General features: G+C 36.9%; 3 protein-coding genes and 1 long non-coding RNA gene across 6 annotated transcripts; 2 read left to right on the top strand and 2 right to left on the bottom strand.

Annotated features, from left to right (window-relative positions):
* The first annotated feature begins 14,058 nt into the window (after positions 1-14,058).
* Positions 14,059-22,278, top strand: LOC104242065 (putative white-brown complex homolog protein 30). Its single transcript, XM_009797043.2, has 14 exons — positions 14,059-14,536; positions 14,637-14,713; positions 15,473-15,745; positions 16,245-16,308; positions 16,408-16,554; positions 16,746-16,780; positions 16,985-17,058; positions 17,253-18,163; positions 18,487-18,783; positions 19,005-19,442; positions 19,595-19,743; positions 20,023-20,312; positions 20,626-20,759; positions 21,889-22,278. Exons 1-14 carry the CDS (start codon positions 14,310-14,312, stop codon positions 22,043-22,045), a joined length of 3,273 nt encoding a protein of 1,090 aa, XP_009795345.1. The 5' UTR covers positions 14,059-14,309; the 3' UTR covers positions 22,046-22,278.
* Positions 22,279-32,255: 9,977 nt separating this feature from the next.
* LOC104242064 (uncharacterized) lies at positions 32,256-40,460 on the top strand. Of its 3 annotated transcripts, XM_009797042.2 has the most exons (10): positions 32,257-32,415; positions 34,844-34,898; positions 35,205-35,298; positions 35,965-36,063; positions 36,223-36,266; positions 37,264-37,351; positions 37,444-38,192; positions 38,922-39,149; positions 39,274-39,330; positions 39,967-40,460. In XM_009797042.2, exons 4-10 carry the CDS (start codon positions 36,033-36,035, stop codon positions 40,132-40,134), a joined length of 1,365 nt encoding a protein of 454 aa, XP_009795344.1. In that variant the 5' UTR covers positions 32,257-32,415; positions 34,844-34,898; positions 35,205-35,298; positions 35,965-36,032; the 3' UTR covers positions 40,135-40,460. The 3 variants fall into 3 exon arrangements, with proteins under 3 accessions (XP_070006839.1, XP_009795344.1, XP_009795343.1); XM_070150738.1 differs by lacking the exon at positions 35,205-35,298 and having other exon boundaries at positions 32,256-32,415; positions 36,223-36,285; XM_009797041.2 differs by lacking the exon at positions 35,205-35,298.
* Positions 40,461-52,286: 11,826 nt separating this feature from the next.
* Positions 52,287-56,294, bottom strand: LOC104242063 (uncharacterized). The gene is made up of 4 exons (XR_011401255.1): positions 55,553-56,294; positions 53,871-53,942; positions 52,505-52,733; positions 52,287-52,408 (listed from the first exon to the last, which is right to left on the bottom strand). It is a non-coding gene; the product is annotated as an uncharacterized lncRNA (long non-coding RNA).
* Positions 56,295-61,711: 5,417 nt separating this feature from the next.
* LOC104242061 (uncharacterized) lies at positions 61,712-63,695 on the bottom strand. The gene has a single exon (XM_009797039.2). It carries the CDS (start codon positions 63,525-63,527, stop codon positions 62,139-62,141), a length of 1,389 nt encoding a protein of 462 aa, XP_009795341.1. The 5' UTR covers positions 63,528-63,695; the 3' UTR covers positions 61,712-62,138.
* Between the last annotated feature and the right edge of the window lie 8,394 nt (positions 63,696-72,089).

Raw genomic sequence — 72,089 nt, 5'->3', positions numbered from 1 at the left:
AGACTAGAGAGATTGGTGATTGAGTGAGGCCGATGGCCTGATTGTAAGGATATTTATGGGATTGGGTTACACGTCGCAACAGACTTTATTGATTTATGTCATGATTGGCTTATTATAGCGCTTGGGTTGGATATGCCCCTTCGGAGTCTGCACACCCACAATGACCGCAGGTACCTACTTAATGCTGAGCGCGAGTGCCGAGAGATTGGGAGGCTTGAGTGACTTTGAGGATGGAGTGACTGTGAGGAATGCATTACTGTGAGAATGGAGTGAATGAGAGGACTGATTGATTGATACTCTGAGAGTATGCATATGATTTCATCACTGTTTTTGTATTTTAGTTGGCATACATAACTGACATGTAGATATCGAGATGTATCATTTCTCATTTCAGTTGTATTTGACATATTTTAACCTGTTTGAGCTTTAACTGTTAAACTTGAAAGCATGTCTACATTTCTATATTTTATTTCTGTAATTGGACTGTACCTGTGAGGCTCGTCACTACTTTCAGCCTAAAGTCTAGGCTTGTTACTTATTGAGTTGGTTGTACTCACGCTACACCCTGCACTTCGTGTGCAGATCCAGGTGCTTCTGGGTACGATGGTTGCTGACTTTGGAGCCATTATTCAGTTTGGAGATCCTCGAGGTAGCTGCTTTGGCATCAGCAGACCTTGACTCTCCTTCCCCTATCTTTCAGTTTTATATATTCAGTTTTCCTTTCTTAGACAATGGATCAGATTGTGTCATTATATAGATGTTCATGTACTAAGTGACACCTTGGTTTTGGGAAATTATGTATTGAGTTGTGATGTTTTCATCCAGTTTTATGAGATTTTTTACTTATTTAAACCTGTTTTAGTATATTTTGAATTCAAAATTGTTGGTATATATGAGTGATCGGCTTGCCTAGTATCATGATAGGTGTCATCACAATAGATTGAGTTTTGGGTCATAATAGTCTTGAAATCATATTTGTGCACTTCTCCCTATTAAGTACCATCACATCAAATTGGATGAAGAGAGATATACTTTACAAGTGTTAAAAAATCAAATCTAAAGGAAAATAAGGAATTATCCTACACCCTGCACTTTGTGTGCGGATCTAAGTGCTTCTAGGTATGGTGGCTGCTGACTTTAGAGCCATCATTTCAGTTCGGAGATCCTCGAGGTAGCTGCTTTGGCGTCCGCAGACCTTGACTCTCCTTCCCCTATCTTTTAGTTTTATGTATTCAATTCTCTATTCTTAGACAGTGTATCAGACTGTGTCATTATATAGATGCTTATGTATTTAGTGACACCCTAATTTTGGGAAATTCTATGTTGAGTTGTGACATTTTCATCCAGTATTATGAGATTTTTTACTTATCTAATCCTATTTTAGTATATTTTGAATTCAAAAGTGTTGGTATGTATGAGTAGTCAGCTTGCCTAGCATCATGATAGGCGCCATCACAACATGTTGAGTTTTGGGTCGTGACAAGTTGGTATTAGGGCCTAGATTACATAGGTCTCCCGAGTCATGAGCAGATTTAGTATAGTCTTGCGGATCAGTACTGTTGACATCCAATTTTGTCCATCTTTTCTTCCAAATTGTTTGCTTGAGCTCCTAATATTAATAATAAAAAATATTTATTTTACTATTTTTTCTAATTAGTATGGTTATTTTATTATTATTTTCGTTGTTGTTATCATAATTAGATAACACTATTGTCATTGCTGCTATTATTATTATTACTACTACTTCTATGATTTTATATCTCAAATTATTCCATTCAATGTTAATCAACCAATAATATTTTCCTTTACAAATATTTTTTACTGCATTGCATTAATCCTACTCCTATTTGTAATATTATTCAAGTGATTTACATATTGGTTGCATGCCCATTTTAAATTAATGGTTATCTACTAAATAGATATTTACAACATAAATTCATAATTATTGAAACACTAGCAAATTATTTAATACAAATATTTGTCTACAGACATATCGAAATTTAATTACTTATTTCATATTAATATCTTTGTTATTTTATAATATGGATAAGATTTAAGAAGCTCAAATACAAGACAAAGAAGAAAGAGATTCGGCCTTTTCCATAGCCCAAATCGGAGGCCCATACCCACCAGCCCACCTACTCTACTTCTTTCCATGTCAGCTCTACATAAGCCCCATGTCAGCGCCACATAGGCACCAACGGTCTAAAACACACGCCAAGCACACGCCAAGCACACCCTTCACACTCTGACCCCACATCTTCTAGAGAATTTTATGTATTTTTCTTTATTTTTATCTTGTTTTATCCTAAGCCTAATCTGAGCCATCCATTATTTTAATCCAATGGTCAATATTTATCCCATCAATTAAATCCAATTTGCTAGCCATGTTCTCTCTCCTAACCCAACACAGACGTTTCTTCTCCTCCCTTTCCTCTTCTTCACAAAATTCCATCCTTCCTCAGCCATGGCAGAACTTGCCATTACCATTTTTGAACAAGAAGCTCTGCACCTCATTTAATTTTCTTCAACATCAATGTTTAAATTTCAAATAATAATTTTTCACTCAATTTCGAAATCCCGCCCAAATCAAGAACCCTAGAAATCAGCCTATAAATACCCACCTTTGAAGAGATTTTCGACCAAGCTTCAGCCCCCTCCTTTAACCTGAGGCTCTTGGCCGCCCACTTTCACCCCCAAAGTTGGAAGCTCTGAGCCGCCCCATTTGACCCCCTAAACACCGTATGATTCACCGGCCACCTCTCAGAAGATCACTATATTTGTGCTTTCGCTACTCAAAATTTTCTTTAATAATTTAGTGTTATCCTTTTGCAACCTTTTCAACTTCTGTTTGGTTTTCTCTTAGCCATAAAAGAGCCATTAATTTGCTCGCTTCAATGTTTTCTTAGTCGTTTGTAGTAGCGGGTTCGAGGTCGGAGTTCGATAGTGCACCTAAGACCCCCGCCTCAGTTCGCTGCCCTGCAAAAGGTTTGTAGATTCTTCTCTTGCTCTCGTTTTCCTCTTTTTTTATTAGAGCATGGTCATACTTGATGTGTGCTTGTTTTAAGTGTCGTTAGTTTCTGTATTGAGACCACAAACGTAGGTGTTCAACCTTATGCCTGTTTAATATAATGGAATGATTCTATACTTAAACAGTTATTAAAACTAATGTTTTTAAGGAGATTATATTCTTGCGCTTATTCTTTGCAACATACTTGACTGATATTTGATAAAATGCTTACATGAATTTACTTTGTTTTTCTTTGTATACTTCTCTGTTAGATGTCATAATTTAAGAAAGAGTTTCTTTTATGAATTAGGTACGTAAGAAAAGATTCATTACTAATTGTGATTTAAAACCCTTCACTTAGACATTATGCTTAAGATTTAATAGAAAAAAATGAGATTCTTTTCTTTATCACTACTGTAAGTGTTGGTGAATGAATATAGGCAATTTGTTCATTACTTTAAGAAGATAACACTTGGACAATAATTTACTGTTTATGCATTGGAGAAATCATAACGCTATTAGAGAGGGAATACATTTATCATTCTTATTTTTCAAGAGATACATGGACCATGAGTTTAGATTCTCTTTTATTGGAGGTTTAGATATCATGCCTATAGGGATTAAGTGGCTTTTCCTAAAAATTAATTTAGTAGAATACATTTAGGACTTCTCTGGTTATATTTTATGTTAGCCATGTTAGATTTCGCTAAGATGAACCTTTTAACTGCTTTTCTGTAACCCCGACCGAGTTCAAAATGAAGTAGTAACTTTCCTCGATTTGTCTAGCTTTGTCATGGTAGATTTAGATGATTGTTGTAACAATATGATACACAATGATTTAGGATTCCCCTTGTAAGTGTTAATAATTTGGCTGAATGTTGCATATAAATATTAAAATATTTCTAGCAACAAGTATTGACAGTTCGGTCTCAGATTTTTTTGACATTTTGAAGTCAACTTGTATCTCTTGATTTGTAAAATTAGAATGAATTGAAAGGGTGCATCTTGAGTATTAAGCTCTACTTAGAAAATTTTTCCACAACTTAGAATTATAAAATCTGTTAGCATAGTTTAGATCTTTGAAACATTATTTATTTTCATCACAAGCTAATCGTTTGATTGACATTCTGGTTCTTGTCTAAATTATTGTGTATTAGTTTGAGAATTCTCTATTCTAATTCTTGTTTATTTTTTTCTCTTGTTTTGCATATGCACTCAGAGCAAACTATGAGTTTTATGCGAGACTCCCCCATACCAGAGCATGAAGTTATCACATGGTATATTCCTTAGAGTGCGCCCAATAGCAAGAAAACAAGCGAAATGCTTGGGGGCGCCTATGGCATCTTTCTTATCTTCTCTTTATTTTACGATTGTTTTATTTAATTTCTTGATGTCTCCTGGTTTATTTGGTATTTGTGTTTATCTCACGCTTAACATGGGGTTGAAGATTGAGTCTATTTAATTATATCTCTTCTTTAGCTAGCAAACAGGGTACCTATTTTATCATATAGTGTTTACCTAGATTTCTAAACGTCAAAAACAGTAATTTGACACTTTCACAAGTCATTAAAATGAAGTTTTTCAAAATATCCCGTTAACATCCTTTCTAACATCATCAAATTGAGATGTTCAGTCCGAGTGTTTTCTAAAAGTTCAAATGAAAATTGCTTTTCTTTAACAAGTAGGAAGACTTGTCTCCAAGCGTTCTTCCTTTGAGATTTATTTTAAATTATTTCTTTCATCATGTTAAAACTGATCTATTAAATATTTTCCTCAAATCGTCAGATTTCTTAAGGGACTTAAACATTTTCCTTAAGATATAAGTAGTTAAGTTCCACAGAAGTTAGCCAATGCTGAAATTGAATACTCTCTTGTTTTCTATCAAGTTATATAGTTAGCTATACATTAATACTTTAGCATAATATTTTTTATTAATTAACCTAAGTTTGGCCGATTAACCGTAGTTAACGGATCATATAGGGTGCCTTAATAACCTTCCCCATAGGATTAATTAGAACCCTTACACATAATTTTAAGGTTAAGCAGACCATAAAACAGAGTTAACTTTAAGCACTATTTAGCTAAAATTGGTGTCTTAATTCACCGTTAAAATAATTAGGTGGGGACTCTCTTTAATTAATTAAATCTTTAGAATTAACAATATGTTATACTCTAGTTTGACTCGTGTTAAAATGGGGTATAACAAGTACGCATACGTCTGTACTTATCTTCGAGAAGCTATCGAACCCTTAGGAAAACTTCACATTCTTGTATTCTTGTCGTGCGAATTTGTTGATTCCGCAAAATAAACTTCTTTTATTCTATTCTCTCACAGATGGTGAGGACACGTGCTACCAGATCAGGCGTACGGCCACTAGTACCACCAACTTGGGCCATGAGAGGCCGAGGCCACGGTAGAGGCCGTGGTGCAACTCGTACAACAGCTAGAACAACACCTGTAGACCCACCAGTTGCTCTGTCTCAGAAGCAGGTTCCAGATGTGGTTGAGCCGGTGGGACCAGCTTAGGCACCATCTGTTACCATTGTGATTCCAGGCCTTCAGAAGGCTTTGGCTCAGATATTGATTGTTTGCACCAGCCTTGCTCAAGCGGTTTTTGTTCATATCGCACTAGCCACTTCTCAGGCTGGAAGAGGTACTCAGACTCCCGCCGCCCGCACTCTAGAGCAGGTGGTGCAGGAACTTTAGACACCGGAGGTACTACCAGCCCATCTGGTTGTAGGTTCTCAGGCCTAGGTGGGTCCCATTATGTGTGATGAGGAGCAGAAGAGACTAGAGAGATTTGGGAAGCTCCAGCCTCCATCATTCAGTGGGGCTGAGTCAGAGGATACTAAGGATTCCTTGGATAGGTGTCAGCGAATTCTTTGCACGACGGGTATTCTGTAGATTAGTGGAGTCTCCTTTACTACTTTTCAGCTATGAGGGGCTGCCTTCATATGGTGGGATACCTATGAGAGGATCAGGCATGTCGATACAACATCACTTTTATGGCACGAGTTCTTCGTCCTCTTCTTGGAGAAGTTCAGATACCATGGATACTACTAGCCCATTTGGTTGCAGTTGTTCAAGCCCAGGTAGGTCCCATTATGTGTGATGAGGATCAAAAGAGACTAGAGAGATTTGGGAAGCTCTAGCCTCCATCATTCAGTGGGGTTGAGGCAGAGGATGCTCAGGATTTCTTGGATAGGTGTTAGCATATTCTTCGCACGGTGGGTATTCTGGAGATTAGTGGAGTCTCCTTTACTACTTTTCAGCTATGAGGGGATGCCTTTAGATGGTGGGAGGCCAATGAGAGGATCAAGACTGTCGGTAAAACACCACTTTCATGGCATGAGTTCTTCGTCCTCTTCTTGTAAAAGTTTGTGCCACTGACCCGCAGGAAGGAGCTGCACAGGTAGTTCGAGCAACTACGTTAGAAGGGCATGTTTGTGACCCAGTATGAGATGAGGTTTTCATAGTTGGCTCGTCATGCTGTTTGGTTGGTTCCCACTGAGAGGGAGAGGATTAGGAGGTTCATTGATGGTCTTAACTATCAGCTACATTTTGTTATGACTCTAGAGAATGTTGTAGGTGCTAGGTTCGATGAGGTGGTTCATATTGCTCGGTGGCTAGAGTTGGTTCGGGTGGTTTCAATGGTGTTCTTTCTGGGGGCCAGTACTACCACAGCAGGGGTCGTCCTTATAGGCTCGCTCAGATAGCTCATCCAGTTCATCATGGTGTATCATCTAGCCATGGTTCATACAGTGCTCATCCAGGTCAGTCATCTCTTAGAGCTCTCCCAGCCCAGAGTTCATCCCGTGCACCATTAGTTTAGGGTTCATTTGTGCCAGGTCCATCTAGCAGTTATTCTGGTACTCGGGGCCCGATACAACCCCACCACCACCACCATATAGTTGCTTCTAGTGCGGGGAGTTTGGGCATATGTAGAGATAGTGTACCCATTACTAAAGATGTTTAGTTCAGCAGAGGAGTCAGGCTACGCCTTCCACACCAGTTACTTCACTACCCACCTAGTCAGCTCGGGGTGGGGCTCAAGCAGCTAGAGGTCACCCTAGAGGGGGAGGCAAATCAGGTGGTAGTCAAGCTCGATTTTATGATATTTCTGATAGGCCAGAGGCTGTTGCTTCGGATGTAGTGATCACAAGAATTGTTTCAGTGTGCCATAGAGATGCTTCCACATTATTTGACCCTTGTTCTACTTATTCCTATGTATCATCCTATTTTACTCATTATTTGGATATGCCCCGTGAGTCCTTAGTTTCACCTATTCATGTATATACACCGGTGGGCGATACTATTGTTGTGGACCGTGTATACCGATCGTGTTTAGTGATGATTGGGGAATTGAAAACTAGAGTTGATCTCTTATTTCTTAGTATGGTTTGTTTTGACGTGATCTTGGGTATGGATTGGTTGTCTCCATATCATGCATTCTGGATTGTCACGCTAAGACCGTTCGAGGTTTCCAAGGATCGAGTGGAGAGGTTCTCTAGATTATGTTCCCAGCAGAGTGATTTCATATTTGAAGGCCTAACAGATGGTTGGGAAGGGGTGTCTGTCATATTTGGCTTTTGTGAGAGTTATTGGTGTAGATACTCCTACTATTGATTCTGTATCGGTAGTGTGAGACTTTTCGGATGTGTTTTTTACAGACTTGATGAGCATGCCACCCGACATGAATATTGACTTTGGTATTGACTTGGTAACAGATGGTTGGGAAAGGGTGTCTGTCATATTTGGCCTTTGTGAGAGTTATTGGTGTAGATACTCCTACTATTGATTCTGTATCGGTAGTATGAGACTTTTCGTGTGTGTTTCTTACAGACTTGATGGGCATGCCACCCGAAAGAAATATTGACTTTGGTATTAACTTAGTACCAGACACTCAGCCCATTTCTATTCCTCTTTATCGTATGGCACCAGCTGAGTTGAAGGAATTGAAAGAGCAACTTCAGAAGCTTCTTGATAAGGGGTTTATTAGGCCTAGTGTGTCGCTGTGGGGTGCACCGGTTCTGTTTGTGAAGAAGAAGAATAGTACTATGTATATGTGTATCGATTATAGGCAGTTGAACAAAGTTACAATCAAGAACAAGTAACCTTTGCTGCGTATTATTGATCTATTTGACCAGCTTCAGGGAGCAAGGGTGTTCTCTAAGATTGATTTGAGGTCTAGTATCACTGTTGAAGATTTGGGACTCGAATATCCTGAAGACAACATTTAGGACCCGTTATGGTCACTATGAGTTCCTTGTGATGTCTTTTGGGTCGACCAACGCCCCAACAACATTCATGCATTTGATAAACAGTGTATTTTAGCCATATCTTGATTCATTTGACATAGTATTCATTGATGATATCCTGGTGTACTCACATAGCCAGGAGGAGCATGCCTAGCACTTGAGGATTGTACTACAAAGGTTAAGGGAGGAGAAGCTTTATGCCAAGTTCTCCAAGTGTGAGTTTTGGTTCAGTTTGGTGGCATTCTTGGGGCACGTGGTGTCCAGTGAGGGGATTAAGGTGGATCCAAAGAAGATAGAGGTGGTTAAGAGTTGTCCCAGACCGTCTTCAGCTACTGAGATTCGAAGCTTTCTCGACTTGGCCAAATATTATCGCCGTTTGTGTAGGATTTCTTGTCCTTTTATAGTGCCTTTGACCAAATTAACCCAGAAAGGTGATCCGTTCAGGTGGTCGGATGAGCGTGAGGAGAGCTTTTAGAAGCTCAAGATTGCCTTGACCACAACTCTAGTTCTAATTTTGCTTTCAGCGTCAGGCTCTTATACAGTGTAGTATGATGCTTCTTGGATTGGTATTGGGTGTGTATTGATGTAGGAGGGTAGAGTGATTGCTTATGCTTTGCGTAATTTGAAGCCCCGTGAGAAGAACTACCCTGTCCATGATTTGGAGTTGGTAGTCATCATTCATGTATTGAAGATTTGGAGGCATTATCTCTATGGTGTGTCTTGTGAGGTATTTACAGATCATCAGAGTCTCTAACACTTGTTCAAAAAAGGATCTAAATGTGAGGCAACAAAGATGGTTGGAGCTGCTAAAGGACTATGATATCACCATTCTGTATCATCCCGGGAAAGCCAATGTGGTAGCTGATGCTTTGAGTAGGAAGGCGGTGAGTATGGGTAGCCTTTCTTTTATTCCTATTGGTGAGAAGCGAGTATGGGTAGCCTTGCTTTTATTCCTGTTGGTGAGAGGCCACTTGCATCAGATGTTTAGGCCTTGGCCAATCAGTCTGTGAGATTAGATGTTTTGAAGCCTAGTTGGGTTCTAGCTTGTGTGGTTTCTCGGTTTTCCTTATATGATTGCATTATAGGGTGCCAGTATAATGATCCCCATTTGTTTGTCCTTAAGGACACGGTTCGACACAACGATGCTAAGGAGGTTACTATTAGGGATGATGGGGTGTTAAGGATACAGGGTCGTATTTGTGTGCCTAATGTAGATGGATTGCGTGAGTTGATTCTTGATGAGGCCCATAGTTCGCGGTATTTCATTCATTTGGGTGCAGCAAAGATGTACCAGGACTTGAGGCAACACTATTGGTGAAGGAGGATGAAAAAGGATATAGTGGAGGTTTATAGCTTGGTGCCTAAACTGTCAGTAGGTGAAGTACGAGCATCAGAGACCGGGCGGATTACTTTAGAGGCTTGAGATTCCAGAGTGAAAATGGGAGCATATCACCATGGATTTTGTAGTTGGGCTCCCACGGACTTCGAGTAAGTTTGATGCTATTTGGGTGATTGTGGATCAGTTTACCAAGTTCGTGCATTTTATTCCAATTGAGACTACTTATTCTTCGAGCGGTTGGCTGAGATCTACATCTGCGAGATTGTTCGCCTTCACAGTGTGTCATTGTCTATCATTTCAGATTGGGGCATACAGTTAACATTGCAGTTTTGGAGAGCAGTGCAGCAAAAGTTGGGCACACAGGTTGAGTTGAGTACATCATTTAACCCTCGGATGGACGGACAATCTGAGTGCACTATTTAGATATTGGAGGATATGCTACGCACTTGTGCCATAGATTTTGGGGGTTTATGGGATCAGTTTCTGTCACTCGTAGAGTTTGCCTACAACAACAGCTACCAATCGAGCATTCAGATGGTTACATATGAGGCTTTGTATGGGAGACAGTGTCGGTCTCCGGTGGGATGGTTTGAGCTAGGTGAGGCTAGGCTATTGGGTACTGACTTAGTTCAGGATGCTTTGGACAAGGTTAAGTTAATTTAGGATCGGCTTCGCACGCCGCAGTCTAGACAGAAGAGTTACGCCGATCAGAAGGTTCGTGATGTTGCTTACATGATGGAGAAGAAGGTACTGCTCAAAGTTTCACCCATGAAGTGTGTTATGAGGTTCAGGAAGAAGGGCAATTTGAGCCCTTGGTATATTGGGCCTTTTGAGGTGCTTCAGAGGATTGGAGAGATGGCATACAAGCTTGCATTGCCGCCTAGTCTATCGAGTGTTCATCCAGTATTCATGTTTCCATATTTCAGAAGCATGTTAGTGATCCATCTCATATTTTTGGACTTCAGCACGGTTCAGTTAGATGGTGATTTGACTCATGATGGGGAACATGTGGCCATTTTGGATCAGCAGGTTCAAAAGTTGAGGTCAAAGAACATAGCTTCAGTGAAGGTGCAATGAAGAGGTCAGAAAGTTGAGGAGGCTACTTGGGAGACCGAGTGGGAGATGCGGAGAATATATCCACGCCAATTTGAGACTCCAAGTATGTTTTAGACCTGTTCGAGGACGAAACGTCTATTTAAGAGGGAGATGATGTAACGATCCAGCCGGTCCTTTTGAGTTGTAAACTCATTCCCCGATTTACTGCTTACTATGCTCAATTATTGTTATGTGACTTGCCGGGGTAGTTGGTTTGTGTCCGGGGATGTTTCAGAATGAGTTGAGACACTTAGTCTCAAGGTTGGAAGCTTAAGTTGAAAAGGTTGATTGAATATTAAATTATGTGTAAACGACTCTGGAATGGAGTTTTGATGGTTCCTATAGCTTCGTTGGGTGATTTTGGAGTTAGGACTATGCCCGGATAGTGATTTGGAGGTCCGTAGTTGATTTTTGCTTGAAATGGCGAAAGTTTGAAAATTAGAAGTTTTGGAAATTCAGAAGTTTGACTAAGAGTTGCTTTGTGGTTACCAGGCTCAGATTTTGGTTCCGAAAGTTGGAATTAGTCCGTTATGTCATTTATGACTTGTGTACAAAATTTGAGATCAATCGTACATTATTTGATAAGTTTGGGCATCGAATGTAGAAGTTAGAAATGCATAAGTTCATTAGGCTTGAATCGATGCACGATTCGTGTTTTTGATGCTGTTTGATGTGATTTGAGGCTTCGACTAAGTTCGTATGGTATTTTAGGACTTGTTGGTATGTTTGGTTGAGGTCCCGGGGGCCTCAGGTGGATTTCGGATGGCTAACGGATTGGAATTTGGACTTAGGTGATAGCTGATGTGGCAGGTCTGGTTTCCTTCTATGCGATCGCGTGGATGGGTCCGCGATCGCGTAGGCTAATTTGGGCAGCTGAGGTATTATTATATGTGATCTCAAGTTTTGGGCTGCGATCACATAAGTTGGAGGAAGCAGTGCATCGCGAATGCGTGGGCTAAGCTGCATTCGCGAAGAGGAAATAAGGCGGGAGCTGGCCACACATGTTGTTTTATGCGAATGCGTGGGTCTGTCCGCGATCACGTAGGCATGGGAAGCCTATGCATCGTGTTCACATGAGTTTCTATGAGATCGCGTAGGGTAAGTTCTGGGGCAGTTGAGTTTATGCTTTGCGATCGCGAAGTTTTTCCCGCGATCGCGAATAAGGGACATCTAGGCAGAATTTAAAGTCTCAAAAATGAGGGTTTGAATTTATTTCACAATTTGATTTTGGGAGCTCGGATTGAGGCGACTCTTGGAGAGATTTCCAAGGGAGTGATTGAGGTAAGTGATTCTTAATTGGTTTTGGTTATATTACATGAATATATCCTTGATTTCATCATTTAATTAGTGATTTGGGTTGAAAAATTGGAAAAAATGGAGAAAACTTCTTAGGTTGAATTTTGGGGATTTGAGCGAGATTTTGATATCGGGTTTGAGTAATTTTAGTATGGTTAAACTCATGGTTGAATGGGTGTTCGGATTTTATAACTTTTATCGGATTCTGAGATGTGGGCCCGGGGGTTACTTAGCATTTTTCATATGGAATTTATTTATATAGCTTGAGTTGATTGTATCAAATTGTTTGTGGCTAGATTCAAGGCATTCGGAGGCCGATTCGTGAGGCAAGGGCTTGTTGGAGTAGAGATTTGCACGGTTTGAAGTAAGTAACACTTCCAAACTTGGTTCTGAGGGTATGAATCCCTGAATTATGTGTTATGTGGTCGATGTTGAGGTGACACACATGCTAGGTGACGAGCGTATGGGCGTGCACCGTAGGAATTGTGACTCAGTCGATTCCGTGGAATTGAATAGTTGAATAACCGCGTTGTTATCCATATATTCTCCATGTGTTAGAGAAATTGAGCTATGATTCATGCTTAGGTTATATGTTGGTACTGTTGGGACCCACAGAGGTCCTATTGCTATTAAATTACTTGCTTAATTTGTAATTATGTACTCAGTAATTTCTATCATCCGCATATCATATCCCAATCTCTGTTGCCATTTATTGATACTTCATATCATCATTGTTTGAGCTGATCTTCATGACATTGTGATCCCGAGAGACTGGAGCATTTGGTGATTGAGTGAGGCCGAGGGCCTGATCGTGAGGATATTTATGGGATCGGGTTGCGCGCCACAACAACCTTTATTGATTTATTCCATGATTGGCTTATTATAGCGCTTGGGCTGGATCAGCCCCTCCAGAATCTGTACACCTACAATGAGTGCAAGTATCTGCTGAGCGCGAGCGCGAGTGCCGAGCGATTGGGAGGATTGAGTGACTATGAGGATGGAGTGACTGTGAGGACAAAGCGAATGAGATGACTGAGTGATTAATACTCTGAGAGTATGCATATGATTTCATCACTGTTTTGTATTTCAGTTGGCATACATAACTGACATGTAGATATCGAGATGTATCATTTCTTATTTCAGCTGTACTTGACATATCTTACATGTTTGAGCTTTAATTATTAAACTTGAAAGCATGTCTATATTTCTGTATTGTATTTCTGTAATTGAACTGTACCTGTGAGGCTCGTCACTACTTTCAGCCCAAAGGCTAGACTTGTTACTTATTGAGTTGGTTGTACTCACGATATACCCTGCACTTCGTGTGCAGATCCAGGTGCTTCTGGGTATGGTGGTCGCTGACTTTAGAGCCACCATTCAGTTCGGAGATCCTCGAGGTAGCTGCTTTGGCGTCCGCAAACCTTGATTCTCCTTCCCCTATCTTTCAGTTTTATATATTCAGTTCTCTTTTCTTAGACAGTGTATCAGACTGTATCATTATATAGATGCTAATGTACTAAGTGACACTCTAGTTTTGGGAAATTCTGTATTGAATTGTGACGTTTTCATCTAGTTTTATGAGATTTTTTATTTATTTAAGTCTGTTTTAGTATATTTTGAATTCGAAAGTGTTGGTATGTATGAGTGATCGGCTTGCCTAGTATCATGATAGGCGTCATCACAACCGATTGAATTTTGGATCGTGACAGTCTTGAAATCATATTTGTGCACTTCTCCCTATTAAGTACCATCACATCAAATTGGACGAAGAGAGATATACTTTCCAAGTGTTAAAAACCCAAATCTAAAGAAAATATATGGAATTATCCTATATTTATTGGATTATCAATTGTCATTCCCCAAAGTTGAAAAAAGAAAAAAAAATCCCCTCAAATAACCGCAAGTTTTGAGTTGTGTGTTGACATGGAAGCCTACGTGTTGGGAACAAGAAAACAACGTTGGACAAAACAATCAAAAAAAACATTTGCATGCACAGCAAAACAACACATTATAACACAAGACATAAATTCCTATCCTCCAATTCAGCCATTAATCTCTCCATACCTTTTCTCTTCCCAAAAACAAAGGAATTCCTACACATCTCTCTCACAATTCATCTCTCAAATCTTTTGACCAAAAAAAACTTTTTTCTTGTTTTTTTTTTTTGGCTCCTGTAACTCCTTTTGGTTCTGGAGCTACCTTCTTCTCCTCTCCATTTCCCTTTGAAAAAATTCTCCATTTCTGTTCTTGAGTTTTTTCTATTTAATTATGTATCATTACTGGTAACATTTTCTTGGAATATTAGATGAAATGGGAAAAATTAGGATATGGTTGCCATGTTATTATTTGTTTATGATTCTTGGTTTGAGTTTCTTTCCATGTTTTTTGTGTGCAAATAGTAATAAATCTCCTCCTTCTAATCCTATTGCCACTGGTGTTCCTATTCTTGCATCTTTCATTTATAACCAACTTGCAAATCTAACCAAAGTATACCATGATGATATTACCACTGCTTTGGGATTTTGCATTAAGGATGTGTAAGTGTTAATTAATTAGCCTATAATTTAACATGTCCTAATTATAATATATGTATGCATACTTTTATTTGCTAATTAATACTTACTGTTTTTGTTTTAGGGATGCTGAGTTGAAAGAGGCATTTAATTTTGCCAAAAATTTGGACTTCTTAAACAATTGCTTTAAAGAGACCAACGGTATTGATTTATTTTCCTGTTCTAATAATGTATTTTGCATACTTGTTAATGTGGAGAGGTCGTAGAAAGTATTAGTTTTCATAATCGAAAAACCTTAATTCATGCTAAATTGGAAATAAATTTGGGAATTTGCTATTCTATTGGCCCAGTTGCACCATTTAGTTTATTTATAGATAAACTAAAAAAACATGAATTAGAGACTGATAAATTGTGCAGCTAAACAGAAAATCCGTCACTAATCTTATTTAGTGACGTATTAATGACAAATTATCAAGAAATTCTGTTAGCTACGAGCATTTTAGTCACAAATTAGCGACGAAGTTCGTAGCTAATTCTAGTTTCTTTTGTAGTATCATACTTAATTTGTTTATATTTTTAATACAAGACGTTTTGATCCTAATGAACTTGCTGGCAAAATTTTGGTCACCGCGTTGTCTTCTGATCAAATGCATTCAAGAATATTGGGAATATAGTATAATCAACCGTTGAAACTTGAAATTACTCTTTTTATGAATTCATGGGGCATGTTAAAGAAAGGGTTTATGTTCTGTTGATTGACACGTACCTCTAAATGTTAAGTTTGACATGCTTTACACTGTCGATGTATATAACTTAAATTGTTAAAGAAACGAGCCACAAAATGAAGTGGAAGTTTTTGTCATTTTGTTACATATTTGATCATCAAAATTTTGGTTATCTAGATTTTGATATAGTTCGAAAACCCATTAATCTCTGACAGTATGCTGATCATCTTAACAGACGTGACACAGAGACTATGTAATGCTGCGGAGATGAAGTTCTACTTCTCCAGTTTTCTGGTTACAAAATCAACCACAAAAACTCAAGTCTTAAAACCCAATAAGAATTGTAACTTGACATCTTGGGTTCCTGGATGCGAACCGGGTTGGGCTTGCAGTGTTCCTGCAAATAGAGTTGACCTTAAGAATGCAAAAGATATGCCTGATCGGACTCGTGACAGTCAACCTTGTTGTGAGGGCTTTTTCTGCCCCCGAGGCTTGACTTGCATGATACGTAAGTGTATCTAATGAATTTCCTTATTGTCTGATATGTTATTTCCTCAAGGATTTATGTTAACTGCTTAGTTATTATGCATATATGTTACTTCTTGTACGGGAAATGAAGGTGTGTTTAGAGTTTGTTGTAATGAGTCTAGTCAGAGGCGGAGGTAGGATTTGAAATTGTTCGGAATTTTAGTTCTTGGAAGTTACTGGGTTCTAAATGATGAATTTGTACATTTTCAATTGATTTCTAAAGTTACTAGGTTAAGTCGAACCCGTAACATGTACATTGGCTCCGCCCCTGAGTCTAGTCTTGTCCTCAATGAAGGTGTCATCTGTGATAAAAGTCACTATTTTGCTTAGTTATTACACTGCAACCTCTGCATTAACGATGATGTGAATAATTCGAATGCTAACAAATTGAATGTATGTCTTGCCAAATACAGTTTTGATAAGCTCTCTTTCGAAAAAACTTTGTGAGTAACTAGCTTTCCATATTGTATCATATGTAGCTTGCCCATTAGGTGCTCACTGCCCTCGTGCTACACTCAACAAAACAAATGGTGTATGTGATCCGTAAGTTTCCTAGCTCCGCTTTTGCTTTGTTTCTATTGCAGCATGCCTTTCTATAGTCATATGATCAGTTAATACGTGTTTGGTAAAGAAAATTTCCAGATATGCATATCAACAACCTCCGGGCAAGGTAAATCACTCGTGTGGAGCAGCTGATACGTGGGGTAGTGAAACAAGCGGTGGGGAGTTATTCTGTTCACCGGGATCATACTGTCCGACTACAACCAAAAAGGTTACTTGTTCGGAAGGGTATTGAATTTCGATCCCACAACTCACAGCATTTCATGTTTGTCTTCTGAAGCAGTAACCAAGTACTCGCAATTTTTTCATAATCTGGCTCTTTTAACTTGAACTAAAATTTCCAATGCATTAATTATCGTCACTTTTTAATAATTCTATTACAATCTTGATTCACTATGTTTCTACTTGTGCAATTCCAGAAATTACTGCAGGAAGGGGTCTACAGCGCAGAAAGGTAAATCCTCTTAAGACGCTTTGAAAGCTTAGCTCGTTAGAGTGGAGGTGAAAGTTACAGCCAGTGGCAGGAGCCATCTTAGGCTAGTGTTTGCACACTTGTTACATTGTCTTGCTGGGGAATCGTTTAATGTATTTTTTTGCTTCAATTTACATAATGACAGCAAACGAAGATGTTCATTATTTGGCATTTTGATTATTGCAGCGTGCATCAAATTGAGTACTTGCCGTGCGCATTCAGAGAAACAAAACCTGCATGTATATGGTTTTATCCTTATTGTAAGTTCTCTTATTTAGTTCAGTCAATTGCATTTTCTTTTTCATGAAAACACACTAGATTTCCCTGTCCTCAGCTTCTATTTATCTCGGGAACTTGGTGCTTCTGTTCCCAGATCTGTTTTTATTTTTTTTTTATTTTTTTTATAAATGAAGTTGTTGGATAGTATCTGATCTCTATTCACCTTTAAATGTAGGGTGGTTTGAGTTTTATACTGATCATCTTTTATAATTGCTCTGATCAAGTCATAAATACTAAGTACGCAAGAATTGCCAAGTCAAGAGAAGCTGCAGCAAGACATGCACGAGAAACTGCACAAGCAAGAGAAAGGTGGGGATTAGTAAAAGATGTTGCTAAGAAACGTTCTTTCGGATTGCAACAGCAGATATCTCGGACTTTCTCAAAGAAAACGAGTGTGAATCAAGGACCAAGAGGAGGTTTCCACCTACCTAAAACTAACGATGAAGCATCTGTACCGCCTAAAGGTCCAAGCAGCTCAAGTGAGGCTTCAAAAGCAAAGAAAAAGGGACCTAGTGATCTCACAAAAATGATGCATTCAATTGAAAATGAAACAGACAATATCGAGGGGTTCCATATGCAGATTGGAGATAAGAACATAAAGAAGCAAGCACTAAATGCTAAACAACTGCATACTAGGAGTCAAATTTTTAAATATGCATATGGTCAACTTGAGAAAGAGAAAGCAATGGAGCAAAAAACTAAGAATATGACATTCTCAGGAGTTATCTCAATGGCGACAGATGATAATACGGAGATCAAGACTAGGCCTCCAATTGAGATTGTTTTCAAAGACCTGACAATTACTCTTAAAAAGAAGCACAAACATTTGATGAGGTCTGTTACTGGAAAACTGATGCCCGGGAGGATTTCTGCTGTCATGGGTCCGTCCGGGGCGGGGAAAACTACATTTCTTTCTGCGGTGGCTGGGAAGCTAACGCAATGCACGCTATCCGGGAAGGTTCTCATAAATGGAAGGGCTGATTCTATTCACTTGTACAAGAAAATTATAGGTTTTGTTGCCCAAGATGATATAGTCCATGGAAACCTCACTGTCGAAGAGAACCTTCGTTTTAATGCAAGATGCAGGTAAAAGTTACACTAATAGACTCTGCATGTTTTTTCATATTACCTTACAGAAACTGGTACTTAAATAAACGAGATCCAGTCTTTCTTTTTTTGAGTTTTGTTGAAATGAAAAAATTTTAAATTGCTCTGTTGCCTTTTGACTTTCTTTATATTTTCATTTACTTTCTATTTGTTCTCCATATATTTTCGACTTTGCTTATGCAATAAGATGTTATTCCAAGTTTACATTCAGATGAAGTTTGATTAACTTGACATTTTAAATGCTCGTTCTCATTTTCTTATTGCCATTTTATGTCTTCGGTTGAACCTTCAACATCATAAAGACTGGCAGCAGACTTGCCAAAGGCTGATAAGGTTCTTGTAGTTGAGAGAGTTATTGAATCATTGGGTCTTCAGGCAGTTAGAGATTCGCTGGTTGGAACGGTTGAGAAGCGTGGGATTTCTGGCGGCCAGAGGAAAAGAGTAAATGTGGGGATGGAAATGGTCATGGAACCTTCACTGCTAATCTTGGATGAACCTACATCCGGTTTAGACAGCTCATCTTCTAACCTACTTCTTAAAGCCCTTAGACGTGAAGCTCTTGAAGGTGTAAATATTTGCATGGTTGTTCACCAGCCAAGGTATGCAGAGCTTTTCATCTCCAATCAACTTCTATTTTTTTGCACAGAAACTAGATACACAGTTTAGATAGTTTAAGATGCTTTAATCTCGTGATTTATTTTTGCGCCTCGTAGAAAAGAAATGGATAGCGTTGAAAGGACTGTGATTCTCCATGTGTGCACACAATTTAAGTATATTCTGATATATGAGTGATAGAATGACGTATGCTTGTTTTCTTCAGCTATACCTTGTATAAGATGTTCGATGACTTGGTACTTCTAGCAAAAGGTGGTCTTGTTGCATATCACGGTCCAGTGAAGAAAGTAGAAGAATACTTTGCAAACCTTGGAATCACGGTACCCGATCGTGTAAATCCTCCTGACCATTTCATTGACATTCTTGAGGGTATGGTCAAACCAGGTGGAGGTGTGACCGTGGAACAACTTCCTGTCCGATGGATGCTTCATAACGGTTACACTGTACCCGCCGATATGATGGAATTATGTGATCAGATTGCAATGTCCTCCAAAGGTGTTGCAGCAGCTCCCGAACAATCTTTTTCCGTTGATGCATGGCATGAGAAGCGAGATTCTCTGACTCAAGGCTTGTTGAAATCCCATGACATGTCTAATAGAATCACTCTAGGCGTAAACCGGCAGTACAGATATTATCTTGGAAGGTATTGCATATCTTGATTTTCTAACATTGTGTCAGTGACTTTAAGAGTTTATGACATGGAAATATTTGCATCTAAAGTTATCTAGATGAGATCTGTTATTTTTCTTGCACAAGTCATTATTTAATAATATTTAATGCGATTACCATCTTCAGGGTAGGCAAACAGCGATTGCGAGAAGCTCAAATACAAGCAGCAGATTATTTAATTCTTTTGGTTGCTGGAGGATGCTTAGGAATCCTATCCAACCAGAAGGGTGACACCTTTGGATACTACGGCTACATGTATAGTGTGATTGCTGTGTGTAAGTGGAATACTTGCTATATATATTTTCCTTATATGTGGTGGATTTAACTGGTTTTACTTTCTATGGAAATATGATTGAAAGTTGACTCATTGCCTCATTGAGAGCACACTCGTATAGCCACCACATATATAAATGTGCGCCCCACTTGTGGGATTACACTGGGTCTATTGTTGTTGTTATTATATATAAACATTGGATGTTTTTCTGTTCCAAATACTAGGCGATGTTACCTACTTTATGTCATTCCTCATTTTCTGATCTTTGGATTAATTGCAGCACTCCTCTGTAAGATTGCAGCATTGAGATCCTTTTCACTGGACAAGTTAGAATACTGGAGGGAGAGAGAAAGCGGCATGAGCAGTTTAGCTTATTTTATGGCCAAGGATACAATAGACCATTTCAATACTCTTATAAAGCCTTTGGTTTTCCTATCGATGTTCTATTTCTTAAATAGTCCAAGATCATCCTTCGGCAACAACTACCTTGTTTTCCTCTGCCTTGTATATTGTGTTACCGGCATAGCTTATATATTTGCCATCTGCTTTGCACCCGGACAGGCGCAATTGGTATGTAATACGATCATTGACATGTACTTCTTTCTCCTGATTTCTTTTCATTGTCATATATTACCTTTTTTTGAGGGGAGCCTTGGCGTAACTGGTAAAAGTTGCTGCCATGACCAGGAGGTCACGGGTTCGAGCCGTGGAAACAACCTCTTGCAGAAATGTAGGGTAAGGCTATTTATAATAGACCCTTGTGGTCCGTCTCTTCCCTAGACCTCGCGCATAGCAGGAGCTTAGCACACAGCGCTGCCCTTTTATATATTACCTTTCTTCTGATTCTTTATACTGACATGATTCTTATTGGCCATTCAAACAGTGGTGTGTTCTCGTTCCAGTTGTTTTGACTCTCATTGCAAACCAGGAACCAGATGGTACTGTTGGAAAATACGTAGCAAAGTTTTGTTACCCAAGGTGGGCTATGGAAGCTTTTGTCGTTGCAAGTGCTGAAAGGTTGGTACTTCATATTCCCATCCTTACAAATTGCCTTGTATACTCAGCAGTTTGTGTTGTTTCATTATCATTTAGAAAAATATTAGATTGATTCGTCGCTAGCACCAAGTCTCGGAAACATTAACATGATTTTTCACCTTTCACAATGTTCTACATTATGTCGCAAAGTGGAATGAGAGGACAAATGAGCAATAAAGACGTGAACGATTGATAGAACGGGCATCTGAACTCATTCTTCTTACTTTCTTCTCTATAGGAAATGTAAAAGTAATAAAGGGAAAGAGAAAGGAAAAAAAGAAGGAAAGTCTTCAGAGTTTCTGAAAGGAACTGAAAATCATTCAACATGTGCAGGAGATTAAATCGAAATTAGCCATTTCGTTTCATTTAGGAAGCCATGTTTTGGCTTTACATTTGTTCCGCACCATGCATATGAAACCAATTAGTATACGGAAAACAATTTTGCATCTTAAGTATTTTCGGTTTCATTTGCTTGTTTTTACCGGAAACAGTCTCTCTACCTTTAAGGTAAGGATAAGGTATGTGTACGCACTACCCTCCCTAGACCCCACTTGTGGGATTACACTGGATTGTTGTTGTTGTTGTTGTATTTGCTTGTTTTTAGGATACCTTCCAAATTGAACCTTGTTTAATTAGTTGACGCTCACATCTTTGAAACAAACGAAGGAAACAATCGGGGAAAAAAAATAGTTGTAAAACAAGGTAAGTGGTGAAATTGCAAATGCCATCTTGGAAACTAGGAATACTGCATAGTTGACAGTCCTATCGATGATCGAGACACTTAAGAAAAAGGGTAGCCCGGTGCACAAAGCATCTCGCGTTCACTCAGGGTCCGAGGAAGAGCCACACCCCAAGAGGATGTAATGTAGGTAGCCTACCCGATGCAAGCATCAATGGCTGATTCCACGGCTTGAACTCGTGAACTATAGGTCACAGAGAGACAACTTGACTGTCACTCCAAAGCTCCCTTTCGAGACACTTAAGAAAAGCGAGATTAATAATCTTGAGTCTACTTAAATAAATAACTTTTACTGTTTGCTGATCCTGTTTATTAGCATTTTCTCATATGTTTTGCTGAATTGGTTCAACTTTATTTTTTGTTTCTCTTCAGATATTCAGGAGTATGGTTGATAACTCGTTGTGCCAAGCTACTGGAGCTAGGATTTGATGTGCATCAATGGCGTTATTCTCTATCGTTACTGTTGCTCACTGGTGTACTTAGTCGTTTAATAGCTTACCTTTGTTTAGTGATTATTAAAAAGAAATAAACCATTAATTTTTTCACATCTGTTGTTGTTACAACAAGATTAAAAGGCATAGGTTTAGGGCTTTTTGGCATCAAATGTATATCACAGCAAGTTTTTTGACACTAAATGGGGAGCGCTAAAGTGGCTTCTTCATTGCTGGAATGAGAAGAGGGTGACTTCATCTATATGACTGCCCGATGCACTAAGTTCTCGTTATGTTTGGGATTCAGTGAAGGGCCAAACTATGCCAAATCTATTTTATGTCGTTTTACATTGAATTTATGCAAGAGGCTAGTCCCTTGGCGACTTTATGTGAAAATGACCAAGGTAAAATGTAAATTTGACATAAGAGTAAAAAATGGATGATGTGAAGTTAGAGGAAAGCAATTCGAACCTTTTCCCTATTATGTTTCCTCTATGTTTGAACAAAACGGTGACTAAGGAAAGAATTTTTGTAAAATTGCAGTTTGTGTGCATCCAGGGGGTGGTTTATTTGTCAACGACTTGCAATAAAAATTATTGATGATCAATGTTCGATTTTCGGGTCCAACAAAGATTTAAAATAATATAATTTTCTTTATACATCATTTGCGCGGGTAAAAATATTACAAATAAAATGTTAAGACTCATATAAATTGACTAATATACCATTGTTTGAAAAAGAGAGTATATTTTGTGCTTAATGTGAAATATGTTTGATGAATGGAGCCATATTTTGAGTGTTGCACCCATCTTTTTGAAGTGTGACGAGTAATTGAGTTATCTTTTAGGAGTATTTTAGTGAAAGAGATTAGAAAAAAAAAACTCAAGATAAAACTTTATAATAAATAATATAATATTTGATTGGACATATTATAAAAAGTAAATTGAACGTCCCAAACAACACAAATACAAATAAGAACTGAAAATTGATCTTTGATGAATGGAAATTCAGTTCATGGAATTAGAGAATAAAAAGAGAGACATTAACATAAGATAGGACACATACTTAAATAGAGCAACAACCACCCCAAACCTTTGTCCCTTGGATTAAACACAGAGCAATGATAGCACCACCAACGCCATTGCATGCACAAGCCTCACCCTACCATCCACTAACTTCTCCAACCAGTCTACTCCATCAGCACAATCCACCTCCATACAAACTAGACGAAATAGCGCAGTCAGAAGTAGCAGCAACAATGGCAGAGATACGCAAAATAATGCCAATATTGTGTTACCTAAATGGGAGCAAACTTACATCCTCAAAGAACAGTACGGAAAAAAGTGATCATCGCTTGCCCACAGAAGTTACGAAGTTGTTCCCTAAACATCAGACCAACCCACAATCCGGAGGTAGGGAAGTATGCTATAGTGATGATTCCATCGATGATTCAACTGACGGAACCAATGGAGAGGGGGGACCAGTACCCTCCACCATAATCTCCCAATAATCCATCCATACAGTTTATATTATGGAACTGCCGGGGAGCTCGATCACCGGAATTTAGGAGAAATTTTAGCTCTATGCTCAACTACCAAAGCCAGCTTTGGTAGCACTGCTAGAAATACATCTTCAAGATCATGATGGTCCGAAGATGAGTTAGGTTTCACAAATTTAGCACAATCACCGGTTGAAGGCCTATATGTGGGGGGGGGGGGCTGCTTTGCTTTGAAAAGACGATGTACTTAAATTGGATCAAGTAGCAGTTACGCGCCAAGAGATACACTCCATTGTCCGAGTGCTTCCAAACCCTAATACTTGGCTACTATCTATCATATGCACAAAAAAATGATTCCTTTGCTCGGTCAATTCTATGGGAAAACCTAAAGGCATTGCATGATCACTTAAAAAGGCCTTAGGTAGTTGGCGGGGATTTTAACGAAATCACTAAAGCTTCGGAGAAATATGGGGGTTTAGATATCAAGAATCAATGGTGTGACATTTATACGATGCGTTAATTATTGCAACCTAGTTGATTTAGGATATATGTGTAGTAGTTTTATGTGGACGAACAATAGACATTTTAAGAATTAGATATTAGAAAGACTTGACAGATTTATAGCTAATTATGATTGGTTAAACATGTTTTTGGAAGCGTCTGTAGAACACCTACCAAGAACATATTCGGACCATTAATTGCCCTCTATTATTACACCTACATAAATATAAACCTCCTCAAGAAAAGGTTTTCTGTTTTGAAACTATTTGGACAATTCACCCACAATTCAAATCTTTTATAACAAATAATTGCACGCCTAATAAATATATCATAACTGCTATTAATGATTTTTCTAAGGAAGTTCATGAGAGAAATATATCTTCATTTGGGAACATATTTAAAAACAAAAAAAATCTTATTAGCACGATTAAAGGCATCCAAAATTCTCCAAACTATACTATGAGCCAGTTCCTACAGAATCTTGAGAGTGATCTAATTGACCAATACAGTGATGTACTAAAACTGGAGGAAGACTTCTGGAAGCTAGAATCTAGAATTAATTGGCTACAAGACGGAGATGCTTTTTTCACCTTACTACATTACAACGGCTTAGACATAACCGTATTAGTGCGTTAAAAGACTCGGTGGGTAATTGGATCTTGGATCAATATGAGATCAACAACATAGTTGAATCCTATTACCAAAATCTCTTCACCGTTGTCCACACATCTAACACACACCCAACCTATACCACTACTTTTAACTCCATTAATACTAGGAAAACTCAAATCTATTATCCACCCTCACTACCATGGAGATCATTAATGCCCTGAAGTCTTTCCAACCCCTAAAAGCTCCTGGTCTAGATGTGCCATTTTTCTACCAAAATTACGGGGCATAAGTTGGCCCCTCCGTAATTTTTTTCTCTACGGAGGTATTTCGTACAAAACAAATCCCACTTGAGGTAAATAAAATTTATCTATGTCTTATTCCTAAGGTACAACATCCAACTCTCATTGCTCAATATTGTCCAATAAGCCTTTGTAACATGTTATACAAAATAGTCACAAAAATAATCGTTAATCGTACTAAACCTTTTCTATCAAGGCTCATAAGCTCGGAACAATCTGCTTTTTTAAAAAACCGTAGAGCCTTTGATAACGCCATCATCGTTCAAGAAATTATGCACCATTTTAAGAAGAAAAAAAGGGTACCCCAAGCATATTTTTCTTTAAACTAGTCCTTGAAAAGGCTTTTGATAAAAAGGGATGAGGCTTTATAAATGACACCCTCCGTTACTTTAAATTCCAAGAATGCTTGATAAAGCTAATTATGTGATCCATCACCACTTCTTCCATCTCTATCCTCCTTAATGGCGCACCTACAACCTTTTTCAATCCATCACGAGACATTCGTCAAAGAGACCCACTTTCACCCTATATATTCATTCTATGCCTTGAGATGCTATCCCGCAAAATACATGTAGAAGTGAATTATAAAAATTGAAATCTAATAAAACTATCCAGACAAAGTCCCCCCATTTCCCATCTACTATTTGCAGACGACATAACTTTAACCTCTAAATTAAAGACGAAAAGCATAAATTCAAGTATTGATACCCTAAACCTATTTACAAATGCTTCAGGCTAAACCATTAACTATACAAAATTAAAAAAATTCTTCTCCAAGAATGCCTCCACGGAGGATAAAACAACTTTGCTAAATTCTTTTCATATGAAGGAGGGTGCAAACTTTGGAAAGTATCTCGGTTTTCCTATCTTCAATATACGACCCTGTAATTCAAACTTCCAATTCTTACTTGATAACTTTAAAAATCGCCGAGGCGGGGGTGGGGGTGGGGGGAGGGGGTGTAAAACTAATATGCTAACCATGGCCGGTAGAACTACTCTAATAAAGGTCACACACAACTGCTTGCCCAATCATGTTATACAACTTATCAGACTACCGCACAATATAAATCATCAATTAGAACATTTCCAAAGAAATTTTATAGGGTACAACCCAGCAAAAGCGCATTTTACATTTAATCAAATGGAAGACCATTCAAACTACAAAAGCTAGTGGTGGACTGGGCATCCAAAACTTAACTGATAAAAACAATGCTCTACTTAAATCACTAGCCTAGAGATTGTTTCATTCACCCTCCTCTCATTGGGCTTCAATCCTTATCTCAAAATACTCGGGCCAACGCAACCCTACTAGCATGTTTACAACCTGGAAAGCCCTCTAACAGGGATGAACCACTGCCAAAAGGGCATAACTTGAAAAATTGTCCATGACAATCACGTCAAATTCTTAATGGATCCTTGGTTAGGACCTAATATAATTTTAAGGGATCTTATTGAAAGTCCTCTACCACAAAATGAGTTAACCTCCATAATAGCTTTTTACATCTCGAATACTAGTATTAATCTTACTCAATTTCTCTTTGGCATGCCTAGTAATGTCCACAAACTACTAAGTGGCATCCATATTCCCACACTAACAAATAATATTTCCTACGATCAACTATACTGGGGCTCACGCCAAATGGTAATTTCACTATTAAGTCCCTCTATCACAAATTGCACGACCCACTCGAAATTCTTTTTTCAAATGGTTATGGAAACTTACACTACTACCAAAAATTAAATACTTCCTATGGCATATTGAGCACTATCGACTACTAACAACCAGCTACCTGCATAAAATACACATAACTCCCAGTTCCACTTATCCCATCTGCCATATAGTTGAAGAAACTATACATCACATGCTCTTCCAATGTTCACCTGCACGGATAGTATGACACCAACTGGGAATAATATAATAATATCTACGGGAGCGGGCTTTACCATTTCCATGAACAAACACCTCAGAAACTCTCAAGATTCGTTCTCACACAACCTACAATTGATGAATACGTTCCTCCGTATATACTAATCCCTTGTGCTCCCTGGCATATATGGAAATGTAGAAATCACAACATCTGTGAAGCAAAATATAACTATCCCAACTTGCAAAATATTATAGCTCAAGCCACTGAGTATCACTATATCATTGCTCACACTAACACTCTGTTTGGATTATTGTTCCCCATCGTTTTATAATGTATTGTATTGTATTGTATTATATCTTTTTATGAATATGATATTTGGATAGATTGTATTGTTTGTTATTGTTAAATAATATTTTGCTGTTCGATTTAACTGTATTGTAATTGATAAATTACTAAAATACCCTCAATTATTTAAATATTAAATTTATCAAAAATTATGTATAAAAATAATTTAAAACACAAAAAGGCAAAACACCTTAAGAAAGCGGAACAAAGGAACGAGACAGAAGAAGGCAAAACAAAGGAGCACATCTAGTTAGAATTGAGTTAAAAGTAAATTAGAAAAAAAGTAAAGCAGAAGGCGGCAAAATACCTTTAACATTGGCGACAGAAGTTCTGGAAAAAAATAAAGTAGGTTATAGGTTGGAGATTTGGAGTTAAAATAAAAGGGGGGGGGAAAGGTAAAGGATAAAATAGAATTGTGGAGTAATAAGTTAGGACATAATTGGAAAGAAAAATAGGAAAAAATCTCATCACACCAAATCGGTTGTTTCAAAAAAAGGGGACTTTTTATTAATCCGGAACAATGGATTTAACAATACAGTATAATTAATTTTAATAAAACAATCAAAACAAATATTATCTTGGGATACAATACGATATAACGGGGAAAAACCATCCAAACAAGCTGTAAGATTACACCCCACAACCATCTCCAACTTATGTAAAATGGCACCCACCAAACACAGAGTTCTTTAAGCCAAATACAGTTGGTGCATGCAAACAAAAAATGGCCTTGGAGGAGTTTTCAGAGACTCAAGAGGCCAATGGATACTAAGGTTTACAGGTCGGAGAAAATCAGACAACTATACATATATGGAACTATGTGCACTACTTGAAGGGTTACAAATCGCCCTGCACCATCAAATAAAACCACTGAAAATCAACGTGGACTCGACTAAGGTAATATCCCTACTACACTCTTATAGCTTCCATTACTCATCTTTACTCCATGAATACAAGTATCTGTTACATCAATTGGGTAGGCCAAAATTTCCCACACATACATGGAGCAAAATCGTATAATAGATGATCTGGCAAACCACATAGCAACTTTGCAACTTGGAGCTACTACTACTATCATATGGCAAACGCCACCTTTTGTGTTACAAGATGTGCCAGCATACCAACATGGGACTCTATACTTGCGGAGCTCAGCTATATCAGTTCAACATGATCCTCCCTCTTTTTGTTTAGATGCGCTGGCCAATGTTTGTAATATTCCGGAACAATCTTTTTGTACCACAGTGCTGACTGGACACAATGCTCATGTACTGTTACTTAAGTTTATAATATAAGCTATTTTTGTTGACAAAAAAAAACGATGAGGGAGAAAAACCAAAGAAGGGAGATTCCAACAACAATTCGCATTATCCCTTCTTGCTAACTAATAGTCCCTTTTAACCGTTCCTAATCATAATCTCATGGGCTTGGATCCCAAATTAACGTGGAAAGTATGCAAACAACTATTCTTAGAACTATTACTTAGGGATTAGCCAGTACTTAATTTGTCCTGAGAATTTGAACTAAAAATCTTAAATTTAGGACAATTCCGAATATTTTTGTCTCGAAAAATTAAATTGAAAAACTCAAATTCAGGACACATTGACTAATTCCTAAATAGTAACTCTTTAGAGTGGCTACTTAATGTCATTTCTACCAAATTAACCTTTGTGAAGGCCTTTTGAACCTTTGGCTTCTTCTTAGCCCAATATTGGGGTGAAGCTGATTCATAACATATAATTAATGTAGTATTTAGTTGTTTGTATATAAAAGAATATTTTTTTTCACTAATGCAACATCTTGTTGAAATTATAAAGTGGTATTCAAATTAAATGATGCGACAAATTACATATTATTATATGCGGAAAAATACATATACTATTTGAAAAATAATACTCCATCCGGTCCACAACAAGTGACCATTTTACCTTTTTATTTTTGTCCCAAAATAAGTGTCTATTTACATAATGAACAACAACAACAACAACAACAACCCAGTATAATTCCACAAGTGGGGTCTGGGGAGGGTAATATGTACGCAGACCTTACCCCTACCCCGAAGGGTAGATAGGTTGTTTCCAGGAGACCCTCGGCTCAAAAAGCAACAGAAGCCGCTATATTAGTACCATATAAATGCATAATAAAATAACAGCAATGCAATAGATATGAAATACAGAATACAAAATACGAAAAAGATGGTTGGTATAGTAAAACTAGCAGGTAAAGCCCTGCATCAATAGACGACCAATGACATTCTTAGTCTAACTCCTAACTGGCTAGTCTCACTCTATTGTGCTGTAGATATATTCACAACTCTCCCCTAACCTACAACCTTAATACTCGACCTCCATAATTCCCTGTCAAGGGCCATGTCCTCAGTAATCCTAAGTCGCGCCATGTCATGTCTGATCACCTCTCCCCAATACTTCTTAGGTCGTCCTCTACCTCTCCGCGTGCCCACTACCGTCAGTCGTTCACACCTCCTCACCGGTGCATCAATGCTCCTCCTCTGAATGTGCCCGAACCATCTGAGTCTTGCTTCCCGCATCTTGTCCTCCATGGGGCCACGCCCACCTTCTCTCGAATATCTTCATTCTTAATCTTATCCATTCTTGTATGCCCGCACATCCACCTCAACATCCTCATCTCTGCTACTTTCATCTTCTGGATGTGTGAGTTCTTTACCGGCCAACATTCAGTTTCATATAACATGGCAGGCCTAACCACTGCTCTATAAAACTTACCTTTTAGTAACGGTGGCACTTTCTTGTCACACAAGACTCCCGTCGCTAACCTCCACTTCATCCACCCCACCCCTATACGGTGTGTGACATCCTTGTCAATCTCCCCGATCCCCTGAATAACCGATCCAAGGTACTTGAAACTACCCTCTTGGGAATGACTTGAGAGTCAAGCCTCACTTCAACTCCCGCTTCTGTCGGCTCAACTCCAAATTTGCACTCGAGGTATTTACATAATGAAGAAGAAATTAATTTTATTTTTCCAAAATTTACCCTTATTTACATATTCTAATGTGTCAAGGTAACAATTAATTAAGGTTAATTTAGTGAATAGATCTTTTTCCCCCTAAGAGTTTGTATTTCCTTAATGGGTGTACCAAAGGTAAAATGATCAATTATTATGGACCGGATGGAGTAATTAATTAAGAGATTGTGGGTCAAACTAGTAAAATTAATAAGGTAGAATACATCGACAACCCGTTAAAGTTGTCCTCACTTTTCATTTTGGTACTCCATCTTAAGTCTGTTCCATTTGAACACCCAACCACACCTCGAATGTGTCATTTAAACACAATTCAGTGATGTGGCATAGTGTGTGTTGCCCACCTCTTTAAAGAGCGTGTGATGCTATTGTTGTTGGTCCCAAAGAATAAATAAATATCAGTAGAGAAAAAAAAACTTTTTTTCTCTCACCTCTCCATCTTCTCATTCCACCATATCCTGTCAGTTAACACCATGTGAGCTTTACCAAGCTTCACTGCGAACACCCAAAACAATTACGTCCAGCAACCCCTTCAAGTCTTTAAACGAACAGCCCCAACAACTACGTCCAACAACCCATTTAGCAGTTCTGGCGAAACTTTATTTTTTCCGGCGAAGTTTTATTTTTCTCAACATTAACGAAATTAAACTTTGTGACTTGAATCTGAAGAAAAATCAGATTTACATCTCAAAAAAGGGCGAGGCTTTGTTTTTCTCAGCAAATTTTCGTGAATCTAAAGGAGGAATTCAAAAGGAATTTTAAACCCCAAAAAAAATTGACATAAAATTCTCCCTTCCCCAGATCTAAAAATCCAAAGAAGGTAGTTTGGGGTTGGAGGAACACTGTAAAAATAGCATGGTATAGCCAGTTTTCGGACTGGTCATTCAAAAATAGCTAGTGTTTATGAAGTCAATGAAAAGTAGCTACTATTTTGCTGCAACAGAGACCGGTCCAGCATAATATACTGGAGTTCGGTGCACCTGTGTATGAACTCCAACATAATTGCTGGACCATTATACTTTGCTGACTCCAGTATAATATACTGGAGACTGGAGCATCGGTGTTTCAAACTCCAGTATATTATATTGGACAATTATACTTGCTGGAACTCTAGTATATTATGCTGGAGTTCTAGTGTACTTATGCTGGAACTCCATCATATTATGCTGGAGTTCCAGCACACTTATCTTGGAACTCCAGTATAATATGTTGGAGTTCAAACATACTTATGCTGGAACTCCAGTATAATATACTGACGTATTTTTCGGGTTTTGAACAGTGTTTTCGCTCAGATTTATCTTTACATGAAAAGTGGCTAAATTTCGATTACTTTTGAAACTGGATTATTTTTGAACGACCAGTTGTAAATCTGGCTATTTTTGAATTTCTCACGGGAACACTAATGGTGGTAGTTTACTATTATCATGTTGCTTTTTGTTTCATCTTCAAAACACTTTGATTTAAAGAATGTCGTTCCATTAGATTTAAAGAACATTGTTCCATTAGAACATCGTTGCATTAGATCTCCAAAGAGGATGTCGTTAATTATTGCACTTTGGGGATGAAGATTAGGAGAAAGAAACATGGTGGCAGGTGTGAGTTAGCAAAGAAGAAGACATGTGGGTAGCTTTGATTTTTCTTTTGGCAGATGAAGACGGGGTGTTGGGGGAAGTTGACCGAGGATTCTTGTTTTTCTTTAACTTTTTTTTTTCAAAAGATTTTTTTAATTAATTAATTCTAGTTAAATTCATGTATCTCTTTTTATTCATTATTGTGGCGAGTGACTTACACGTATTGTTTATATTTGGCTGCTTATGAATTTTATGTTTAAATGATACATTAGAAGTGTGATTGGAGTGTTCAAATGGAACGGACTTAAAATGTAGTATTAAAGTAAAAAGTGAGGACAACTTTAAGGGACCGCCAATGTATTTGGCCAACTAATAATAATAGTTTCAGGCAAAAAAAGGTCTATATTAAAATAAGAAAAAAGTTTATTCGAATGTCTCAACTTTAAGGGCCTCCTCTCTATAATTGAATCGGTGGTTAGCACAAAACAATGCAAAAAGTGTATGCCACGTGTCAAAAGACAAAGAGATGTAACAACTCAAGAGTGCACTCAAAAGTATCACCATAGCGGACTCCAAACGCAAATATATTATTTACATAACACAAAACTGACAACAATTTATAATTCCTTTCGATTCCGTCCCATAAATGTATTGTGTACCTACGACTCTTTCACTTTCTCTCTCCCCCCTTCGCTTTCCTCTTCATTTTCTCTCTCTCTTTCACGCACACACTGTACATTGACACTACAATTGACTCTCTTACTGATGAATCAGGTTAGTGTATTGATTTTCCTTTGTCATTTTTATGTTAGTGTTTTTACTTGTACTATGATTATGCCTATGTACGGTACATTCTGAAATTCGTTTTGATTTTGGACGACATTAATGGAGAAGATTGAAGGAATTGTGGAATTTGTGTTTGTTGAGAAAAATGTAGCTGTGAATGTAGTTTTATTTTGTGTTGCAATTTTGTGAACTCAGAAGGGCTCATGCATGTTAAAATTTCTTCTCAATTTTCGTTATTTTGGTACTCCTTTTTCTAAATTTAGAGTAAAAAGAGGTGGAGTATAAAAACTATCTATTTATTACTTAGTAGACATTTCCTATGATTTTGAAAAAAGCATTTGTGAAGCTTGTGTTTCAAGAATTGAATTGACCACTAGCGGAACCATTTACTGATACATGTAGAGTTATTTTAGCCCCTTCCCTCATGCAGTGGCAGAGTCTGGAATTTATACGAGGAGATTCAAAAGTAGCAATTTTTGAACCCCCATTGCCACTTCACCAGAATTTTTTCTTATGTCGAGCGGATTCATTACCTTATACAACCAAAAATTTCGTTTTACGCTATTTGTAAGGTGTAATTTTTATATTCAATTTGAATCCCCTTTCTTCAAGCTAGCTCCGCCACTGACCCCCATGATCAAACGATGCGACTAATGCTCAATGTTGTTGCATAAAATAGCATAGAGAAGGACCTATGAAAAGTAAATTATAGATTAATTAAAAAGCACAGAGAAGATCCTTCTTGAAGTACATTTCTTCCTTGGCATTATGGAGAGCTTGTATCTATAAGGAAGTATTGGGCTCCCAACTACAAGATTATTTAATTGTGTGTTGAAAGCGTTTCCTTTTCTGGGGATACGTGGTTCAACTTGTGTTATTTTCCTTTCCAAGACAATCCCTTTAACTTTCCTTCTTGTGAATGAGAAAAAGTTAAGGTTGCAAGCTTTCTTCCCGAGCGTTTCCCTTTCTGGGACGCGCTGCTCAATGCGTTTCCCTATTGTCCCTTCCAACACATACCGTACAACTTCCTATTGCCGAAGCCAAAGAAAAGTAAGGTTGAAAGCTCTCTTTCAAGTAGTGGTTATTAAAAGCCATTGCTTCCTGGTATAAAGCGATGAAGTGATGCGACACGAGGGGTCACTGCTTCATGGAAAAACCATGGGCTTTAGATAAATGTGCGCTTCAAAGTAGATGCAGAAGTGATCCCAATGAGAAACGGTCGATTTCAGTCAACTTTTTGAGTTTGATTAAAACCGACATTTATGTAAATTGAACATCGAAATTAGTTGTTTTAACTGAAATTTAATTATTATAGTACTATGTTCATGTATGTGCGGTATTTCTTTTCCTGAAAATAGTGTGCTTCACCTCTCGCTTTTTGCTTCAAACTCCATGGATCTTGTCGCTTCTTCGCATTAAAATACTGCTTTCAAGACCCTCTTTTGTTGGGCTGAGTAGTGGGAACACATGCTCTTCCAAATCATATGCTTGGAAATGTTGTATCTAATGTTACTTAATAAGTTGATTGCTTTGGTCAGAAAGACTTTGCAATTCGCTAGGGATAAAAGAAACCTTGATAAAGATAATGACTTTTTCCCGTTAGATAGATAAACATGAAATGCATAAAATTGCAAACTACTAAAATATTATTGCAATCACACTTTTTTTAGTTGTACAGGATTTGAAGACAACAACTGTTGTTAAAAGGTAAAACAGAAGGACAATAATTTGGTTCGCTAATTTATCCAAAAGAAAACTTGCTAATTACCATCAAAATTTGCTGTCTTCCCATTTTGAAAATGACATAACAGAGGTCGTGATTGGTAGTGTTATTAGTGAATCGGGGTTATGTTCATTTTTAAGTTTCTCAAGACAGTTAAGGAAACATTGTGTTTTCAAAATGTTCCAGAATAACCCCACATCTTAAATACTGCCAATGGATGTCAACTTGCCTGCACAATGTCCCCGACACAAATTTTTGCTCTGTGGTGACTGTTTGTTGTGAGAAATAACGAACAGGAGAAGAGATTAAAATAAATTTAAACTGCTATCTTAGACCTAATTGCTTTTATAGGCACATATTAGGCATTTACCTGATTTGGGATATAAGTACTTAATGTCCCACATTGAGGAAATGTGTATTTTGTTTAATTGGAAATTGTTATTGAACATTGAGGGAATGAGTTGTCATTTCCTTACATGGTCTTGGAACCCCCCCCCCCCCCAAAGCTAGCTTTTCTGGTTGAGTTACGCACAACTTTGGTTGAGGGAATGTATTGTTGTCTATGGTTTTGTACATGAGCTAGCTTGTGGATGACTAGGCCTAAGTTTTTTTTTTTTTTACACATTTAATCTACTATATTTATGCATATGTACCAAGTCTAACTGTCTAACATTTGTGCATCTGTGCCTGCAGAATATAGCATATCGGAGTGGTTTTGCTTCTCTAGGGGTCTGGTTTGATGAATCAGGTACTACTAGCTAACTGTCATGTATTTTCAACAATATATTGATTTGTATCTGATGCTTTGTGCCGGTGCAAAATGTTAATTGGTTCATTGTTTGAGTCTCAACTCTCAAGCTACTTGTTACTTCATATGAACTAGTTTGTTCCTTGTTAATACTTTGTTTTTCCTTTTCGTCTTGCTTGATGTGATTTAGATTATTTTTCCTGTTTATGATTGATGTGCATATACTTTATACACTTTTCTTGTTATCTTGCATTACTAATTTATTCTGATCTAAGGAAGTCATTGTCGTGTTCTTGTTAATTCCAGATGAATATGAAATCTTGATACATTGATTGTTCTGTTTTGGGTAATGGCTGCCGGAGTTATTCTATTTTGACGGTAACTTAGATTGACCAAGGAGGTAAGTTTGACACCCAAGCCTGCATTGGTGCTCTAATAGGTTGTTCAGGTGCCACAATGTGTGTGTTCCGAGCTAATATAAGCAGAGAGTAATTATTCTGTTGTAATGGTCTATAGCGAGTAATTATTCAGTTGTATTGGTCTATAGCTGAGCCCATTACATCAAATACTTAATAAACAAAGAGACCGAATAGCATGCCTAGTCAAGTATTTTCTATCAAGCTTTTAAATGTCTGATGATAGTATCAGCTATTTTCTGATTTTAGGTTGGCTAATTTGTTACTTTACTGTAAGCTTAATTTTATGAAGTGTGAAATCTGTTCCATTGTCCTTTGATGCAAGTCGCCAGAGATAAACTTCATTCTTCAAACGTGGACAAATTGTGACCCTTGAAAAAATTACTTGAATTCAACTTGAATTAATCCTGCAGCATGATTCCAATTCTCTTCCACCATAAAAAGGTCTAATCTTTATGCAGTGTGACTGTCTTTTACAGAGATCAGCATATATTAAAGAGGATTGCTCATGACATGTCTTACTTGATGATTTCTTTTTATGTTTTTACGCTAAATTGGTAATGTAATGACTGATTTTTAGCTCATAGAAGATGAACTTGCTATTCATGCTTTGCAAGATGATATAATTTACGCTGTATGTTGCTTTTTAGAAACCCGTGATGTTCATGCTTCTGTCTCTGGTGTCTTGTGTTTTGATGAGAAGAGGGTATTAAAGGGCATGGAAAGGAAAGGTGTCTTGTACAATATAGGTACGTCGTCTTATTATTTCTTTAGTTCTGCGGAAGATAGTTGCTTTGGCATATAGTATATTATAATATATAATGTAGCCCTTTTTCTTAGTGTTATGTGTGTTCCTTATCTATAATCATGCTATGATCGTTTCTAATAGTTCACTTTTGTGGTTTCAGACTCCAGTATTGCAGCTAAACGGGAAGATGAAATTAACCAAGAAGTATGTGACCATCCCTTTGGTAAATTGCTTTTATAGATCGTGGAATACGTCTAATCTAGTTAAAAACGTTTTATGCATTTAGAAATTCGCCCTCTCTTTTAACACTTTTTTGCCCATGTATGCTTTTCTTTTCCTAGTTTATCAGGAATTTGATACGTCGGTCACAATTTTATGTCATTGTTGTCGCGCATTTTTACATTTTTGAAGAACTGTTTTCCCCTATTTTTCTTTTGGAAGAGCCTGTATCTTGTTGCCACTGGCCCTTGCGGATTTCTCGGTTATCGCAAAAAAATAAAAATCTGTATCTTATTTTGTTTTACCTCTGTAATATCTCATAAAGTTTGTCCATCTGTTTCTTCCTTTTATGTATATGAAGTTTGAAAATTACATTTTAGTTGATTAAAAATGTATGGAAGAAGTATGTCTCGTAGTCTTGTTTAGCAGTTTTCCTACCTCTCTTCTAGATATAGGTTTCCTGATGATATTTTATAATGGATTTCTGAAAGTTATGGAAGTGTACGGAATATCATCTTCCATTGCACCTTGTAGCATGTATTTTGTCAAATGCGTAGATAAGCCGAAAAGTGCTTATAGATTAAACTGACCTCCACAATTATGCTGCAGTTAGACATCAAGGAATTGTTCTTTATATTGCTTTGACATTTTGTTGTACATCAAATTTGCTTTGCCCCTAAGTTGATTTCTCCTCTGTCTCTGGAATCCATAAGTTGTTTCCCACTAATTTTTTGGTTGTGGGATTCCCTTTCCTGTGCATGTTGGCTGTTCTGCTGGTTTTCTGTTTTTTTTTTTTTTTTTTTGGGGGGGGGGGAGGGTTGGGATTGGGGGTGATGCAGTTTGAGGGAGGTACTTCAGATACCAACGTATGCATTTTTCCTTCTGCATTATTTTACCCATTTAGGATACAGAAAAATTGTTCTTTCAATCATTATTATCTTGAGATCTTTGTCTTCACTGAATTACCTGGTAACTGTGCCAGGTGCTTGATCTAAAGCGAAGTCACTTTGAAGCTGGAAAAATTCAAGCACAAGATGACCTCTCCACACCATGTGATGATTATCTTTTAGGTAAACTTCTTTGTGTAAGTAATGATGTTTTTATGACAGAATATTGTATATCAAGAAGATCTACATGTGTTTTCTGGTCTTCTTGGAAACAGATATTGAATTTGCTGAAAGCATCACAGATCTGGATTATGGTTCAAGTAGAGGATTGCTGGACCCTATTTTAGAAAGCCAGATTTCACTATCACCTGGATTAGTTGTGCAAGAATCTCAAAGCCAGAATGCTATGTTTGGCCTTACCAATTCGGAGTTGCATGACCTCTCTCGTGATAAATGTGAAAGTCAGATACTGGTTGAATACAATGCTGTCAAATTCCCTACTGCGTTCACTCCAGGAGATATTAGCAATGTGGATGATGTGGCAGGCTTCTTTGCTGAAGCTGCATCTTCTGAGAAGATAAATGACAGCGTGATTGACCATTCTGTTCTAACGTCTAAAGGAATTTCTTTTATGTCTAATGCTATGCGAAATGAGGGGCAAGATGTAAACCGTGAAATCTTTGATATGCATGAATCTTCAGCAATAAGCCTTCCAGTCACTTCTCAAGCAATGAACATTGACATACCTCTCACTCAAAAGCGTCTGCGCAAGCCCACACGAAGATATATTGATGAATCCTCAGATCTTAATGCTAAACGTTCTAGGAAACGAGAAGAAGTTTCTACTTGTGCATCGGCATCAAAGGATAAGCTTCCTAGAGTCAGATGTCAGAAGAAATCTCGTGCAGAATTTACGGAAATGGAATTGTTTCCCGAAGAGTCTTCTTGTAAAGCTATTCAAGTGCCTTTTGCTTCTCTAGTGAATGAAGAATGTGATAAGAGGCATACATCCAATGCGATACAGGTATACACCAAAAAATGTTAAACAGAATGTTCAATTTCATTTTTGTAATCCTTTCTGATCTGCTCGGTGTTCATGTGTTAGCACATTAAAGGTGCTATTATGCTAGTAGTATTATTTGGGGTCGTGCAAGTGAGTTCACAAATAACAAATAAGCAACATATGAGCCATTAAGTGACTCTTAAATCACTTTGCTAGGTGGCACCTTGAAAGGGATTCTTGGCTAAGCCATAAAAGGCTCTCAAACTCACAAAAATATGGAAAGGACCTGAAACAGATTCACTGCCAACAGCAATTAACTCAATTAGTTGAATCATTCTAGGTAAAACATTCAGTTCAAAACAATTCAATCAATGATCAAATATCGATATGTACCTTAAGAGTTTTATCAACTTGACAAATAATCTTAGTTATATGATAAATTTGAAAACATTATTGAATTGAATTCTTTTCTAATTAGTTAATTCAAAAACTTAATTACCTCTTTGTTGGCAATCTGTTCAAAACCCAACGAGTCAGTGTAACACTGTGCTTGCTTGAACTTTTTAGGTGGTGGGTGGTAGGTTCAGGTACTTTTTGAAATCAAAGGGTGATCTTATATACCTTTGTCTTATTGAGCATATCGTGATACCCTCCATACTTTTATGGATCCTTGGTATCTTTTTGGTACTAACATCTTCTAGAGTCTTCAGATATCATTTTCCTTGACAGTTAAAGTTGATCTCTTTGAAGGTTATGAAAGCTCACAAGGAGGTTACAGTTGTGAATCCTAAAGATGATCCTATTGCACCGAAGAAGTTGGATCAAGATGGTGCACGGAGGAAACATCACAGGCTCTGGACTGTTTCAGAGGTCAGAAAGTTGATTGATGGTGTTGCCCAATATGGAGTTGGAAGATGGAGTCATATAAAGAAGCTTTATTTCTCATCTTCTGCTCATAGAACACCTGTGGATCTCAAGGTAAGCACAATGGTTACTCTCAGGCGTTCTTCAACCAGACGAGAAAAAAAAGGTCGTAGCATCATCTAGTGTTTGAATGTTAATATACCTAAAGTTGGCACTCTGTGGCTTAAACTTCTCGCAGGATAAATGGAGAAATCTTCTTAAAGCATGCTATCTTCAGAAACAAAGCAAAATAACGGTTAGTTTTCATATTCTAAATTTGATTAATGATGCTTGATGCTTGCTATGAATCAGGAGTCACTAATTAACTTAATGCAACAGTTTTTGTCTGTTTTTATTTTTTCTGTCTGTATAGTCATCGTGATATCTATTTTGAAGATTTTATTTGTGCTTGTGCACTGGAGTCATAGTATACTAAATTATGTTGGTGAAATCAGATTGTTGTATAGTGGAGTGTTATTGAATATGCATGAGTTGTACTTGCCCCCGGGGCTTTGGTCTAGTGGTAAGAGCGCAATACATGGTGTGGGTTAGGCTCACATCATGGGTTTGAACACCGTCGCGGACAAAAGCTTGGTATTTAAGTGGAGAAGGGTAGAGGGGTGGGCCCATTATCGAGTTTCAAACCTTTCGTCATTGGCCTCGGGCATTTCTTGGTGATTAAAAAAAATAGCACGAGTCATTACTCATCAAGATAGGAGGAAGATCAACTGTCAAGAATCTACACCCATATGCTGAGTTTGGTATACTTTTTACTCGAGCCACTACATTTGATGATTGATTAGACACACGGAAAGTTTGACGTTGTTTAGACATCCCCTTGTTTCAGAGAACTTATTTTTCTCATGATTGATTGGATTGTCCATTGATGCAGGAAAAGGGGAAACATAACTTGTCTTGGCGACCTCTGCCAAAGTCTGTCCTGCATCGAGTCAGTGAACTGGCAAACATGCATCCATATCCAAGAAACGGGAGGTGCAAGAGCCGTTCTCCATGCTCTTCATCCTTTCCCGTGCATACTAACAGGAGTAACATCCAGTGACGACCCCCAACTGTTCATCCAAAGATTCGTTGATTTTTCTTTTACCAACTTATTCAGCTGCACTTCCTCTCCTATGCAAAATTGCAGGAATAACATCCAGTGGCCACCCCAAATGTCCATGCAAACATTGGTTGAGCTCTCTTATACCAACTTACTGCATCGTTCGTGTATAGAGCAGCTTCGTTTCAAGTAAAAAGGTTTTATGTACAATCTTTCTTACCTCTAGAAATGCATTTGTCTCATCTGTAACCTTTTTGAACTTTGAATTGATACGAGGACTTCATGTTTCATTTCAGCATTTTGTGCATAAGGTAGTTCATCGATTAGTTTGTGCTGCTGTGCTGAGTTCTCATTTACTTCTTCAAATTGTGCAAGAATTGAAACATACGGAAATTGATTTGGGTCAGATTCTTTGCCATGTGCTTCACAGCAAAGTGGGAACTTGGAACTGGCAAATAACTAGTCTTGTTTTTCTTATTCAAGACTCCAGGCTAGCCAAAGCTAAGTCTTATCAATCTACACTTCATTTCTTACAACTTACATGCAATCCAATTACAACAGTTGCCCTATGCTACTCATAATCTGGAGTATGCCGATGATGAGAAGCCAACTAAGGCCATCTCTCCGACTAATCCGGTTTTGCATCGCATAGGCCCTTAAGGAGATCAAGCGCGCTTGGCCCTTTGGGGTGGGGGGTGGAGGGGGGGTCAAGCGCGCTTCCTACTAAAAGGTTCTTCAATCTGGCTACATATACTAATACTAAAGGTAGTCAAGATCTCACAAAACATGAAAAGAGGAACACACACTAGTAGAAACAATTGTAAGGCATACACGTACAAAGTTCAAGCCCTTCAATTATCACCATTGTCACCGCCGCCACCACCACCAGCTCCTCCAGTAGAGTTGTTTCCCCTCTGGTTATAGTACTCTCTTGGTATATTATGATGGTTGTCTATCTCGCGATTTGGGAACGTATACTCTTTCTTTACACCAATTCCCACTCCATTGTTCATTAGATGTTCTTCATATCCTCCTCTTCCTATCAAGGCTTTTCGTGGAGACGCCAACCCGGAGCAAGAAGAAACCATGACTATAATCATCACAAACACTATAAGTTTCTGCATGTTGAAACACAATAGCTTCATATTAGTCAAAGATAACAAGATACAACACCCCAAAAAATGAAAAGAAGAAATATGGCTTGAAGGAATTATGATTTTGCTATTTGTACTGAGAGAAATTAGCTCTAGAAATTTAGGTTTCAAGTTTTTTAGGTTATATAAATGAGGTGAGACGTAATGTGGGTTTTATGGGTTTTCCACCATAAAAGAAAATGATCGTGATTAAGCGAGTTTGAAGATATTAAACTCTTACTTGTTTTCCGATAGGATAGAGCAGTGGTAAAGTTATCTCCATACATGTGACCTATGAGTCACGGGTTTAAACCATGGAAGCCATTAATAATTGCATTATGGTAGGCTATCCACCTCACACTCCTTGGATACAGCTTTTCCCCAAGATACTTTGTGTACCCGACTGTTTTTTTTTATTTATTTTTTCCAATAGATTAAAGAAAATATTTTTTTCCGACAAGATGAAGCAGCCTAAACAGGGAAATCCCACATGATAAAGTGGAATTGGTGATACTTTAGTAAAGTCAACCGAAGCATCCTTAATTTCCATTATTAGCTGCATTTACTCTTTAACTTAAAGGCTAGAGCACAAAATTTAAGGAAATTGACAAAAGAAAATTGTTTTAGTTTGGCCAACCCAAATATAAAAATTTACTTTTCTTTATAGTTGAAGAAATGTGGTCTCAGACAAGGATTACATTATCTACAGTTTTTGGCACTTACACACACATGTTTTTAGAATTTTTAAAATATATCATGAGTATATGGTGATGAGTGCATAACGTGAAAGAATTTGAGCGTCCAACTTAAAACCTTTAGACAATGAGGTAACATTCTCTTAGGGGTCGTTTGGATAAGAATAATGTTGTATAGAGTGTATTAGCAATGCTAATATTAGTAATGCTGAGATTAGTTATGTTACTATTTGGTTTGGTATATTAGAGCATTGCATAATTTCCAAAAAAATATTGGTTGTTTACAAAAATACCCTCCACATTCTTTAACTTTGTACACTTTGAGGGATTTAAGGGGCAATATAATTATGTCAATGCTAATGCAAGTATCAAAAATCCTTGCATTGCTAATACCATGTTTTGCTATGTATTAATTATACATAGGATAATACCAAATACGATGTATAATTAATAGGTTAAAAAATGTACCAAACAAGAAATTAATAATATATAAAGCTAATGCTTGCATTATTTTTTCTAATACTTCCTACCAAATGATCCCTTAATACATACATCTCCCCATGAATTAAATCCTTGTAACTTAATCACGTAAGCTAAACACTATTTAATTTGACACTACATGAAAACCAAACTTGTTTTTATCATAACATTTTTTCTGATATTTTTAAGTCCACAGACACTGAATAAGCCATTCTGTATTATACTAAGTTTCACCTTCTACTATTTTGTGTAATGAACAACTTATACAAATATTTGACTTATTAAAATGAACCAATCACTGTCAGCAAACCTTGTGGGAATTGTGGAAACATATCTCACCAGATACTAAAGTTCCTAACCCACCGTCTTATATTATAATATTTACACATTCATCAATGTGATTTAAAATTTAAGACCCAATTACCATAAGCAAATCCTCTGATAACCTATTTTTACCATATGTTACAAAAATTTTGCAGCGTGTATATAACTGACACATGTATAGTATATATGGGTAGAGTTTAAGTTATATATATATATATATACCATTTGTATAAATAATTTTTATATCAGGTTACCGACCTTTATCTGTTATAGTAGGTAATTAATAGGTAACCCAAGCATATTTTTTGTGCTAAATTTTGTGCATTTTAAAGAATCCGTACACAGTATTCAAAACCATATTATAGTCGTTCAACATGAGTATGTCAAAGCAAATGAAGGATCCTTATGCATATAAAGTTCAGATTAAGATAGGATCTCAATCAATTTACAGGGTTTTCATCAGCTTTAATCCTAAGTTATAATTCATTCTCATTTCTCAATTAAATTAATCAAAACTTTGGGATTGAAGAAGTTTTAATTTGTGTATTTCCACCCTCCACCCCTCACCGCACGCTCAGCCCAACCCCAACCCTACCCCACCCCCCTTTTACGTATTTTGTCTTCATAGTGTTTGTCTAAATAATATATTTTTTGAAAAATATTTTTTACTATCTAACCTAACACTAGAAAAAAAGTAAGAAAATTCTTTATTTTCTAAAATATATTTTCCAGGTATTTTCCTGCATACAAAATACACCCATAATCAAACGTGTAAATTCCTCCCTTTTTTAATTAGCATTTTAATTTTGTGACCATAAAATCGCCATAAATAGAAAGGAGGTTGAGAGTCGAGGGACTTGGTTGAGAATCTGGAATAATTTTCATTTATTATTAGATCATGCACACGAATGGATTGTCATGACAAAGAGTTGGCGAAGAAAATGATGAATAAATTGCAAAATAACATTCTTTGAATCTCTACTGATTTTCATGGGAACAATATGGATTGTCTCCTACCACACTGATAGCGGTTGAAATGGAAGAATGGGCACCTTCCAAATTTTTTGATTATAGTGTTGGTTAATTTTGTGGTATCCATGGTACAAATTGAAGGGAGTCTTGGAACAACGATAAAGTTAGGTCATCGGTTCGAGTTATGGAAGCAATCACTAATTTTTGTATTAGGGTAGGTTGTCTACATCACATTCGTTGAGGTGCGACCCTTTCTCAAAATGAGGGTGAATACAGAGTGCCTTGTGCACCGGTAGAGAGCGAAAGCTCTAGAATTATCCTCACTTAACCACCCCCAACGTAAAAATCGCACGGGGCACCTATTTGGTCGCACCTATTTAACCTATACCCATTTTTTTAAAAACTTTTAACTTGTACCCACTTTTTAAACAACTTCAGCTCCCTTTCTCCTCCCCTTCAGTACCTCACCAAAAGAAAGCAAGGTTGTGTTTTAACATTTATAAATAACGATGGAATAGTAGTATCAACAAAGTGAAAAGAAAATGCAGTTCTTTATCTGCATAAATACTAAAGGGGAACTAGATTTTGATAAGAGTTGGTAACCAAGTTCTTTGTGCATTTAATCTTTCTCTTTCTGATGTTTTTTTTTATCTACAGATATTTCTCTACTGGACCAAATGGTGATATATGATAATGAGAAACAACGAGTTGGATGGCTTACAGCAAACTGCAACAGGCTACTACTACCAGATAAATTACTCATAAGCATGAACAAATACTTTATGACTAAAAATCTCAACGAGAATCACCAAAGTTATAGAAGCTATCTAACGAAATATCAATTTGAAGCTAGCTTAGAAATATCAAGCTAGCTTAGAGCTGAAGTTTTTCAGTTACAACACAAAAACTTCAGCTCTAGAGCTGAAGTTTCCAGTTACAACTTTCCAGTTACACCACAAAAACTTCAGCTCTAGAGCTGAAGTTCGGTAGTTACAAAACAAAAACTTCAGTTCTAGAGCTGAACTTCAGGCCCGGCTACTAGAATGCTGAAGTTTTGCGTGATTGCCTTTGCTACTTTAGCCCCGTGTGCTGAAGTTATGCGAAAAAGCAGGTACGCTTGCAATTTTTTTTGTAAAGCGGACACAAATTAAAATGTAACACAAAAAACGAATATAGCTGCAAATGCCCCACCCCAACCCACAAAAAAAGAAAGAAAAAGACTATGTCAACTAATTAAGTTAAATTTATCGTTTTCTCTTACAAGTCAACTCATCTAACTGAAATAAATACAAATATATACTACCATGTGCAAACCAGACAACCTTCTCTAAACACCTTATAACCAAAAGTGCAAATTCCTAAGAATTGAAAATTTGAGACTATAATAAGGGGAAAAAATAAAAAGCAGCAGGATGTACAAAATATGCCGCATTCGTGTAGGGTCTAGAGAAAAGCTGCAATCTAAAGGATGTAATATAGACAATTTATCCTAACACAAGTATTTTCACGGCTCAAACCGTGACTTATAAATTATACGGAAATAATTTTACCGTTAGTTCCAAGATTTTCCTCTTTTGACACTAATAAAACCACCATAAACAGGATGGAGTTTGAGACTTGGTTGAGAATCTGGAATGATTGTTATTCATTATTAGATCATGCACACGAATGGAGAAAGTTCTTTTGATAACAAGTTGGTGAGAAAAATGATGAATAAAATGCAAAAAAATTCGTTGAACCTCAATTGATTTTCACAGGAACATGGATTGTCTCCAACCTCATTGAGGGGAAAATCAAGAATGGGCACCTTCCAATTTTATTTTAAAAATAATAATAGTTGGTTATCTTTGTAGTATCAATTGTTTCACTTATTTAATATCTCAAACTGATTATCTAATATTAGATTTTTGTTTAGCTTGTGATTTTTTACATTGTACAATTTAGAAAATACAGTCCAAGCTAGTTTTCAAGTACAGTCAAACCTCAATTTATAACAGTCATTCATTATAAAAGTTATATTTTTTCAAACCGATTTTTATATTATATTAAAATATATATGCTCTATAACAACACTTCACTCCAACAGCAAAAAAATATTGAAACAAATGAGACTATTATAAACAATTTTGACGGTAATACATTGATGTAACTTTTTAGTTATACATTTGTGAGTTAATAAGTGATAGGAGTCTCTTATATGCGTTAGTTTGTTGTTTTCGTGGGTTCATGTACATCTTTTCTTACCAAAATAATAATAATAATTAAGTCACATGGTTTACTAGAAGTTATATATTGCACTTTGAATATAATACCTAATTAAATTAAGGAAATGCTGGAGTTAATTGAGATACTAATAGCAAGTTAGCAACTACAACATTAGCAAAGTGCAACTTTAATAACAGAAGAAGACCCCCCCCCCCGCTAGTCTGTTTTTATAACGGTGGTGTCTGAGTTAATTTACGCGCATTTTAATTATTCAACGTGCTATCTCATACTTTGCCAACTATTGCTTGGTCAGACAGAACGAATCACTAAATACTTTTTAACATAGGACCTCATAATTCTCTTTCCACTTTATTAACTATTGTTGGAAAACTAATTCAAAGTTGTAATAGGAAACCTTAGTTATTTAGAATTTGGTATATTTAATTCATGTCTAAATATGATTTACAATTAGAATAAATATAGGAATAGACTTTCATGTTTCTAGTTGAAATAAGTTTCATACTATTAGAAATATAAATATTGATAACTTATTTTATGTGTGGAGGAATTGCAGAATTGCAGAATCAATAAGAGACTTATAATAAAGTGGAAATAACAAAGAAGAAATTTCAAAGCGAGCATTTGGTATTAAATTGAAAACAACTAAATAGTTTAACGTAAAAAAAAACAATTAAAATAAGATGAGAAAGGAAAATATTGCATTCAGGTGCCACGTAGAAGATGCATTCGATGGAGAGGAAAAAATCTTAAGTAAACGGAGAAGATTATGTAGGCGTTTGGCCATAAGTTTTGGAATTTTTTTCAACTTTTTTTTTAGAATATGTGTTTGTTTATAGAATTAATTTAGTTTTTGAAAGATTTTGAAACCCAAAACTTCAAATCCCAAATATTGCTTAAGATCTCTTTTTGGTCCAAATCATGATTATTTGGGACTTTTTAGCTGAGCATGGGCTTTTTAACATGCCAAAACTTACCCCAAAATTCATGTCCAAACACATTTTCAATTTCACATCAAACTTCACCCAAATAACCTTTTTCACAATTTTGAGAATCTACGCCCACCGGGTCCTATATGATGGAATAATGCCCTCCAAGAGCTCTTAGGCTTGGACTTGCCTTATTCCTACTCAATGTAGGTCACTCACAGCAAAAAAAAGGACAGTTTGGTGCACAAAATATCCCGCAATGGAATAATGCACTTCAAAAGATGTTAGGCTTAGACTTGCCTTATTTCTACTCAATGTAGGTCACTCACAGCTAAAAAGGACAGTTCGGTGCATAAAGTATCCCGTATTCACGAAGGGTCCAGAGAAGGGCACCTCAAGAGATATGATGTAGACGGACTACCCTAATGCAAGCAATAGTGACTGCTTATGAATTGTAAGTCACATGAGACAACTTTGCGTTGCTCCAAGACTCCCCTTCAGTATCAACTTAAATTAAGTCATTGCTTTATAAGAGCTAATTTTTGTTTTGTTTTGTGTTGCAAGGAATTGGCACGCCCTTGCTATATGTTAGCGGCTTGTAAGTCTTTTAATAATAAAGAAAAAGATACTACACGAGTGCATGAGTCCAATCAAATCATTGTCCTCTAATCTAAAATTAAATGCTGTGATCTCTGTCTGAGTTGGCTGGTGGGCTTTTTTTCCATTTTTATAATAAATTATGAAGTGTTGCCTAACATGCATGTTTGCTCCCTCTTCGCCGTGGGCTTCTTGTGGTAGGCCCAATCCTTCATGTGCTCTGCATTACTCTTTCATCAATGCTTCCACATCTCGGGGCAGACCTAGTATATTTGTTACGGGTCGACTGAACCTAAGTAATTTATATCAAATTATATATTTATCCTAAATATTTATTGTATATATATAAATTCTTAATTTTTAACACAATAGCTTAGACTAGAATGCCGAACACATAACTAAATATAGACATCTATATAAATTGACCAAGATTAACCGAAATCTTGAGTTCGTTATTTTAATAATTTTAAATAAATATCGACACCCTCTCACTAACTTTAAATCCTGGTTTTGTTATTCCACCATGTCACATGTATCATTTGAAATTTTGAACCAAAACTGAAAATATAGAAAAAAAACTATTTTAAAATATCAAAGAGATCTTTTCTAAGAAAACATAGTAAAAACAAAAACTTATTTTCTTTTTATTTTTTATTTTTGCTCGAAAACAATGGAAATAAACCTTGATTTTGACTTTTGCTTCCAAGTGGACTTGCTGTGAAACTTCCTCCATATAACCACCAAGGTTTCCTTGATTAAGACACCACATTCTTGTGGTATGTTCCAAAAAATCCATGCCTGTAGGTAGCTAGGCACATATAATGTTTTTTTTTAATAATCTAGGAAAATCATAAAATTATTATTCTAATATCTGACCAAATATTGTTTTCTTTTAATAATGTTTTAAGAGCAAAGATCCCTCATGGACCGTTTTATTAGTTACAAAAAGAAAAGTTTAGTCTAATTTGGGAGACCTTTTGATTTGTTTTATTTATTTAATTATTTCATTCTCATCTTCAGATTTAACATTTTATTTGTAAGCAATCTCACAGCAGAATAAATTTAGTCATTTGTTATGTAAATATTAACAACTTACGGAGTCTTTTGTTATGCAGATTTACGTTGTCTTAAAGTCTTAACTAAGTAATCAAATCTTTCTACACATTTCAAACTAACATTTCTCTTTTTTTATTCTAACAAAAAGAATCTGCCCCTTCTTTTTGGTATTTTTACCTCCGTGTTAGTAGACATAGTAGGTTGTTGCCGAGGCCCGAGTGTCTGTCGGAAATAGCCTCTCTGCCTTTATAGAGTGGAGTAAGGTTATGTCCACACTACCCTCCACAGACTCCACGTATGGGATTAAACTGGATTTATTAGTATTATTGTTATTGTTGTTGGTAGAAATAGTAGGCCAAGTTCTTGTAACAGGGTATAGGGAGTACGTACCACAAATGGTTGTGATGGAGTGGTAAGTATTCCTTCATCATTAACCAAAGGTCTCGTGTTCGAGCCTCTGTAAATAAAGTTGTCTTTGATAGGAAGTCGTTTAGCCCCAGAGTGAGATTTCCTATGGCGAATCCGGACTAGTTGCGCCCAAATTTCAAAGCACACAATCGCCTACGCAAGATTTTTGGCAAACGGTGCCAATATATATTTGAAGAAGTGAATAAATGAATAAATTATTGTAACGGCAAATGATGTCATTTTTTATATTTATATCCAATATTTTATTTTTATTTATTATTTTTACATGCAGATTACAAAAAAAATTCGACGAAACGATATCACATAACACCATTTCAAGCAAGGTGCCTGCACTCCTGAAAGCATGCACAAAGTTATTCCCTCTATCCAATAAACACCATCACTACTAAGATTTGAAAATTCAAGTAGTTTTTATTTTTTATTATGATCTTCTCAAATAGGTTTTAGTTACTAAAATAGTGCTTTATAATTTTTAAATATATACACATATATTTTGTATAATTAAAAATCGAATGTCAATATTTAGGTTAAATATTAGATGCAGTGACCCTATTACAACTGTGTAAGAGGTCCATTTCATGATTGGATAATGATGGCCTTTTACAGTTAGAGATTCCATTTTATATAAAAATGATTAATTGTGTAACTGAATATCTCTTCTTCTGTGGCCAGTGATTATGTGTTCTTCTTCTCCAGCTAACAAGTGTCCCTCAGTATACACTTCATATGAACAGTATACCTGTCTTTAGAGGATGAATCCATGTGCTGGCATTTCAGTCTGGCTTCTGCAAATATATATCACATCAATTTATGAACAAATCCCAAATACTTAAGAAAGTATGACATGGAGTTGGCTTATCTTTGACTCTCACAGCTCAAATTTGGTAATATTTCTTCTTTTCCAGACTAAAATTTGCATTTGGCCCTTTATCTTTTTCATGGCCAAAAATAATATCACATCGAACATTAGCAAATTCAGAATTTAAAGTTATATGTCATTATTGGAATAATTGTTGGAGACTCAAATGATGGATATGCAAGCATGATAACTTATATGTTGTTCTATATCTCCATGAATCTAGGAGCTTTTGCTTGCATTGTATTATTTGGTCTACGTACCAGAACTGATAACATTCGAGATTATGCAGGATTATATACAAAAGATCCTTTTTTCACTCTCTCTTTAGCCCTATGTCTCTTATCCCTAGGAGGTCTTCCTCCACTAGCAGGTTTTTTCGGAAAACTCTATTTATTCTGGTGTAAATGGCAGGCAAGCCTATATTTCTTGGTTTTTATAGGACTCCTTATTAGCTAGGATTTGAAATTTATGGGTTCGAAATTCGAGTCATCTTAAGTTACTGAGTACTAAATTAACAATTTATACATATTCAATAGATTTCATAAGATAAATACAAGGTTCAGACAAAAGCAATTGTGTTCAATCGAACTCGTAAGTTCTATCCAGCTCCCCCCTAGTAAACCTGTTGTCGTCATGCTTCCATGTTGAACTAGTACTGTATTCTCGAGTGTAAAATATGAATAGATTTTACTCTTTTCAGCATATCAATATATAGTTTGAGCTGAAAGCAACGTGTCAGTTTGAATCCACAAAAGCCGCTCTACATCCGCCTCTAATTGGAACTAGTCATCAAATAGCTATGTTGTTCGTACTCTCCAAAAATGTCACTTGGGTGTTTGTCAGATCCTCCAAAAGTAGTGCATTTCTGGAGGATCCGACACGGATTGCGATAGCTGTTTTAGAGAGCCCACACAAGATAGTCAAACAGTACAATCAAAAGGCTTTCCCACCAAATTGGAAAACCTCAGATCAAAGCCTCTTTTTTAAGTAAGAATACAGCTTCTAGCCATCTGAAAGCAACTTAATTACCACATCACATTTAATGAGGGCACTGCATTTTATTGACTTTGAATCATTGAAGGGCTACTAAATAATGTAAAATAAACGAAGTAAGAAGCAGATACATTCAATATGATACTGCACTTTGCCTCGGATCACTGAAAAAAAATACTGCAGTCTGCAATGCCAGTGCTTTGTTTTTTCTCCACTTACCTTAGCTCCATTACAAAAGTTCCTCAAATGCTATATGCAATGTATTAAAATCTGGAATCTTTAATGCCAGAAGATAGTTATGTGCCTACATAAAGATTACCTCTGTACGGCAGTACGCACTAGCAGTACTCTCTGTTCAAGATGATAACTTGTTCTACCTTTTAAATAAGCAACAGAATATAAGAAAGCATTAAAAAAAAGGCATGCGCATAAAATTTTGGTTCATTCTTACTTTTATAACACACAAATTGTAACTGTCAGCACTACTATGAGCCAAATTAATGAGTAATTAAGTGCTAATTGAACGATATAAACCACAAATGAAGTTCATAATTGTCATAGGCCTAAAGTTGTTTCCATGTGACTTATAGGTCACGGGTTCAAGCCGTGGAAGCAAGCATTAATGCTTAAATTAGGGTAGGCTGTCGACATCACAACCCTTGGGTTGCAGCACTTCCCTAAAGTTGTCTCCATAGGACCTATAGGTCACGCGTTCGAGCCGTGGAAACAACCACTAATGCTTACATCAGGGTAGGTTGTCGACATCACACCCTTGGGTTGCGGCCCTTTCTTAAAGTTGTCTCCGTAGGACCTATAGATCACGGGTTCGAGACATGGAAGCAACTACTAATGCTTACATTAGGGTAGGATGTCAACATCACACCTCTTAGGATGCGGCCCTTCCCCGAACCCTGCAGGATGCTTTGTGCAACGGGCTACCCTTTAATTATCGTAGGCCTAACAAATTAACCCCGTTTTGTTGAGCGATCAGCCTCTTCCTCCCTCCTTTTCTTGATCATTCAAAGTTTACAGAAACACAATTCCAAATTCTATATTTTCAAAGCCACCACTTCCCTCTTCTCTCTCTCTCTCTAAACATCCAGAACTTATTGAATCTAATAACATGACAATAATTACAAGTGGGAAATGGGCATAGCACTGTGTCCAAGAAGCTTATCCCATTTCATCTTTCCTATCTTATCTACTCATTCACTATTGTGGGGTCTAACTAATGAAAACTTCAACAGATTATTTATCTGGCATCAAAAAAGGAAGAGAGAGCTAATGTAGATTTTTGTGGCTCAATCTATACATGTATATATATATGACTCTTAAATCATGCAATGCATGTTCGTACATGATCGTATCGAGAAGAACTACCATAAAGAAACAGCAATGCACATCAATCTAGTAAACTTTATAATATCAGTCACATTTAGTTTGCCTCTCAGCTACACACTGTGTCCTACCATTTAATGATCACAAAATATTGGATCCCATCTCTTATATATACCTGTCTCACTCTCACAGACAACACACTGTACTTTCTCCTCTCCCTCCAGTTTTATTGTAGTGGTCCAATTCCTGCATATTCCATGCAAACTGATATGAAAATGACAGAGAGTTTCTTTCTCCGGGCATGCCAAAACAAATGGCAAAAGAAGGGTGGCAAAGACATACCTTCAGCGGCTTGCGACAAATGCTGTAAATGGACTCTTTGGCCTTTCCTTAAGGAAGAGAAGGCTATCCCGAGGGATGTTCCGAAAGGTCATGCGGTAGTTTATGTAGGGAAGTACCAAAAGAGGTTTGTAATCAAAATCACCTTGCTGAAGCATCCGCTCTTCAAGGCATTGCTGGATCAAGCTCAAGATGCTTATGATTTCACTACTGATTCAAAATTATGGATCCCCTGCGATGAGAACATCTTCATTAGTGTCATCAGATGTGCCACATCACCAGAAAGCCGACGCATCTCAATCTGTTTCTGATGGTGCTATCACAAAGCTCGTGACCGTAATTCATCCGTGATGCTTAACTCATTGTTTAGAATGTTGGCATCTGTAACCATAACCTGTTGTATACTATATCTATTGTATGTAAATTCATTGCCTACAAAGTCGAAACGCATTAGTTCTCCATTGAGTCAACTGAAAAGAATCTAGACGGGCAGTCACCTTAAGCGCTCATTCTTCTTTGCTACTGTAGAACTGATCATTTCTAGAAATGTTATGCAACTCCTGTACAAGGCACAGTACTCAAGATTGTACATTGAGTGAAATGGAAGAATGTCAGTAGACTATTTCAGAAACATTCCACCCTTCTAAATTGCTCGACTTCTCCTAACAACATCCCTTTGATCATTTCAACGGGAATGCCAGTTCTAACAGCTTGACAATAAGCACTAAGCATAGGCATAATTCCACGTGCCACAATAAGTTCAGGGACCAGGAAACAACATAAAATCTACAGTGTAGAAGTTAATTTTATTTTATCACTATTTTAGCTATGAGACTAAAAAGGCAAGATTGCAACAATTACAAGCATTTTCTCACAATCTGCAAAAAAACAAGCTAAATTGAAGATACAGAAGCCTTCATAAGCCAGGCCCAATTCGTAAGAGCACTAAAGGGCAGCCCGGTGCACTAAGTTCGTATGAGCACTGAGAAACCAAATTTGACACCGGAATAAACTACACTAAAGTTCGTAGGCCGAAATGTATGTCAAACTGTTAACACTCTCTGCACACAGATTTGTAAAGCAGCTCAAGGCGCATTATTTAATCAGTTCCAGGAAGAGAGAACACGAATAAACATTAAGCACATCATGGCATTTTACGGCAAGAGAGAAAGAATCCATCCAGCAAAAGAAGGGGAAAAGAAAAACCAGAAATGCAGCCCAATGTTGTATAAAGCATATGACAAACAGCCCAACGGCTCCACAGAGATTTTAATCAACATGATAATAATGTAGCAAGGACAGTAAACCTCTATAATAGAGGAGAATAAACAGTCTCATTGCTATGTCAGATCCAAGACTGTGACACTACCGCAATAAGACAGTTTCTTCTTCTTCTGTTATGTTGATTAAATAACAAGGGTAGATGTTGAATCATGTAAACCTGCAAATGTAAAAGTTTAAATTGTTAGAAATTGGACAAATTTATTTATTTGAAGTGGCAAACACAGCACGCACATGCAAATAATTTTTTGGTCAAACACGTGAAAAGTGTTGTTGCTCGTCGACGGTGAGATTCGAACCAAAACCTATGCCTACACTGATACATATTGAAACATGTTTGAGTTGTGTGAATTTATCATCTTAAGCTTTTACAGATGGAACGTCATTATTTATTTTTAGGTGCAAGAGTAGAGCACCCAAAGCAATCCTTTAGAAAAAAAAATGAAGGTTTTCAAAAAGACAACTAATCCTCTGTTCTCATCGTAAGCAGGGCAAAGAAAGTTTGCAATCCTCGATTTGCCTAGCAGAGCAATTTTCCCCTCCCCCCCCCCCCCCCCAAAAAAAAAAAAAAACCAACCCCAGGCATCTTTTCTTTTATAAGTTGCATTTAGTCCTGATTCCAATAAGATTGACGTGACCAAGAGAAGATTAGCAAAGAACTGGTTAAAAAGCACCAGCACCAATGTACCAATCATAAGAGTTGAAAGTGGGATGTTCCTTTTCTTATGACAGATCTATATCTAACTCAAGATTTTAGCTTTACTCTTATGACACACTAAAGTATAACAGGGAAAGTAGTGTAAGAGATTATATATTCTTATGACACACTAAAGTAAAAGTTATTCAAGTGGAACCAAAAGATATAGAAAGAACAGTACGGGATAAAAAGTTTTTGCCAAATTCCTAAGGTGAACTGGAAGATTTTTTTTAAAAAAATAAGGTAAAGTAAATTTTATTAATAAAGTACAAAGGAGGTACTTCAAAAGTACAGGTGAACTGGCAGTATGTGTTTTTATCACTCATCCAATTTCCCTTCTATTGCTTTTCCAGCAAAAATATTGATTAGAAGAGTTATATAGGACCAAATAGAAAAACTAATAGTTTTACATCACCTTTTAGTTACACCTACTTACCCATTATGTCCTTCCCAAGAAGTTTGACCTATTTCCTTAAATGGAAATATATTTATATTTTCTCCCTCCAACAGTTCAAACTAAGATAAACTCTTTTTTTTGGGGAATGGTAACATATAAGATAAACTATTATTACAGAGTACTTTATGTTATTTCCAACTTGATGTGACATCGTTTCAACAAATTCAATTATCTCATATTTCAAATCATTATTCAAACATTATAACTCAATATAAAAATCTATTTAAACATTTTACTCTAAAGCTCTGCACAAGTCAAATCGGCTCTAACTTGTATAGGAAGGGAAGGAGTATTATATTTCTAGGTTAGGGTGTTTCACATTCTACATACATTGAAGCTACAAAGAATCAGACAATTTGCGTAATGCAATAGGAGATAGATGAGATTGACAAGAAAACAAATTGGAAGATGACATCTTTTATCTATAAGAGTTCTACAATCAACCAAGTACAAATGTAACATGATGAGCTAAATGCGCTAATCAATACTGAACAAAGATTAAATAATTATTAAACATAATCGTCCATATTTCAAATCCCTTTTCATGAATTAACTAATTCCAGAGAAACAAATGAAAAAAGATAGTCCAAGCCTATGGTGAAAGCATGAAAATTACCAAAAGGGTAAATCAGTTCTGCAGTCGCATACCCAAGACAAATTGCGGATGACGCCAGCTTTTGCAGGACCTTCCACATTTAGTATCTTCTGGAGAAGGAGCTTAAATGAACTTGGTATTACCTACATCCTATGCATTTACACAGATTCACACTTCTGAAGCAGGAAATATACAAGCAGATGATAAAATGAAAGAGACATGCTCTAGGCTGCGTGCCTTTTAACACTACAGCGACAATTACTGATTAAATGGTGGACGCAAACTCACTGATATATACATGTACAAATGGAAGATTAAGGCCAAAACTGTGCAGAAAGCAATCCACGGAATATCATCCATTCCAACTGAAGGTGGAGGCACACATTCTCTAAATAGCATTGATATATACATGTACAAATGGAAGATTAAGGCCAAAACTGTGCAGAAAGCAATCCACGGAATATCATCCATTCCAACTGAAGGTGGAGGCACACATTCTCTAAATAGCAAAATCTGTAAATTCAAAAGTACATTACCTCCTTCTGAACTGTTCAAGCAAAGCTAAATACAAAGAACAAGGGACGCTGTGAAATTGACATATATGGTCGGATAATGTGAGAAAGAGGTTAAAACTGGAGATACAGAACATATTTGGGCAACCCATGAACCTTAAGCATGAAGATATTTTGAAGCAGTAGATCAGAGAGATGAGCCATAACAGTCTTGCAAAGACTCCAAGCAGGGTATCACAAACATAGAAGATAAAAACGATGTGGTGTCATATCTTAAAAAAATAACAGTTGGTAGGAAAGTGATAATGGGGGTTTGGATTGTTGCTTGGGGGGTTTTGTGTGTGTGTGGGGGGGGGGGGCGCTCTCTCACAACTGGTATTGAATTTTAATTTATCCCACTAGCCTTTTGTAACAAAAAACATGGTATTTCAGGAAACACACCATCTTCAAGACTACCAGAAGTTTCATAGAGTCAACAAGATTGGAATGCTATCTATAGCTTCTAATTTTTTTCCCTAACATTAGTTTTTTCATTCTTAACTTGCTGCTGTGTAAGATGCTTCCTCACCAAACATATCACTTAGTCGGCTAAGTCATACCTTGAAGGTCTTGTAAAATGTTGACATTCTAAGATCAAACCCTTTCTACTACAATCAATTAGATGATGCAACTATCAAGAAGGACGGACTGAAACCTCCTTCATAAAAAACTATAAAAAATGGACGGATTGAAGAAGATGCAACTATGAAGAAGAGACAGGATGAAAAATAGATATGGAGAAAGTGGGGGAAAATCCCACACATTACTGACCAAACTGAGAAACACACTTAGCTTATTCGTGTAGTAAAAAGGATTGCTATATGTAGCAGTAAACTAACCATCCAACCACTGAGACTACGGAATAGTCAAGTTAAAAAAGCAAGGAATGAGCACTAGTGACAGAAATTACATCAGGTGAATTCTACATAACAGGGATTCAACAACCGGGAGAACCAGAATTTCCTACAGAGTGCAAAATGTTTATATGTTAACTACACTTTTGAATTAGTAAATAGGGGAAAATGCAATGCTAAAAGTTAGTCTCCCACGAACTGATGGTGGACAAGCCAAAGTCTAGAGAATCAGAATGCATAAAAGTAGAGTTTCCAAAATAAAACAATCCACTCATATGGAGAGAGAAAAAAAACAAATAAAAAAGAGTAACACTCTACTTCAATTTTTCAATCTACTAACTCTAACAGAGAAGGTTCAATTAAGCATGAGATGACTTAGAACTTGTTCTTTCAGCAGAAATTTCAACAAAAGGATTCAGGAATATCTCTACATTTGCTTATAGAACAAACTTAAAAAAATATGGGTGTCAAATTTTACTGAAGGTATGATAAAGGCCATATAAAAGATGATTTGGATTATTGTTGTTCAGACGGGCTTATTTACTATCTTTATGCATCTCAGCATGCATCCACGTGTTTGGGCGGGAAACTACCCTTCGGAACTCTTTCCTAATAAACTCCATTCACCAATATCAACAAACAAAAGGTATCAAGATAAAAGAATATTCAACTGCATGCATCCAATGTGATTTCCATGATAATAAGCTAATCAAACATTTTGTTCCATCTAACTAGCTTGAACCTATCTGTAAATCACAGACTTATTCTAGGTTTCAGAAGAAAAATGCACATAATGAAGCCCTTGCCCCAACCGCCTTTTGTCTTATGAAAAAAACATACAACTGCTTAAGAGTTGTACAAAAAAGTAGTCGGGCTAATCGACGTTTCTGAAATTAGGCATTAGCCCAATTTTTAAAGCCGTTAATCAATAGTTTTCATGACAAATTTGAACTACATGGACTGTTATCAGCATTAAAGGCTGAATTACTAAATAGCTCAACAAACGTTTAGCGATCCTTTACTGTTTGGAGATCCAGCTGCATAAAAGAAAATTGAGCAAAGAAAACTGTCAATATTCTTTTATCCTTAGGACTTCGAAGCCAAAGTACAGCCCCTGAAAAGGAGAAGACACACGCAACACAACCCAGCAGAAAAAAAGGAGAAGAAAACACACTCAACATGGATGCTCTAAAAGACTAAATCAGCTTAACATGGTTGGAAGTTAACCGACTTCATCAAAGGGATCAGAAGTAGTTGTCAATGGATAAGAATTTCAGCATCTAGGTAACATCAGTTAGATCCCTATATTTACCTTTTTTTAAAAAGAATTATTTGAGTGCTGCAAAATCAGATCTCAAAAAAAAGGTCCATTGAGGCAAGAGCATTCAGTGTCTAGTCTTTGCGAATTAAACTGAATAGGAACTCGGTGCTGTTGAAGTGCTTATCAATAAATGCTTAGACTCGAGAATTAACAAATATCATTTTTGGTAAGGAAAACTTAACATATATCATATATTCATAAATAGAACTTGTTCAGTAGTTTGGTGATCCCATAGAGTGGAAGTCCAATATTTATTTTTGCATGTGCCCACTTATCTTATATTCATATATACATGGTACTACAGTCTTAACCTTGTTATTTGTACAGACTTATTAGAATGCTTATCAGCTAGGCTGACCGAGTTTAATGGGTAAGAACACACATATAGGGCTAGAAGAGCATCAACTAAACATTTAACTAGATTAAAGTTGTGCGCAAAAATACCGGGGAAAAAAGGATGGGCGCAAAATTAAATAGCACAGGTTATCCAGAAGAACAATCCACTTTCTTTTCCAAATTTATAGAATACTTCAACAAATAGATGACCACTCCGAAACTTGTTTAGGCATTAGTCAATCCTGTATATGTTAGAGGTACTTTGTTTTATATGTCCATTTGATATAACGCAATGTTTTCCAGTAATATATTTATTATTTTCAAGTAGTTATATTAAACTGTTCAACCCTCAGGGGTTGGCCCGGTGGCAATTGACTTGAGCCTTGGGGTTTGTTCCCTTTCAAGGTCTCAAGTTCGAAACCCACTGAGTGCAAACAATTTCTGAGGGCCATCGGACTGGGTAAAACCTGAATTAACCGTGGTGCACTTGCGCGAAACTCCTTGCCGAGGGCCTGTGCACCCCCGGGATTAGTCGGGGCTCCTAGAGACTCGGACACCCGGTGCAAATCAAAAAAAAAAAAGTTATATTAAACTGTTCAAATGTTTTGCACTACATAGCGGAGCATACTTATTTCCTTGTATAAGTCATTTACAGTAAAATTCTGGCATTTGCTCCTAGGCATATGTAAACATCCTTTTTCAATCTTTGTTACAAAAGCTGTGATGATCACTGAAGACCAGTCCTTACATCCCCATCCCTTCATTTGACTACTAGCACCTGCCACTGACATTATGATGCAAAAGTACCAGAAATATTAATCAACCAATGAATTTCCTTCGTAAAAATTTTCTACAGAAAGTACGACTATAACTAACCAGACAAAGCCACAATTATGGCAAGGGTATGAAAACCTCAACATTTCTGATGCCAAAAGTCACAGAGTATGATGTATCACGGCATTGAGTGAACAAAATCAATAATATTAGAAGCGGAATAATCACCACAACAGGAGTGACTCCATCAATAGAACTGAAATCATTGATGAAATACTTCAGAAACTAGATATTTCTCAAGCAGGTACAAACTTTCCCAAGCCTCAACTTCTTCATCTCTCTAAATTATTATTCTATTCCTCGGTTTTATTTCAAGCAATCACATGAAAATGACAATGGAACAACAGGAAAAGTAAGCATGGAATACCTGACTTTTCAAGCAATCACATGAAAATGACAATGGAACAACAGGAAAAGTAAGCATGGAATACCTGACTTGATTCCAATAACATTTGTTGTTGTTGTTGTTCCTAAGTGAAGTTTAATAAGTTAAAATAACTTCATTGATGATACACCAAGTGAATGTTTCTATATATTGTGAGTCTACATGAAAGCTCCAAAAAGAATCATCCATCTGTCTATACAATATGGGGAAATCCTTTCTACAACAAATGAGCTTTTTGTTTTTTTGAAGAACCGAGAAATCCCCGTGAATCAATGGCACAAGGTTAGAAAGCTGGAGGATAATTGACATGCCCCTCTACCCTTCTCCACTTAAATACCAGGCTTTTGTCTGTGCTAGGTTCAAACCCGTGACGTACGCCTAACCCACACATCACAAGCTACACTCTTACCACTATACCAAAGGCCTGGACTGAAGCACTGGCTAAGCGAAGCTTGTTTTGCACCTTGCTTCGAGGTTTAAGCGTTTCAAACGACACAGAGCCAGAGTTGTACCCATTCTGGCGCCTGACACAATTTCTGACATCCTCTCTTGCCGCACTTCACTTGAATGGCTCGCCTGAATACAATGATCCATCCTAACTATAATCCAACCTTTGGCTCTATTCTAGAAAATTAAGATTATACCAGTCAACTCCTTTGACGATGTCAATCCTTCCATGTCACATCTCACTTTTCGATTTAGTTTGTTTCGGTTTTCTTTTCTTCAGTTTTGATTTGATCTACTTCTCTCCAAGTTCTTTGAAGCAATTCTCTCCAACTTGGTTAAACCTGTTTCTGCGCAGTACTATCTGGCTTGCGTGAAGCTATTCCCTTCAATGCAACACGTCAATGAGGAATGCCCTTCTTCAAAAGAAAATCTTCAATGCAACATACAGTTCAGCATTGGTGCTCCATTAGTTGGTTCTAACCCATTTTCAGAAGTGGAGACTATCTAAGTGTGTAAACAAGTCTTTATATGGTACGAGACCAGGCATGGTTTCTGATTTCAAGTTTCAGACCACCTTAAAGAAGAAGTTGCCACATGCTTGGACCATGAAATACATCAGGATTCAAGCCCGCAAATGCAGGAGTGTATTAAAGACAAAATTGAGTAAATAAAAAGTCTCATCTCTAAAAGCTTTAAACTTTTAGATAAAGTGGTTAGAGAATTCAATGTTCTGTATTAATGTATAAGGCTTTACAAATTTTATTGACATCATCAAACTTCACAAGCCTCCTATATATATTTAGGAAAACAAATAGCATCCATCTCTTCTAAGAAGCTCAGCTACTATGGCCTCCTTATTCATCATAATATAGAACAAGCGAGGAGACTTGTCTTTCAGAGTTGAGTTTCCACACCATACATCCTACCAGAAATCAGATTCCTTACCTGACCCTAAAGCCTATATGTACTAGGGAATACAATTAGTCCTACTTATACAAAAGAGGGAAACTTTGATACGTGTATTATAAACGGAGCAACCTAGTGTTTTAGGAGATAAAAGTGTTAAAACATGATAATCTGTTCAGTTTGTGGACACTTCATTGGTTCTTTAAAGAGGCCAAGTCTTGTTCTTTCTGAAAACTAAACAAGCAAAGGGCAAAAAAAGAAAAAAAGTGGAACCATCTAGCAAGAACATGAGAACAGAACAGTATCAGTCCTTTTCAAGTAAACATGATATTTTTTTTTTTAATCATTTATTCAATCATCTGAGCACTAATTCTTCCAAAATTACACGGTAAATAATCACTTGAATACTTAAATACTTTAAGCAACAAATAGCCAATGTTCAAACATTTATCCAAAGAAAGTTCAAACCGACCAATTGGAAGTTTTTCTTTAATCTTTTCCGGTTAGGAGATTGGAAAGGTTTAGTTCAATGATAACCATGTATCATTATACAAATCAACTTACTTTAAAACATTGGAAACTACAACATGAACGTGACTATAAAAAAGAAGAGGAGGGCTCCCTTAAATCTCTTACCCTTTATGGTAAAAGCAAAAATACAACAATTACAACTAGTTTTCAAGTTGCATCACCATGAAAGAATTGTATGGTAAAGCATATACTTGAAATGGACGTGGAATAGTCAACAAGTATTCCCATGAAATATACAAGTCATATATTGCCTCAGAACAGAGTACATACAAAGTGCAGCTGGTCACTTCTTAAACAATGCCGTGCTGACTCACAATTTTGAAGCATTGAACATCAAAACACTAAAGATTACCCCATCAGCGCGAAAGTTCATCCAGTTAAAGCTTCTTTTGACGTAACACCAAGGCAAGGGAATGAATCTTTAGCAAATTCCCACCTAGTATCATCTCACGCCCTCGAGGACGCCTTCCAATTCTCTTCGTCCAAATGTCCTCCCAACTGCAGAGGCATCTCTACGCCTTGCAGCCAAGTAAAATATTAACCAAGCTACCATGAAATAAACTTCCATAACAGACTGAAATGCCAGTGCAAACACTTCTCCAAATATTCGACCCAATATCCATCTCGTAAACGACCCACAAACCAAAACTTCCCAGCACTTGATCCCCATAGCAGGATACACCATGATTCCCAACAAACGACACCCTTCTTTGACAACTTCTCTACCACTTTTCCTCGAGTCCACAATCGAAACCCAAGAATCGACAGCAAAAATAAACCCCACTACCAACTCCACCAAGAACCACGAGACAACAAAACACAAGCTTTCCTTCTCATGCCCTGTAACCCACGGCGCCACATCCGAAAAGGGCATCAATTTCATCCTCACAAAAACCTTAAAAAACACATATTGATCCTCAATTTCTCCAAAAACCCAAATACCCAACAACTGAGCTAAAGCATCCCTAACTGCCCACCTCATCAAAACAAACCCAGAAAGCCTTCGTAACCCCAAATTAGAACCTTCCCAAGCAGTCCTAAAAATTGACCTGTAATTCCCTAACACATTATCCAACACTTGCAAGAAAATAATCCCATGAACCCAAGTGTAAGTAACCAAAAAAGCCAACACCACATAAGCATAAGCAGCTGATAACAAACTAACAAGAAACAACAATGCCGTGGCGTCACGACGACCCAATTCAAGACCCTTTATTAAGAACTGCAAATCAACAACCCTATTTTCATTTTCAGGATTATTATCAAGATGGGTCAAATTTTGTTGGGCTTTTTCTAAAGGGGGCTTGAAAGAAACAAGCCCATTACGAATTGCTTGAGGGAATAAAATCCCATTATCAATAATATGATTTGAAAACCCTAAATTAGGGTCAAAATCGGAAAGAATTAGGAAAGTGGAATTGGGCTGAGGTTTAGGGTTATGATGAAATAGTGATTTGTCAAGGTCCGAATCACCGGAGAAGAAATCATCATCAAGGGTACCAACACGGGATAAGTGAAGGAAAGGGCGGCGGCGATGACGGCGGAGGTCACGACGGAGGTGGTGGTGGTGTTGAGTTTGAGTACTGGCGGAGAGGAGGTCAATACGAGATACTAGGGATTTGAGAGAAGGGTCACGATCGATGAATGAAGTGAGATAGTGGGTCCCATTTTCGACATTGGAACGAAAAGTGAGGATTAGGGATGAAAGGAGAAGGAAAAGGAAGAGGTTGGAGGTGAAGATAGTGGTGGTTTGTTTGAGTATTTGGGTTATTATTTGATGGTTTATTGGTGGTGGTTGTGGTGGTTGATGGTGGTGATTGTGGTGGTTCATGGTGGTTGATTGGTTGATGATAAAAGTTTAATTTTATTCCGGTGGGAATCGGTTTAATTGGAGATTGATAGGGGGTGGAAATGGTCAATTTGAGAACATTTGGGGTGTAGAAGTGAAATATTTTGGATCGAGTTATTAATATAGCTTGAGAAGAAAAAATTAATATCTGAAAGAAGTATATACCGTCGACCCAAAAATGGAAAGGGTATGGGGAACAGCAGCTCATGTAATAGAATATCCACTACAATGTATTGAATAGTATTATTAGTTTTTTCACAGTTAAGTATTTACTCCTTCCGTCTCAAATTATCTGTCATAATTTTAAAATAAATTAATTTTTTTTACTGGTTCTCCAATCGATTGACCTGCAATAATACCTACAACTTCCCTCAATTCAACCAGGTCGCCATGAGTAGAACTCGACCATAACATAATCGACAAATCCAAGATGTACTCCTACAAGTAAAGGGAGTTCGAATAGAGATTGGTTGTGTCCGAAAGGTTATGAATCAATTTTCAAGTCCAATGCCAATGTCTTGGTTTCTAGTGGCAATAAATTGCGGACACATGTATATATCATCTGCTAATTATTAATTGTTCTTGAAAATTACAAATATCTTAATTATAAGTAAGTATTAAATAAAGAGAGATTATATCTTAAGACATAAATAAGGGTAAAATAGTCAAAAATATTTTTTATTTAATATTTTCTTAAAAGATGTGTAAAAGATAAACATGGCAGATAATTAAGATGGAGGAAGTAAAATTTTAGAAAAGTTTATATTGATTAGTGTTAATTAAGTGATGGATATAATACTAAGAGCATGTTAATTCATATGTTGCTTTGATACATACATCGAGTTCGAGTAATTAATTTTTATACAATTATTTTTAATTTAAACTAAAAATTTATAAATACGAGTTTTAAGGACTTTGTTGTTGTTGTTCGATTGATGATATAAAAAATAATTGAAAGAATTACACTTAGCAGTTACTTTATATATTTATTTCTAGAAAGAGGGTATTTATTAATGCTCCATTTTATTTTAGATGGCATTATTCTTTTATTAACTAGTCCTGCTCTCTAGAGTAGAATGAGCAGGTGGTATACCAACTAGAAATATTTACACCACCTGCTCATTATACTCTAGAGATAATTCCCCCAGGAGTTCTCTTACTATCTTCATTATTTCCATGCCACAAGAACCTCCTGCAAATACTGGTTACTAACAGATTTGTTTGGATGGTTGTTACGTGTCATTTTATAATGTAGCGTATTATATTGTACTATATTGTTTGATGAAATAATGTTTGGATGGTTGTTACATGTCATTTTATAATGTAGCGTATTATATTGTACTATATTGTTTGATGAAATAATGTTTGGATAGATTGTATCATTTGTCGTTATTTTATAATGTCACATACTAGCAATATGAAGAATATATTTACAATATTACTAAGAAAAAATAGGATACGAAGTAGAAATATTATTAAAAAAATAGAATAAAGGATAAAATATGATTATTTAATAATAAGAACGGGCAAGATGAGAGAAAAAATCAAGGTAACGATGACATCACGCTAAATCTGGCGTTACATAAAGAGACACTTTCCGTCGTTACGTAACGACCGATTTAACAACCTGATACAATAAAATTTAAGTAACAATCAACATAAATATTGTATGTAAATTAACAATACGATATAATACAATTATTAACAACCATCCAAACAGGCTTTAATTGATGAACTTTCTTTGACAACAAAAAGACGAGAGCCCGGTAGGTTTGAATTTCAAACAATACACTCTTTATAAGTTCGAGCATATCAGAAAAATATCACCTTTCTAAATATTAAATTAATTTAACATAAACTTTATATTTTACCCATAATGACAAGATTTTGAAATATAATGATATGTCTAAGACTACAAGTTCAAACAAAAAGAGATATATAAAAATTTGAGCAAGTCACATATTTGGCTGGCCAACAAAAATAATTACATCTGCTAGCCAAATATACAAAAAATACACTAATTATGTAAAATATGTATATTACACATTAATATAAAAATATATCTATATATTTTATAGGTTATTATTTTTGGGACCAACTATAGAGTATATTTTTCCCAAAAAATTACCTCATTTCAACATTGGATATGGTTTTTTTCTTCAAATTATATAAATTGTGTATATTTCACATATTTTACAGCAAATTCTGGCCACTTTCTTACAACTCTTTGTAGAATGTCATAAATTTTCTTCGTCCATTTTATAAATTGTATGTTGTCACACCTCCTTTTTCCCAAGGGATAGGAGAGTTTTTTCAATTAAAGTGACATTATTCGAAATGAGATTATTTATTTAATCAGAGTCACTACTTGGAATAATTATTATGATGTCCCAAGTCACTATTTTATTTTTAAATCCTAAATTGAGAAAATTGACTCTATTTTATGGTCTGCAAAATATAGAAGACCGGGTAAAGAATTCTGTTAAGCCGGGAGAAGGTATTAGGTATTCCCGGATACCGTAATTTTTGTAATGACCCGGTTGGTCGTTTTGAGAGTAATAGCCCTGATCCCTTATTTTTTGTTTCCCCCGTATATGTTTCTGCTTATGTGACTTGCCGGGAGGTTTTATTTTTGGTTTTGGAGTGTTTTGGGACACTTAGTCCCTAAACTGAAACTTAAATTTTAGGATTTTGACTGTAGTCGAAGTTGTGTGAAGACGACTCCGGAATGAAATTTCATCGGTTTTGTTAGCTCCATTAGGTGATTTTAGATTTAGGGGCATGTCCGGATTGTGTTTTGGAGAAGCGAAAGTCGAATTTTTAGAGGTTTTGACCGGAAGTAGATTTTTTGATATCGGGGTCGGATTCCGATTCCAGAAGTTGGAGTAGGTCCGTAATGTTGAAAATGACTTGTGTGAAAAGTCTGAGGTCAATCGGACGGGGTTTGATAGGTTTCGGCATCATTTGTAGAAATTTAAAGTTTCAAGTTCATTAAGTTTGGATTGGAGGGTGATTCGTGGTTTTAGGTTGTTTGATATGATTTGAGGGCTCGACTAAGTTCGTATGGTGTTTTAGGACTTGTTGGTATGTTTGGTTAAGGTCCCTAGTGTCACGACCCAAAATCTCACCCGTCGTGATGGCGCCTATCGTGGTACAAGGCACGCCTCAACTCAACATCTCAATACAGCAGAACTTTTAAATAAAGGCGGAAGCAGTTAATATTAAATAAAATCTTTTAGAATAGAATATAACTCCAAAAGTACTAAAAAATCCATCCCCAAAATCCGGTGTCACTGAGTGCATGAGCATCTAAATAATAACAACATCCGACTGATAAAACACTGTCTGAAAATATAGAACAGTACAACATGAAAGCAAAGGAGAGTTAAAGTCAGCGAACGCCATGCGGCTACCTCAATAGTCTCTTGAGTCTGACTCCTCAATCAGCAACCGTCGTGACCAGAAGTGTCTAGATCTGTACACGAGGTACAGGGGGTAACGTGAGTACACCAACTCAGTAAGTAACAAAAATAAATAAGGAACTGAGAAGTAGTGACGAGCTATGCAAATACAGTTATCTCAATAACTTTCAAATAAGAGTAGTCATACTTTCAATTTAACAGTTTAAGTCACATCAGTACGTACTCAATAAACCAGATATCAAATTTGACTGAGCAGTAAATAATATCTTCCAATAATTTTCAAAATAGTGATATGACATCTGTGATGCAACAATAATGAAATAAATGTATTTTCTCAGAATAACAGTCACTCTGTCCTCCCATTCACTCCAACCTCATAATTACTCATTCCTCACATTCACTCATTCCTCTCAGTCGCTCATCACTCGGCACTCGCACTCAGTAGGTACCTGCACTCACTGGGGTGTGTACAGACTCCGGAGGGGCTCCTTCAGCTCAAACGCTATAACAAGCCACCTCATGGCATAAATCACTCAGGCCCTCGGCCTCACTCAATCATAAATTAGTAACAACATGCTGCGGTGTGTAGCCCGATCCCATAAATATCCTCACAGATCAGGCCCTCGACCTTACTTAGTCATCAATCTCTCTAGTCTCTAGGGCTCTCAAAAATCATATAAATAGCCCAAATAGAGGTAATGTCATGTATCAACAATGAACAACAAGAGACGGAGGCATAATAAGCAAGAAAGCTATGACTGAGTACAAAACAGTAATTAACAGCTAATTCAGTAAGTACATGACCTCTCATGTCTCAATAGTGAACACATAAAGCCTAAACATGATTTCTAACATGAAGTACAGTTAATTTATTTGAAACAGAGGGGACATGTATTAAATAGTAGGCCAATTAATTCCACAGTATCGCGGGACGGACCAAGTCACAATCCCTACGGTGCACGCTCACATGCATGTCACCTAGCATGTGCGTCACCTCCAAAATAGTCATATGCCAAAATGTCTGGGGTTTCATACCCTCATGACCAGATTTATAACCGTTACTTACCTTAATCCGAGCAAAAATCCTACTCCGAAATGCCTTTGCCCCTCGAATCGGCCTCCAATCGACCCTAATCTAGCCACAGCTAATTCAATTCAGTCAATACTAATTATAGAAATTAATTCCGTATGAAAATATTAATTTTCCAACAAAATCCGGAATTTAACTCAAAATCGCCCGTGGGGTCCACTTCTCGGAATCCGACGAAACTTACAAAATCCAACAACCCATTCAACCACGAGTCCAACCATACCAAAATTACTAAATTCCGATAACATTTCAGCCTCCAAATCTTCAAATCTTATTTTCAAATCCCTAGGTCTAAATCCCCAATTTACACCTCAAAAACATGTAATCTAGTCGGATTATTCGATGATAATTCAATATTATGGAGTATGAGCACGTGATTTTTGCCCTATATGAATTATTCCAATAAATTCAAAACAAAATAATTTCTTTCAGTGTTTGCAATTTTGTTGGATTTTGTGGCATTTTCTGTTAAGTATTTGCATTTGTCTATGTACGTTTATTTTATTTGATTCATGAAAATACAAAAATATCATGCACTGCATTTAGGATTTAATTTTATATTTTCAGATTAATTAGTAAATTAGTTTGTTTTATAAAAAATAAAAATCACAAAAATAATTCATTTAGCATTTTTTATTTTTTAATTTTGAATTGTATAATTTTTCTTTAAATTTAGGATTTAATTAATTATTGTAAATATCATGATGAGTGATTAATCTAATTGGGTAGGTTAATTTAGCTTAAAAATTATTAGTTAATTTAGGTTTTATTTTAATTTTGAAAAGGAAAGAATTTTGAAATTGAAAAAGGAAAAGAAAGAAATGAAAGGAAATCTAAATTTGGGCTAAAACTAATCCAAATTTCCCCAGCCCAAACGAAAATTACCCGAAATCTGGCCCAAACCCACGCCTTGAGCCGGTCTGTTTCCCCCCCAATAAACCAAACGACGCCGTTTCATGGGCAACAGATCAGGACCGTCGAGGTTTCTTGATCGGACGGTCCTGAAGCTCGAGTCGTTCGATATTTAAATGTCCAAACGTGCCCCTAACCCCCCCCCCATCTCTTTCACCCAGCTCTCATCATCCCCATCGGAACCGCCGGCGGCGGTGCTCCGATCGACCCCAAACTTACACCAAATACCCTCCTCCATCTCCACATCCCAGATCTGCAACCCTTTTCTCTCAAATCGAACCTCAACTGTTCGAATTTCAATTCGAAACCTCAAACCCTAACCGCCGTCCTGGAATTCCCAACCCCATGCCCGGCGGCGCCGACTCCTTTTTCCACCAAATCAACCCTAAATAATCACCGTAACCTCCTCATCCCAGATACCCAACCCACTACCCTCGAATCTCCCCGGAGCTGTTCGAATCTCAAATAAAAAAAAACCCTAGTTCCACAAATCCAAATCCAATAGGGTTTCTGACAGTTCTAGGCTATAATGGCCTTTAATCGTGTGTTTTCACACGAAAACACCCGATTAAAGACTGTTCTTGTCGAGAAAGTTGACGGAGGCTTCAAATTGTTCCAAATATGTCCGTGCTTTTAGGTATTTCCTTGGTTTTCATTACATTTCTTTTGCTTCTTTTCTTCTTTCATTGTCATCTGCTTCTTCTTCTTCTGGACTTCTTAGTGTTTTAAAGTCGTCCTTTTGTCCATCTGCCTGTTTCATTTGGCTATTGTTTGAAATTAGTTAAGTCACTACTTTTCTTTTAGGTTTTGTCTTATGGGTTCCGAATTTTGCCTTTGGCTCATTAAATTGGGATGTTGAATTAGGGCTCAATCTGAGCCTGAAGTCTACAAAGCCGGAAGTGGAGTTGGCCCAATGACCCATGCTGGACTGGTTTGATACTGGGTCGAGTTGACCCATGATTCATGGGAATTTTGCTAGGGTAAATAACCATGGATCGAGGGGTAGTTTAGGAAATTGGGGAAGGGAATCTATGAGTAACAGAATTGGGAAGCTTCTAGGAAGCTGGGGAGGGGGACTGCCTAATAAATTGAAATTTGAACCAGGGGTAGTTAAACAAAAAGGAAAATTGGATAAGGGCTCCTAAGCTAAAAGGAAAATTTGAAAGGACTAAAATGAAAAAACTGAACCCTTAAGGCTGCCCTGTTTCTTGCCTATAAAGGCATCATTTCTTGCCTTTAAAGGCAGAGGGAAGAGACTTGAAAGAGATTAAAAAATTCCGAGAAAACAAAACGGCTGAGAATTCTGAATCTGCACTGACGTCCAGCATATTTCTTTGATAAAAACTGATCAAATTCTTTATCAGCTGGGGATTTCTGATCTTCTTCATTAGTGAAAATCTCTGAAAATCTCACATCTTGCACCTGGGTTGGGAGATGGTTTGATTTTTGATTTTTCTGGGTTTCAAGCTGCTGTGAGGTCACTGTGGCATTGATACTGCTGTGCTTTTGTTCTGCTGTTATCTACTGCTTCTTCACCTCTTTTCCTTTTCAATTTCCAGGTATATATTCTTTAATTCTACCTAATGTAAAACTTGCTTCAAGTTTGATATGAAAATCTGGAGATTGGGAGCTTAACATCAACCTGTTCTTTGTCGTAATGTAGCTTTATTTTTCTTTAGAATCATGAATTATTGGTGCATGTTCTCCTTTTTGGTGATAGTATCTTTTGAGGGTTGAATTTGGTTTAGAATTAGCAAGAGACTCAATTTCCTGTTAAATGTCTCATAGTTAAAGGCTTGGTATTGTATAACCGAACTTTATCATGATTCTGGACTATTACGAATGTTTGATTAATAGTAGGTCTAACCAAGTTTGGTTATATCTTGTATTCTTTTGTTCGGAATCTTAATTAAAGCTGTTGTCAGCCTGTTTCAAAGGCTGAAACTGACTGTTGTTTGGATATAAAAGCTCTAGAGTGATTCAGACTGGGGTGGAACATGTGACAACTAAAGGATCTGATATGTAGTTCATTTAAGTTTTGGATATCATATTAGTTATGTCTGCATAATTCTATGGGTCAGCTGAATGTATTTTTGGTTAAATGGGGTATTGAGGTCATGTTTGAAGGGAAGGGAATAGTTCAGAATACTTTGGGAATAGAGGCAAATACTACTTTACTTTGGTGTTGATTGCGGGTATGTTTAAGTAGGATTTGTTGTTTGCAAACTCGGAATGTTTATCTCATTTCACATATCGTTTCTTAATTAAATTGCAAGTGACTAATTGTGCATTGGGAATTTTAGCTGGAAATGGTATTGCAATTTCGTAGTGGTTAGTTAGTCATCATGTACTTGAATAATTGAGATGCAGAAGTAGAAGGTTAACTCCATTCCATGTTTCATGAAGTATTTTAATGGAATTACAAGTAGCTAATTGTGCATAAAGGAGGGTTTTAGACTTGGGCCTAATATTGGCCCAATTGATGAAATTAAGGCCAGCCCAAGTCTGCTTGCGTGACATCCCCTTTTACTAATAAAATTGGGCTCACGCCCGTTCCGCCATAATCTGATATCTTGCGTGCTCGGGGACTCGACCTCGAGTCCAGCACTCCTCAACACTCGGTCCTCCAAGGGTCTGGGCTCATGTTGGGCCTGGAGTGAAGATCAGCCACCCTTCTTCACACATAGAGCCAGTTCGTTCGAGCCCAAGGCTCTTTCACGTTATCCTCTAATCATCATGCCATCCGTTCGGTCTGTTAGACAAAGTTGGTCCAAATTTTCAGTCTAAAAGTAGTGATAATTTTTTCTTAGTTAATCAGATTTCGCTGATTAAGGCATGCGATGCGTCCCATGTTAGAATAGAATATGGCTTATGGCCCCACATGTTTTAATTAGACAATAAGATAAATATTCGTAGATGAACCTTTAGGGCCGTTTAAAATACTATCGTGGTTGTGGACACGTTCGCGTGACACAGTTACGATTTCTAAAAAATAAACCGGAGTATACGTTCGCGTAACTTTGGCTAAACTTTCTTAATAATAACAAGCGTTATTAATTGTGGATACGTACGTGTGACATAATTTTTACGCGCCAAAAATGGGTACACGTACGCGTGACC

The sequence above is a fragment of the Nicotiana sylvestris genome, chromosome 7, assembly GCF_000393655.2.
Source record: "Nicotiana sylvestris chromosome 7, ASM39365v2, whole genome shotgun sequence".
Taxonomy (NCBI): Eukaryota; Viridiplantae; Streptophyta; class Magnoliopsida; order Solanales; family Solanaceae; genus Nicotiana; species Nicotiana sylvestris.
The sequence above is the reverse complement of the archived record's forward strand: the minus strand, read 5'-3'. Positions and strand labels throughout refer to the sequence as shown.

Coding starts and splice junctions, on each gene's coding strand:
- LOC104242065 (XM_009797043.2), top strand. CDS start 14,310: ATGGGAAAAATTAGGATATGGTTGCCATGTTATTATTTGTTTATGATT. Junction 19,443..19,594: donor TACAGATATTATCTTGGAAG/GTATTGCATATC, acceptor TACCATCTTCAG/GGTAGGCAAACAGCGATTGC. Junction 20,760..21,888: donor GTCGTTGCAAGTGCTGAAAG/GTTGGTACTTCA, acceptor GTTTCTCTTCAG/ATATTCAGGAGTATGGTTGA.
- LOC104242064 (XM_009797041.2), top strand. Junction 36,267..37,263: donor AAGATGAAATTAACCAAGAA/GTATGTGACCAT, acceptor TAACTGTGCCAG/GTGCTTGATCTAAAGCGAAG. Junction 37,352..37,443: donor ATGTGATGATTATCTTTTAG/GTAAACTTCTTT, acceptor TCTTGGAAACAG/ATATTGAATTTGCTGAAAGC.
- LOC104242061 (XM_009797039.2), bottom strand. CDS start 63,527: ATGAACCACCACAATCACCACCATCAACCACCACAACCACCACCAATA.